The following is a 72089-nucleotide window of genomic DNA, read 5'->3' as shown; positions in this document are numbered from 1 at the left end:
GTAACATTCACAGGTTCCAGGGATTAGGTTCTGTAAATTTTGAGGAGTGCAGCATTATTCAGCCACCACATTCCCCTACTAATCATATGTCAGTTCAAACCATAGATATAAGGCCCTATGCCAAACAATAGAGACTTTTACCACCATCAATTAAATCTACCATAGCAGAATGAGAAGCAGAAAGTTTTGCCTGATGGCTAAATCTGGAAATATAATACACTTACTGTGAGTTTTTCTCACAAATCTGTTTAGTTATAACCTCTAGTTCTCTATACTCTCTATACAATATAAAATACAGCCTTTATCACACAAGATTATTTGATATACCTTATGATTTTCTTCTGTAATTAAACAATTTTCTCATCTTTTGAGGAAAAAAAAAATGTAAACAGCAGAACCCTCTGTTGCACCCAATGTTAACATATATACCTAGAAGGCTCTTACACTTCTTAGCATTTCCAAAACAGTTGTCAAGAATCTAAGAAAATCTAATTCCTTTTATGCATTTAATAAAACAGAATTTGGAAAAAACAACCCAACAATTTGACATATGCACTTTGATCTCATGATCATATCTGTAACTCAGAGGCACTCTTTGGGAAATGGAAAACTAAACAGAGGGTGAGACACAAAGGAATTTAGAGTAAATAAATGCAAGATATATAAAGGATTACAGAGTTGTGAAGTACTTAGGAGTCAGAATATCACTACGGACCTTGCAGAATTTTTATTAAATTATAAGGCAATAATGTTAGTAATTGCATGCCACAAATTTGGTAACTTAGATTAAATGCAGAAATTACCAGAAAGACACAAACTACCATAATTGACTCCAGAATGAAGAAAAATATGAAGACATCTATCATAAAGAAATTGAATCATAAAAATTTTAAACTTCCCACAGAGAAACACCCAAGACCAAATGCCTTCATTGATGAATTTTACTAAATATTTAAAGAATTAATACCAACTCTTTAAATTGTTTTAAAAAATAGACGAGAAGGGGGTGCCTCCTGGCCCATCTTTCAGGCTATTTTTACACTGATACCAAAAGCAGACAAACATATTATGAGAAGAAAACTACAGACATATATCCCTATGGACAAAGACAAAACAAATCTTCAACAAAATACTAGGAGACTGAACCTTCAGTTCAGTTCAGTTCATTTCGGTCGCTCAGTCTTGTCCAACTCTTTGTGACCACATGGACTGCAGCACGTCAGGCCTCCTGTCAATCACCAACTCCCAGAGTTTACTCAAACTTATGTCCATTGGGTCAGTGATGCCATTCTACCATCTCATCCTCTGTTGCCTCCTTCTCCTCCTGCCTTCAATCTTTCCCAACATCATGGTCTTTTCAAATGACTCAGTTCTTCACATCAGGTGGCCAAAGTATTGGAGATTCAGCTTCAACATCAGTTCTTCCAATGAATATTCAAGACTGATTTCCTTTAGGATGGACTGATTGGATCTCCTTGCAGTCCAAGGGACCCTCAAGAGTCTTCTCCAGCAGCACAGTTCAAAAGCATCAGTTCTTCGGCACTCAGCTTTATTTATAGTCCAACTCTCACATCCATACACGACTACTGGAAAAACCACTGCTTTGACGAGATGGACCTTTGTTGGCAAAGTAATGTCTCTGTTTTTGAATATGCTGTCTAGGTGGGTCATAACTTTCCTTCCAAGGAGTAAGCATCTTTTAATTGATGGCTGCTGTCACCATATGCAGTGCTTTTGGAGACCCAAAAATGAAGTCTGCCATTATTTCTCCATCTATTTGCCATGAAGTGATGGGACCGGATGCCATGATCTTAGTTTTCTGAATGTTGAGCTTTAAGCCAACTTTTCCACTCTCCTCTTTCACTTTCATCAAGAGTATCTTTAGTTCTTCTTCACTTTCTGCCATAAGGGTGGTGTCATCTGCATATCTGAGGTTATTGATATTTCTCCTGGCAATCTTGATTCCAGCTTGTGTTTCTTCCAGTCCAGCGTTTCTCATGATGTACTCTGCATATAAGTTAAATAAGCAGGGTGACAATATACAGCCTTGACGAACTCCTTTTCCTATTTGGAAACAGTCTTTTGTTCCATGTCCACTTAACTGTTGCTTCCTGACCTGCATACAGATGTCTCAGGAGGCAGGTCAGGTGGTCTGGTTCCCATCTCTTGAAGAATTTTCCACAGTTTATTGTGATTTGCACAGTCAAAGGCTTTGGCATAGTCAATAAAGCAGAAATAGATGTTTTTCTGGAACTCTCTTGCTTGTTCCATGATCCAGTGGATGTTGGCAATTTGATCTCTGGTTCCTCTGCCTTTTCTAAAACCAGCTTGAACATCTAGAAGTTTATGGTTCGCATATTGTTAAGCCTGGCTTAGAGAATTTTGAGCATTACTTTACTAGCATGTGAGATGAGTGCAATTGCCTGGTAGTTTGAGCATTCTTTGGCATTGCCTTTCTTTGGAATTGGAATGAAAACTGACCTTTTCCAGTTCCATGGCCACTGCTGAGTTTTCCAAATTTTCTGGCACATTGAGTGCAGCACTTTCACAGCAACATCTTTCAGGATTTGAAATAGCTCAACTGGAATTCCATCACCTCCATTAGCTTTGTTCATAGTGATCTTTTCTAAGGCTCATTTGATTTCACTTTCCATGATGTCTGGCTTTAGGTGAGTGATCACTCAATCATGATTATCTGGTTCATGAAGAACCTAGTAACATATTAAAAATATTATGCATAAGGTAGATTAATGATACAAAAATCCACTACTATAATAGATCAATAGAATAAATGACAAAAAGCATGAATGATCATTTCATTATGTGAAAAAAAAAAAAAACCCTGACAAAAATCCAATACCTCTTTACAATAAAAACATTCAACAAGTAACAGAAGAGACCAGCCTCAGCTTAATGAAAAGCATCTATGAAAATTCCATGGATATAATACTTAATAGTGAGTCAGATTTCCCCCATGGTCAGAGACAAGGGAATGTTCATTTTTGACATTGTTATGCAACACTGCATGGGTGGTTATTTTCAGGACAATTAGTCCAAAAAAAGGAAAGAAAAAGAAAGAAAAGTTATCTTGATTGGAAATTAAGAAGTAAATTATCTCTATTCACAGGAGACATGACCCTGCACACAGAAAATCCTTAGTAATGCATAAGTAACTACTAGAACTAATAACAAGGTCCATATAGTTAAAGCCAAGATACAAAATAATTTGTATTTCCATACTATCAATGAACAATACATAAATTAAATTAAGAAGATAATTCTATTTACAATAGCATCAAGAATAGCAAAATACTTAAGAATGACTTTAACAAGAGAAAACTTATATACTATGAAAATGTTAAAATATCATGTGAGAACATAAAGAATAATTAAACAAATAGAAAGATCTAAAATGGTGATATTCTCCAAACTGATCTATAGATTAAATGTAATTCCTATGAAAATCCCAGTTTGAAGCTGCCTTTTGTTTTTTGCAGAAATTGACAAGCTGATCATAAAATTCACAGGGAAATGCAAGTGACCCTGAAGAGCCAAAATTGTCCTGAATAAAGGTACAAAATTGGAGGACACACACTTCTCAATTTCAAAATGTACTATCAAACTACAGTACCCAAGACAATGTGGGGTAAGCATAAAGAAAAATATATAGACCAATGGAATAGAAGCCAGTCAGGTCGTCCCTGGTGGTCTAATGGTTACGAATCTGCTTAGGCAGGAAATGTGAGTTCAGTGCCTGGTCTGGGAAGATTCCATATTCCATGGAGCAACTAAACCTAAACACCACAGCTACTCAACCCACAAGCCAACTACTGAAGCCCATATGCCCAAGAGCTAGTGCACTGCACCAAGAGAAGCTTCTGCAATGAGAATACTGCACACCACAACTAAAGAGAAAGCCTGCATACAGCAACAAGAGCCCAGAGCAGCCAAAACTATACAAATAAAATTCTGAAATAAAAGAGTTCAGAAATTAACCTTCACATGGCCAATTGTTTTTTAAAAATGTTAAATCTTGTTTTTCAACAAGACAATTCAATAGGGAAAAAAAAATCTTGAAAAAATGGTGCTGTGACAGTTTAGTATCCACAAACAAAAGAATGAATCTGGAACCTACCCTCAAATCATACATAATTCAAAATGGATCAAGGACCTAAATGTAAAAGCTAAAACAATAAAGCTCAGCACTGAAGAATTGATGCTTTTGAACTGTGGTGTTGGAGAAGACTCTTGAGAGTCCCTTGGACTGCAAGGAGATCCAACCAGTCCATTCTAAAGGAGATCAGTCCTGGGTGTTCATTGGAAGGAATGATGCTAAAGCTGAAACTCCAGTACTTTGGCCACGTTATGCGAAGAGTTGACTCATTGGAAAAGACTCTGATGCTGGGAAGGATTGGGGGCAGGAGGAAAAGGGGACGGCAGAGGATGAGATGGCTGGATGGCATCACTGACTCGATGGACATGAGTTTGGGTAAACTCCGGTAGTTGGTGATGGACAGGGAGGCCTGGCGTGCTGCAATTCATGGGGTCACAAAAAGTCAGACACGACTGAGCGACTGAACTGAACTGAAAACAATAAAACTTTTAGAAGAAATATTAAGTGTAAATCTTCAGGACCTTGGGATAGGCATTGGTTTCTTAAATATAAAACATCAAAAGCACAAACTACAGAAGAAAAAAATAGCCACAAAAAAAAAAAAAAAAGATCACTTCATCAAAATTTAAACTTTTGTGCTTCAAAGGATACCATAAAGAAACTAAAAGATAATACGCTGCTGCTGCTGCTAAGTCACTTCAGTCGTGTCCGACTTTGCGACCCCATAGACAGCAGCCCACCAGGCTCCCCTGTCCCTGGGATTCTCCAGGCAATAATACTGGAGTGGGTTGCCATTTCCTTCTCCAATGCATGAAGGTGAAAAGTGAAAGTGAAGTCGCTCAGTCGTGTCCGACTCTGAGCGATCCCATGGACTGCAGCCTACCGGGCTCCTCCGTCCATGGGATTTTCCAGGCAAGAGTACTGGAGTGGGGTGCCATCACCTTCTCCGAAAAGATAATACACAGAATGGGACAAAATATTTGTAAAATGTACATCTGAAAAAAGATGTGTACAGAGTATTTAAGGAACTACGTTCAGAGTGTTCACACTATATACTATAGAATCAGATCAGATCAGATCAGATCAGTCGCTCAGTCGTGTCCGACTCTTTGCGACCCCATGAATCGCCGCACGCCAGGCCTCCCTGTCCATCACCAACTACCGGAGTTTACCCAAACTCATGTCCATCGAGTCAGTGATGCCATCCAGCCATCTCATCCTCTGCCGTCCCCTTTTCCTCCTGCACCCAATCCCTCCCAGCATCAAAGTCTTTTCCAATGAGTCAACTCTTCGCATAACGTGGCCAAAGTACTGGAGTTTCAGCTTTAGTATCATTCCTTCCAAAGAAATCCCAGGGCTGATCTTCAGAATGGACTGGTTGGATCTCCTTGCAGTCCAAGGGACTCTCAAGAGTCTTCTCCAACACCACAGTTCAAAAGCATCAATTCTTCGGCGCTCAGCCTTCTTCACAGTCCAACTCTCACATCCATACATGACCACAGGAAAAACCATAGCCTTGACTAGACAAACTATAGAATACTACCTATAAATAATGACCATTATGGTCAAGCAGATAAACTCAATGTAACATGTACATTTTAGGCATTTACTTAAAAATTGTAGATTATATAATTTTGTAGAAAAATTTTATGGTTAATATGTTAAACCCATTTTCCTTATGCTAAGTTGCTTCAGTCGTGTCTGACTCTTTGCAACCCTGTGGACTGTAGCCCACCAGACTCCTCTGCCATGGGATTCTCCAGGCAAAAGTACTGAAGAGGGTGGCCATGTCCTCCTCCAGCAGATCTTCCCAACCCAGGGAATGAAGCCACATCTCTTGTCCCCTGCATTTGCAAGCAAGTTCTTTACCACAAGCACCACCATGCCTCAATTATTTCCCTTACAAGCAATTTGCATAAATGTTATTCTTAAATGTTTCAGTATCACTTGGAAAAGTAATTAAAAATTTAAAATCCGAATTTTTTTAACTAAAAGATACATGGTCATTGGTGCAAATTGTAAAAACATTTGTTTTTCTCCATCTCTAGCCTTAAAGACATTAAAAATTTGGATAAACATTCATTGATATTTTTTCTCTTAGTCCAGGGAAAATTTCCTGAAAAGTATGATTGAGCTCTCTTTATATAATTTATTTCATAGATGCAAAACATATCCTAAAAAATATTATTATTATTAAACCATTTCAGCAATTTCCCCCAAAAGTTGTAATAGCAACTTGTGGAAATGCAGAGATTTTTTTGAAGTATCTTTTTGGTGAGGAGCATGGGGTTCAAGGTAAGGAGAAATAAGGTTATATTTTATGCCAAAAAATGAATATTAGGACTATATGTGTGCAACTGACACATATGGTATAATTGACATGGGATTCTTCAAAATTCATTTCAGGCAGGATTTGCTTTCTGAAAAGCCCTTTTATAAAATGCTTACGATCCAAAGCACTAGCCCAAAGTCTCTTTGCAAAGATAGTATCCTTGTGAATTCAAAATAAAGTTTGACTTCCATTTGACTTTTCAGAGCAAGCATTATAATAGAGTAATCTCCAGTTAACATGGTTTCTACCATTTATTTGGAAAAGGATTCTGTTTTAAAGTACCCTCAAGAAGATTCTCCTTACAGGGCAGCAGCAAATAGACCTTAGCAAGGCTATTGTAGAACTGCATCAGTGTTTTGTCAGGCTCATTACACAAAAACACTAGGAATAATAGTTGTAAGTAAAATACTACCTAATCCTCAGAGGCTTTAATGAGAGGGGTGGACTCGTGGATCAAGAAGGGAACACTCCTCTTCCCTTTCAACTGGCAGCATCTTTGCCCATCCCGGTATGGTGGATCCCTGATGGGTCAGCTTTAAGACTTCTGATCTATTCAGAAAAGAATATTTTTTAAAAAGAATCACATCAGCTTAATTTGCATAAAAGAGGTTATACTGAGAGCAAAATTCACTGATCTCATAAATAGACACTGATAAGTTCAAAAGAGCTTAGTATCCTTGAATTTGAATCTAGGGAGAATAGCTCACTTTAATGTTAGTAATTTTCAAGGTTTTTTATCTAGTAGCTTATGAGATGAGCTTGCTCCAGGATTCTAGATAATCCTGTTCCCTTGGAAATGCCCTTGGAAATGTATGTGGGTTGACTGCAGAATTACTTCTGGCATGAAGATAGGTGCAGCAGGCTTTGGAAGTTATTGACTTCACTGCTACAGCATTCCTAGACAGAGTGCCTGGCAGAGGCTTTATACCCACAGTGGTGAATGTGGGATTGACTACAACATACTTGAATATTTATGGTTGAGATGTACTATTTCCTTTTTCTAATTTTGAGTATCATTGCAGATATTCAATTTTCCCTAGAGACTGTCACTGGATTATCATTTAAATTGCCCACTGAATCACACACAAGAAAGCAATGACTAATGTTATTTTTAACCATTTAGCATAATTCCTTATATCATTTTCATTTTACTTGAATGCGGGAACATTAAAATTGTAATAAAAATAACTTTAGATAGAAGCAAGTTTATTCAAAAAACTGTAGAGGAAAAACCTCTGACTTTCATCTGACCTTTCATCTGGCCTTGTGTGTGTGTGTGTGTGTGTGTGTTAGTCACTCAGCACTCAGTCATATCTGACTCTTTGCAACTCCATGGATGGCAGACCCAACAGGTTCCTCTGTCTATTGAATTCTTCAGACAAGAATACTAAAGATTCCCTTTCCCAGGGGGTCTTCCTGACCCAGGAATCAAACCTGGGTCTCCTGAAATATTTCCAATAAAAGTTATTTTTTTTTAATTTTCAAGAATCAATTACTATAACAAGTGTCATATCTTATGTATTGTGAAAGTCACACAGTAGCGTAAGATACAAAACCTTTATAATGTAGCTGATGGGAAAACCACCTATACACAAATGGTCATTCAGACCAAAATCGTGTCTGACTCTGCAACACCAGGGACCGCAGCATGCCAGGCTTCCCTGGCCATCACTATCTCCAGATTTTGCTCAAATTCATGTCCACTGAGTTGGTGACACTATCTAACCATCTTAATCTCTGTTGCCTCCCCTTGCCCTTTTGCCTTCAATCTTTCCTAGCATCAATGAGGAGGCTCTTCGCATAAGGTGGCCAAGGTATTGGAGCTTCAGAATCAGTGCTTCCATGAATATTCAGGGTTGATTTCCTTTAGAATTGATTGGCTTGATCTCCTTGGAGTCCAAGGGACTCTCAAGAGTCTTCCAAACCACAATTCAAAGGAATCAATTCTTTGGCCTTCAGCCTTCTTTATGGTCCAACTCTCACATTCATATATGACTACTGAAAAAACCATAGCTGTGACTGTGTAGACCTTTGTCAGCAAAGTAATGCCTCTACTTTTTAATATGCTATATCATATTTCTTGTCATAGTTTTTTCTTCCAAGGAGCAAGCATCTTTTAATTTCATGGCTGCAATCACCATCCACGGTGATTTCAGAGCCAAAGAAAAGAAAATGTGTCCCAGTTTCCACTTTGCCCCTTCTATCTGCCATGAAGTGAAGGGACCGGATTTCATGATGTTAGTTGTTTTTAATGCTGAGATTCAAGCCAGCTTTTTCACTCCTCTTTCACCCTTATCAAGAGATTCTTTAGTTCCTCTTCATTTTCTGGCATTAGAAAGGTAACATCTGCATATCTGAGGTTGTTGTACTACAAGCACTGAATTTCAGGCTCTTGTTGATTACAAGGGCTATTCTACTTCTTCTAAGGGATTCTTGCCCACAGTACGTAGATATAATGGTCATTTGAATTAAATTCACCCATTCCCATCCATTTTAGTTCACTGATTCTTAAGATCTCAATGTTCACTCTAGCTGTCATCTGGTTAACCACATCCAATTTATCTTGATTCATGGACCTGATATTGCAGGTTACTATGTAATATGGTTAGAATGTGGTCCTGACAGAATGTGGTCCACTGGAGAAGGAAATGGCAAACCATTTCAGTATTTCTGCCTTGAGAAGCCCATGAACAGTATGAAAAGGCAAAATGATAGGATACTGAAAGAGGAACTCCCCAGGTCAGTAGGTGCCCAATATGCTACTGGAGATCAGTGGAGAAATAACTCCAGAAAGAATGAAGGGATGGAGCCGAGCAAAAACAATACCCAGTTGTGGATGTGACTGGTGATAGAAGCAAGGTCCCATGCTGTAAAGAGCAATATTGAATAGGAACCTGGAATGTTAGGTCCATGAATCAAGGCAAATTGGAAGTGGTCAAACAGGAGATGGCAAGAGTGAATGTCGACATTCTAGGAATCAGCGAACTAAAATGACTGGAATGGGTGAATTTAACTCAGATGACCATTATATCTACTACTGTGGACAGGAATCCCTTAGAAGAAATGGAGTAGCCATCATGGTCAACAAAAGAGTCCGAAAGGCAGTACTTGGATGCAATCTGAAAAATGACAGAATGATTTCTGTTCGTTTCCAAGGCAAGCCATTCAATATCCCAGTAATCTAAGTCTATGCCCCAACCAGTAACACTGAAGAAGCTGAAGTTGAACAGTTCTATGAAGACCTACAAGACCTTTTAGAACTAACACCCAACAAAGATGTACTTTTCATTATAAGGGACTGGAATGAAAAAATAGGAAGTCAAGAAACAACTGGAGTAACAGGGAAATTTGGCCTTGAAGGATGGAATGACGCAGGGCAAAGGCTAATAGACTTTTGCCAAGAGAACTCACTGGTCATAGCAAATACCCTCTTCCAACAACACAAGAGAAGACTCTACACATGGACATCACTACATGGTCAACATCAAAATCAGACTGATTCTATTCTTTGCAGCCAAAGATGGAGAAGCTCTATACAGTCAGCAAAAACAAGACCGGGAGCTGACTGTGGCTCAGACCATGAACTCCTTATTGCCAAATTCAGACTTAAATTGAAGAAAGTAGGGCAAACCACTAGACCATTCAGGTATGACCTAAATTACATCCCTTATGGTTATACAGTGGAAATGAGAAATAGATTTAAGGGATTAGATCTGATAGATAGAGTGCCTGATGAACTATGAAATGAAGTAAATGACATTGTACAGGAGACAGGGATCAAGACCATTCCCATGGAAAAGAAATGCAAAAAAGCAAAATGGCTGTCTGTGGAGGCCCAACAAATAGCTGTGAAAAGAAGAGAAGCAAAAGGCAAAGGAGAAAAGGAAAGATATAAGCATCTGAATGCAGAGTTCCAAAGAATAGAAAGGAGAGATAAGAAAGCTTTCCCCAGTGATCAATGCAAAGAACGAGAGGAAAACAACAGAATGGGAAAGACTAGAGATCTCTTCAAGAAAATTAGAGATACCAAGGGAACATTTCATGCAAAGATGGGCTTGGTAAAAGACAGAAATGGTATGGACCTAACAAAAGCAGAAGATATTAAGAAGAGGTGGCAAGAATACACAGAAGAACTGTACAAAAAAGATCTTCACAGCCAAGATAATCATGATGGTGTGATCACTCACCTAGAGCCAGACATCCTGGAATGTGAAGTCAAGTGGGCCTTAGAAAGCGTCACTACGAAAAAAGCTAGTGGAGGTGATGGAATTCCAGTGGAGCTATTTCAAATCCTGAAAAATGATGCTGTGAAAGTTCTGCACTCAATATGCCAGCAAATTTGGACAATTCAGCAGTGGCCACAGGACTGGAAAAGGTCAGTTTTCATTCCAATCCCAAAGAAAGGCAATGTCAAAGAATGCTCAAACTATCGCACAATGGCACTCATCTCACACGCTAGTAAATGCTCAAAATTCTCCAAGCCAGGTTTCAGCAATACGTGAACCGCGAACTTCCAGATGTTCAAGCTGGTTTTAGAAAAGGCAGAGGAACCAGAGATCGAATTGTCAACATCCACTGGATCATGGAAAAAGCAAGAGAGTTCCAGAAAAACATCTATTTCTGTTTTATTTACTATGCCAAAGCCTTTGACTGTGTAGATCACAATGAACTGTGGAAAATTCTTCAAGAGATGGGATTACCAGACCACCTGACCTGCCTCTTGAGAAACATGTATGCAGGTCAGGAAGCAACAAGTAGAAGTGGACATGGAACAACAGATTGGTCCCAAATAGGAAAAGGAGTATGTCAAGGCTGTATATTGTCACCCTGCTTATTTAACTTATATGCAGAGTACATCATGAGAAACGCTGGGCTGGAAGAAGCACACGCTGGAATCAAGATTACTGGGAGAAATACCAATAACCTCAGATATGCAGATGACACCACCCTTATGGCAGAAGGTGAAGAGGAACTAAAAAGCCTCTTGATGAAAGTGAAAGAGGAGAGGGGAAAGTTGGCTTAAAGCTCAACATTCAGAAAACGAAGATCATGGCTTCTTGTCCCATCACTTCATGGGAAATAGATGGGGAAACAGTGGAAACAGTGTCAGACTTTACTTTTTGGGGTCCAATATCACTGCAGATGGTTATTGCAGCCCTGAAATTAAAAGACGCTTACTCCTTGGAAGGAAAGTTATGACCAACCTAGATAGCATATTCAAAAGCAGAGACATTACTTTGCCAACAAAGGTCCATCTAGTCAAGGCTATGGTTTTTCCAGTGGTCATGTATGGATGTGAGATTTGGACTGTGAAGAAAGCTGAGCACCAAAAAATTGATGCTTTTGAACTGTGGTGTTGGAGAAAACTCTGAGAGTCCCTTGGACTGCAACATCCAACCAGTCCATTCTAAAGGAGATCAGTCCTGGATGTACTTTGGAAGGAATGATGCTAAAGCTGAAACTCCAGTACTTTGGCCACCTCATGCGAAGAGTTGACTCATTGGAAAAGACTCTGATGCTGGGAGGGATTGGAGGCAGGAGGAGAAGGGGACGACAGAGGATGAGGTGGCTGGATGGCATCACTGACTCGATGGATGTGAGTCTCAGTGAACTCCAGGAGTTGGTGATGGACAGGAACGCCTGGCGTGCCTTGATTGATGGGGTCACAGAGTCGGACACGACTAGCAACTGAACTGAACTGAACTTATGTAATATTTTTCTTTACAGTATTAGATTTTATTTTCACCCCCAGATACATCAACAACTGAGTGACATTTCCGCTTTTCCAATCCACTTCATTCTTTCTGGAGCTTTTAGTAATTGCCCTCCACTCTTTCTCTGTAGTGTATTGGACACCTTCCCACCTTCTCTTTTTAGTTTCGTATCTTTTTGCCTTTTCATAATATTCATAGTGTCCTTCTGGCTTGAATACTGAAGTAGTTTTCCATTTCCTCCTCCAGTGAACCACATTTTGTCAGAACTCTTCACTATGACTCTTCTGTTTTGTGTGGCCCTGCACAGCATAGCTCATAGCTTCATTGAATTACAGAAGCTCCTTTGCCACAAAAAGGCTGTGATTCATGAGATTCTAGACCTGTGATAATCCAAATAGAGCTTTAATCTAGCTGAGCCAGGATGTACTCAGACTTCTGATCAACACGTATATAAGGTGATAGACCTATGCTATTTTAAGCTGCCTAACTTGTGGCAATTTATTACAACAGCAACAGAAAATGAGTATAATCAATTTAATATTGAGCAAATTTTAAAATAAAACTTTAAACAGAGATGAATAAATATAAAATTTTGAAAAATGTGTAAAATAATATTTGAAAAAAAGTTTCAAATCTGAAGCATTTTTAAGGATGAATGACCTTGTCCATCTTTATAAGTGAGACTTGTGTTCTTCCTTGTATATTCTCTTAAAATTTCTCTCTTATACACTGCCTCAATGATAGGATTTCCATAAATTCACTCAAAAGATAAAGGAAAAGTTCCTAATGGCTCTTATCTTAGACATCACTTGTTCCATAGCATAGGATTTGCTGTTTATTCATTTCATTTACTTTCAATGTTTTATATGATACCTATCATTAGCATAAATCTTTAAATTTGTTTTCATGTGCATCACTAAACTAATAACCTTTAGCACTTACAAAAAATACATAGTAATTCTTAAAATTTCAGCGTCCTTGCCCCTTGCTTCTACTTCAATGCTTTTCAGCTGAGCCATGCTAAGTTTACTGCTGCTAAGATATTTCCTTGTTATTTAGTCACTAAGTCATGTCTGATTCTTTGTGACCCCATAGACTGCAGCCCACCGTGATCCTCTGTCCATGGAATTTCTCAGGCAACAATGCTAGAGTGGGTAGCCACTTCCTTCTCTAGGGGTCTTCCTGACTCAGGGGTCAAACCCATGTCTCCTGCATAAACAGATGGGTTCTCTACTGCTGAACCACCAGGCAAGCCCGAGATTTTTTCTTACTAACACACAATTGATATATTCATCAATATCATCTGATTAGCACATTATTAATAATGAAAATCATAATCTATTAGGAGTGTAAGTGAAAGGTCTTTAATTCAATCTAACTCCAACCTAGCTACATTTGGACTGGGTAAATATGTGACTTGTGACGTTCTGGGTTCCCTAGCATAGTTACCATGATGAGCAGAATAATGCTTCCCAGAGATTTCCATGCATAATCCCTGGAAAATAAATATTGTATGCAATATACAAGATAGAATTAAGTTTTCAGATGGAATTAAGGTTGACCATAATATAAGGAAATTATCCTGGATTATTTGGAAGGCAGACTTAAAGATCCTAGGGTTCTTTAAATATAGAAGATGGAGGCAAAAGAGTAAGGTACAAAGAGAGATCTGAGGATGCTATGATGCTAGCTTTAAAACAGAGAAATATATAATAGATCAAGGACTGCAGGTGGCCTCTAGAAACTGGAAAAGGCAATAATACGTATTTTCTTTAGGTTCTTCAGAAGAATGTAGTCTTTCTGATCCTCTAATATTAACCCAGTGAGACCCATGTCATACTTCTGAACTTTAGGACTGTAAGATAATAAATGTATGTTTTCCTACTCACCATTGAGCTTGTGGTGATTTATTGCAGCAATAATAAGAAACTAATTCAGTCAATATTGACGTAAAGAACACTGAAGAAAATCCACACATCCTAGAAGTACCAGGGAATCATTGTCTATTCTAGAAAGATCCATCTTTATATGAGTTTATTAAATCCAGATTTTCCTCCACATTTTCAAAAAGAAACAATGTGCATGGTTGGCATTACCAGAACTACAGCAGATGACCAACATTACAAATGATTATTTGCAAGAAACAGAAATCATTATCACATCTTCTCCAAACAGGGTTCTCTGATCTAACTGCCAGCTGATGGATTCCAGTGGTCTTTATTCTTAATTGGCGTCTGCATACAAGAAGGTAAGCTAACAGCAAACTCAGCCCCACTCCATCAATCCTCTTCAATGTCAGCCTATAATTTTTAGTGCTCCTCTTTCTCTTGAAATCCTATAAGAGCTCAAAAATAATTGGAAGCACTCCATAAATTCTTCCTTTGAACATACTGATTGATCTCAGTTCAACTTCTTCAAACATCCCTAGGTATTCTATTATCAGAAATTTTCAAAAGACCTCTTTTTCTGATTAAAATGATACTTTTTAAATGAAACTGAAGTTTCTAGAAATATAAAGGACCTGAGCTGGTTTTTTTCAATAGGATAGCCTACTCCTCAAATACACAACAATCATTAGATAAGCCTTCAAATTATGTGCTTATTACCCTTAACATTTTTGCAGTTGGCACTTAGTCAAGAGATTCTCCTTAGAATCAAGGAATGTAAGCTCTGACAGAGACTAGCAAAGCCTTGGGCAGCTGGGAAGTTCATTTATCTTTCTCTTCCATTTTCCCTCAAATTGAGTTCATAATTTCTGCCAGGAGTGGTGTGAGACTTAATTGAGTGTTAAAATAAAGAACTACTGGAGTAACCTTTGGAACACTGTGATATGTACCTACTAACTTTCAATTCAGCTCTTCATTTTTTAACCATCTTCCCTGAGTAAAACTTCATTTATCAATTTACATAACTATGTTAATATCTATACTCATATATTAATATCTTGAACTAAATTGAGATGCAGTTCTATGCATTATTTTCCTACAGAAAAAATTTTTTTAAAAATTCTCTTTATAATTTGATGCATTCAAAATGCTTTTTGTATGTATATCAGTGCTTAAAAGAACATAAAATAAACCAATCAACTAAATAAATACAACCTCACCAGCTACTTTTCTGCCAAAAAAAACCTTAGACTATGAAAATAATAACATTAATTTAAAAATTAGTAATTATAATAAATCTAAGATGTGTTTTATTCTCCTCCAGGGTATTATTTTCTTTAATCATCTTTTTCAAAAAGTTATTAAGGTATAAATTGTATATAATAAAATGCATCTATTTAAATGTTTAATAAGCTATAAAATATATATATACCTATGTAACCAAAACCAAAATCAAGTCATAGAATATTTCTATAACTTGAAAAGTCCCCTCATGCCCTTTTGCAATAAATTACTCCCATCAGATAATCCACTAGGCTCTTCCTTCTTACGTTTGCTTGTATCTTTCAAGAAGTTATATAAATAAATCATTCAGTATGTAATTTTAGTGTTTGGATTCCTCACTCAGTATCTTTTAGAGACTCATTCATGTTGAATGCATAAGTTGTGTGTAACTTTTTGTTTATCAGTAGTATCATATTGTATAGATATATTTTCTTTATTCTTTCATCTGTTGTTGGACATTTGAGGTGTCTTCAGTTTCTGGCTAATAGGAATAAAGTTACTAAGAAAATTCCTGTATAAATGCTTTTGTGGACCTAAGATTTTATTTCTCTTGATAAATACTTAGAAGTGTCATTGCTAGGTTGTAGTTTAAGTGTACATTTAACTTGGTAAGGTACTACTAGTGTTTTACAAAGGATATCATTTTACATTCTCAATAGCTGTGCACGAACATTCCAGTGGCTTTATATTCTGGCCAATACTTGATATTGTCAATCTTTTAAATTAGAGCTGTTCAAATGAATGTGTGTGGCATTTCATTGTGATTTTATTTTGAATGTCTCAGTGATTTTTCGTGTGCTTTTCTGCCATTCATATGTGTTTTTCTATTAAGTGACTAAATATTTTGCCTATGTTTTTAGTAGGATTTTTGCCATCTTATTATTGTTTTGATAGATATTTATACAGTCTAGATGCATTTTTTTCATACATCTATTATATTTTTTCTAATGTGTGCCTTGAAAGTGAAAAAGTGAAAGTCGCTCTTTGCGATCCCATGGATTATACAGTCTATGGAATTGTCCAGGCCATAATACTGGAGTGGGTAGCCCTTCCCTTCTCCAGGGTATCTTCCCAACTCAGGTTTGAACCCAGGTCTCCCACACTGCAGTCTGATTCTTTACCAACTGAGCCACAAAGGAAGCCCAAGAGTACTGGAGTTGGTAGCCTATCCCTTCCCCAGCGGATCTTCCCAACCCAGGAATCAAATCGGGGTCTCCTGCACTGCAGGCAGATTCTTTACCAACTGAGCTATCAGGGAAGCCCTGAACTGTGGCTTACCTTTTCAATTTTTTATGGAGTTTAAATATAATTCATCATTTGCTTCTTTTTCTGTTTGTTCTTTTCGTGTTCTAAGAAACCTTTGCTCAGCCCAAGGTTTCAGCATTATCTCTCTTTTATTGTATTAGCTTTTAGATTTAGATCCGTGATATATTTTAAGTTAGTATTTACATATGATATGAGGCAAAGGCAAAGGTTCATTCTTTTGTATGAAAATACAGTTATGTTAACACTATTTATTTTTTCCCACACTGAGTACCTTGAAGCCTTTGTCAAAATTAATTGACCACATACTTCCACATTTTCAGGTCTGCTCTATTGATTTATATGTCTATATTTATGCCAGCACCACACTAACCTTATCACAGTCTTTATTACTCTAACCTTATAAGGAGTAATAAAATCAGTAGTATAAGTGCTATAACTTTGCTATTTTTCAAAACTGCTTTCCCTATTCTAGGTCCTTTACATCTCCTGTACATGTTAGAATCGGTTTGAACCTATGTGATCACAATGGGTTCACTCTCTTTAAAAGACAATCTCTTATATTTGAAATGATTTAATAACATACTCTTTATTAAATTGTAATAATTTATTTTGGTGAATCATGTAAGTTTATATATTTTACTTTAACATGGTAAAATTATGAGATGAAATACTTCCAATTTAAATACTTTGCCGTAAAAATAGGAGGAAGGGATAAAAGGATTAAGAAAACAAAGGAATTAAAAGCAAAATAAGCATTTTTTCATATAACACTAAAGAGTTTCTATAAAAACAAAAATAATTAATAGATATGAATTTCTGTTTTTATTTTTAACTCTGCTCGAGATGAGACATATAAATGGTAGTATATTCTCTAAAGGAACATAAAAAACAAAAAGATGGAGCTAATCAAGGTTCCCCAAAATGGTTCCAACATTCACTTACTATATGATAGTTGAATAATAAGACAAAAATAAAATTTTATTTAAGACTTTATGCTATATGAGAATGATGTAGATGTCAATAATACTCTACATATCTAATTTTAGGTTTCCAGATTCAACTCTGTAATAAATAAGCTGTTAAGCTTAGGAAGCCATTTTACTAAATTAAGTCTCAGTTCTACAGCAATAAAATAGGGCATGATAGTGGAGTACAATATAATTCTTAAAATTCTGAATAGCTTTGAAAATATAAAGAAAAATTCCTATAAAATTCACACTAGCTCAATTGTCCTAGGTTCTTCAATCATAGTGTTATATTTTACTACTCCATGAAATCCTAAAGTCTAAACAACTATTTATTAACTGAGTAATCTATGTGGCTGACACTGTCAGAGCCATGAAACAAACAAAAACAAAGTGAATAGCATTTTCTGCTCTCAATATTCCGATATAACTCTTAGAAAAAGAAAAAAAGAAAAATCTGCCCTTGATAGAGGGCAGAGTAAATAATCAAGTTTCAACATTAGTATCAGACAAATGTTGGAAAAGTTTGGAAAGGACAAACATTGGGAGTTGAGATCATTTTCAAACAATTTCCAAACCATCAATTGCTATGCGTTGCTCCTGCCTTTTCACCTGCTCCTTAACCATGGGTAGCTGGCCTTTCAGTCTTTCTGACTTTACTCTCAATGCCATTTAACTTAGCCTATCTAGTTTCATCTTATAAAATCTTTTGAGAAGTCAACATACTTGCAAATTATACTGTCACCCTGCTAACTTGTATAAGTAGCTCAACATAAAGCAAATTATGTCCTTCTTTCTGGAATCTATCAAATACATGAGTATATATCTATGTTCCAACCTACAAGTGGAGTTGAAGGAATGAGTCTCTTTTGGGAGATATTTAGAAAAATGTGAATGCACAAAGTGTGAATTTATAATGTATTCATTTTTCTTTGTCTGGCTCACATAGTTATTTGACTTTGAAAAACATATTAGTAAAGATAATGAATTAACAGGAAGACTTGTCAAATAAGTATTTCTTCCAAACTAATTGAAAACTCTGAGATTCTCCCAACAAGGATATTAATTTGTTCTAGTCTGACTTTGCCATCATTGTTAATGATGTTACCATGTTCTAAGATCTGCTGCAAAGTGAGATAGATTTTTAAAATAACTGTGTTCTCAAAGTGGAATACATTCTCATATTTATGAACTAATTTATGTTCATATAGGTGGTGCAGGAAGAAAGAGTAATAATTACATAGTATCCCTCACTTTTTAAATCTACTTTAAAAAATTGTGTTAAATAAAAATGAAGTGATAAATCATATGACTATTATAGAAGTGAGATGAGTATAATAAGTGACATTATCCTAAAGAACTCAAAGCTGAAACTATCATCTGAACAAAATTCTACAGAGACAGTATGATTAAACATGTTTGGAATGAGTAAAGAAAATGTAGAGCAAATAAGGAGATGATCAGTATTTGTGGGATGGAAAGAAAATGTGAATCCCTAATCCAGGTATCAAGATATCCCAAGTTTTATCTCAAGTAAGCAGGGTTGAACTGTATTTTTAATATTTTGAAACCTTACCCACTACATTGCATTCTACCTAAAGAAAACTTGTGTAAACAACAAGAAAGCACAGAGCCTGAAAGTTAGAAAAAAGAGCCCAACAAATACAAGGTAGTGTGGTGTATCTGGCATCCTTCAGATTGAGACACTAAATTTGAGCAACCCACATAGAGTCATTGGAAATAACACCTCTGTTTACAAAAAAGGAATACATAATCAAGTGTCACTGTAGTCCAAATGAAAAGTCTGTCATGATATTTCACCTTACTTTACTTTCATTTTCATTTCTAAGCAACATTCCATTTATAATTTGATGATAATGAAAGTTGTGACCTACCTAGGCAGTTTGAACATTGCAGTTAATGAAAATAATATTCTTCACTGTCAGTTAATATATTGACCTTGCTTATTCTCTAGGATATTTTGACCACAGGACTAGAAGAGGTCGATTTTCATTCCAATCCAAAAGAAGGGCAATGCCAAAGAATGTTCAAACTACTGCACGATTGCGCTTATCTCATACGCTAGCTAAGTAATGCTCAAAATTATCCAGCCAGGCTTCAACAGTATGTGAACCAAGAAATTCCAGATGTTCAAACTGTATTTAGAAAAGGCAGAGGAACCAGATATCAAATCACCAACATTCATTGGATCATAAAAAGCAAGAGAATTCCAGAAAAATATCTACTTCTGCTTTATTGATTATGCCAAACCCTTTGACTGTATAGATCACAACAAACAGTGGAAAATTCTTCAAGAGATGTGAATATCAGACCACCTGACCTGCCTCCTGAGAAATCTGTGTGCTGGTCAAGAAGCAACAGTTAGAAACAGACATGGAGCAACAGACTGGTTCCAAATTGGGAAAGGTGTACATCAAGGTTGTATATTGCCACCCTACTTATTTAACTTACATGCAGAGTACATCATGTGAGATGCTGGGCTGGATGAAGCACAAGCTGGAATCAACTGTGCCAGGAGAAATATCAATAACCTCAGATATGACTTCCTTGATGGTTCAGATGGTAAAGCATCTGCCTACAATGTGGGAAACCCAGGTTTGATCCCTGGGTCAGGAAGATCCCCTGGAGAAGGAAATGGCAACCCATTCCAGTACCCTTGCCTGGAAAATCCCATGGGCAGAGGAGCCTGGTAGGCTACAGTCCATGGGGCTGTGAAGAGTCAGGCACAACTGAGCGACTTCAATTTTCACTTTCAGATATGCAGATGGCACCACCCTTATGGAAGAAAGTGAAGAGAAACTAAAGAGCTTCTTGATGAAAGTGAAAGAAGGGAGTGAAAAAGCTGGCTTAAAACTCATCATTCAAAGAACTAAGATCATGGCATCCTGTTCCATCACTCCATGGCAAATAGATGGGGAAACAATGGAAACAGTGACAGACTTTACTTTCCTCAGTTTCAAAATCACTGCAGACGGTGCCTGCAGCCATGAAATTAAAAGATGCTTGCTCTTTGGAAGAAAAGCTATGACCAACATAGACAGCATATTAAAAAGCAGAGACATTACTGATCAGTCAAAGCTTGGTTTTTCCAGTAGTCATGTATGGATGTGAGAGTTGGACTATAAAGAAAGCAGAGTGCTGAAGAATTGATGCTTTTGAACTGTGGTGTTGGAGAAGATTCTTGAGAGTCCTTTGGACTGCAAGGAGATCCAGCCATTCCATCCTAAAGGAAATCAGTCCTGAATATTCATTGGAAGGACTGATGCTGAAGCTGAAATGCCAATACTTTGGCCACCTGATGGGAAGAACTGACTCATTTGAAAAGACCCTGATGCTGGGAAAGATTGAAGGCAGGAGGAGAAGGGGATGACAGAGGATGAGATGGTAGGATGGCATCACCGACTTGATGGACATGAGTTTTAGTAAGCTCTTGGAGTTGGTGATGGATGCAGAAGACTGGCATGCTGTTATTCTTGGGGGCACAAAGAGTCAGACATAACTGAGTGACTGAACTGAACTGAACTGAATGTGAGTTGTCATCCCTTGTTCCACTTAACATAAGTACCCTAACAAAGGCCAAATGCTGAACAACAGGTAAATTATCCCAAACATTTACATGCAATCAGATCCCTTAGTGAACATTCAACTATCTTCTCTTGATAAAGCAAACTTTGTTCCAGTTCCAGTTCAGTCTCTCAGTTGTGTCCGACTATTTGCAACCCCATGAACCACAGCACTCCAGGCCTCCCTGTCCATCACCAACTCCCAGAGTCTACCCAAACCCATGTCCATGTTCCCAGGTTACAATCCATGGGGTTGCAAATTGTTGGACATGACTCAGCGACTGAGCGCACTGAGGGCATCTATACAGTGCTATATATATTACATGTAATATGTATAATTCACCGCAGATCGTGACTGCAGCCATGAAATTAAAAGACGCTTACTCCTTGGAAGAAAAGTTATGACCAACCTAGATAGCATATTCAAAAGCAGAGACATTACTTTGCCAACAAAGGTCCATCTAGTCAAGGCTATGGTTTTTCCTGTGGTCATGTATGGATGTGAGAGTTGGGCTGTGAAGAAAGCTGAGCACCAAAGAATTGATGCTTTTGAACTGTGGTGTTGGAGAAGACTCTTGAGAGTCCCTTGGACTGCAAGGAGATCCAACCAGCCCATTCTGAAGGAGATCAGCCCTGGGATTTCTTTGGAAGGAATGATGCTGAAGCTGAAACTCCAGTACTTTGGCCACTTCATGCAAAGAGTTGACTCATTGGAAAAGACTCTGATGCTGGGAGGGATTGGGACAAGGAGGAGAAGGGGACGACAGAGGATGAGATGGCTGGATGGCATCACTGACTCGATGGACGTGAGTCTGAGTGAACTCCGGGAGTTGGTGATGGACAGGGAGGCCTGGCATGCTGCGATTCATGGGGTCACAAAGAGTTGGACACGACTGAGCAACTGATCTAATCTGATGGTTACCTTTGGGAATTCATCCTGAAATGGAATGTGGAGTGGTGGTGGTGGGGAGGGGTGTTTTGAAGTGGTCGCAGTGTTCTTGTTCTGGCTTCCAGTTACACAGGTGCATTCGGTGTGTGACATTTTCTCAAACTATGTAAACAAACCAGGGATTTTGGAAAACAAAGTACTTCTGGACTGTCTGACCATGGGTTTCAAATGTGGTAGAGAACTCTAGTTCTGGTGTTCTGCAATGTACTATTTCTTCATTATAGTTTTTCTCACACTACATTATACTTGCTTCTTTGGTAGGTGTTTTTCCACTCATCTGTATCCCTATGAGGGCAGAAGCTGTAATTCTATTGCTAATTAGTGCATTCTGCAGCACACAACACAGTATTCAGCATATCAAAAGTGATCAGTCAACTATTTTGCTGAATGTTGACACGAACCAGCAAATAAACTATATAGGAGGAAAGGGAAAAGATAGCAATAATAAAGGCAATAAGAATCCCAAGACCCTCTTGATGCCTGGGACAAGGCAGTGTTCAAAATCTACCTATCAGAAGTGTCATAGACAATCAAGTTTCCAGATCTCTCAGCCAATCAGTATCCAGTCAGCTATGTGTCCTGAACAAATTAGGCTAAACCTAGATCTTTCACACAGGGTCACATAAAAACCTGAAGACAGGTAAAAGTAGCCCCATGGTCAGATTTTTTTTGTTATTAAATGTTTTCTCTCCCTACTTGATTCTGCCCCTCCTCTTCAGCTTAGGAGGAGGTCGTGACCTGTGACCTTGTAGGTTGTCTGGCATTTACGCTCTTGTAGTTCTTGTGGCTTTTGACATGATGATAACCCTGACCAACGTGTTATGATTCTAGCCTGCCTAACTTCCCTGTTTGGCTTTAAAGTCTAGATAGAGGTTAAATTAAGCATATTTCTATTTCCTGTACCTCACTAGCATGGCTGTCTGATTTCCTGATGAAGCAGAATTTTAGAAGTAAAGCTACTTTAGAAATCACCAAATTTAATGCTCTAATTTTATATATACAAACATGGAAAACCAGAGAGTTTAAATGGCTCCAAGACAAGCCACATATATATGTAAAAAAGAAATAGATTTTAGAAGTTGTGCCATCTAACAGGTTGTATAAAATACAGTTTAAGAAAGCAAACCTCCAGTTTGGGCAAGTTGGGATTTAAACCACAATTTTGTCAGTGTTACTTCAAGCTTATCTTCTGTAAATCATGTTAATATTATTCTGTACCTCTAGATATATTGTGTATATTAAATGAGATGCTCTTTGTAGACCTCTAAGCTAAACTTGGCACATTGCTATCATTAAATAAATGGTAATGTTAACCCTCTGATTTTCAGGTTCATTCTCTTTCCAGGAAGCCATAAAGTCTCTTGATAAAATTGATTTTTTTCTAGACAATTTTTAGTTGATAAATGAAATAGTTAACTATATTTCTCTTATTGGACGTCATCATTTTTTTTTGTACTTAGCCAGTTTCATAAAGTGAATGACTTATTGTTTCAACCACTGCATCTCATAATGGATTTGCCATACAAAATATGACAGGTAATTAAATTTGAATGGAAATTCACTTTAAGTGGGTGTCTTGGATTTTAATTTGCTAAATCTGGAAATTCTACCTCACAGTCTATCAAAGTAGATTTTGCAAAATTCAATATCATTTTATGAGCAAAGACAACTTCAGACAAATACCAATTAAAGACTTATTTCAGTAAAATTTTTCAATATTACCTCAGGTTTATTTACTCAATACTTCATTATTTTAATAAACGTAAATACACCAAGCTTAAACTTCAGTGAGTAAGCATATCCTTTAGCTACAAATCTCTCTTATCAATAATTTTCTTTTTGTGAAAATTAACATTAGTGATCCCACAGGAAATTCTAGTCCATACAGCCTTATTTTTTTTATATTTCCCCATAATAACTGTGAGATAAAATAGAAATTTTAAATAAGAAGTTTAAAATACTCCCTATTAAAAATAAAGAAGATATTCCCTCCCTTTTTTCTTATAGTATTTACTTAAAATATTTTTAATTGAAAGTTTTCATTTTTTTTTAAATGTAGGTAAACCACTAGACCATCCAGGTATGACCTAAATCAATTTCCTTACAATTATACAGTGGAAGTGACAAACAAGTTTAAGGGATTAGATCTGGATAGACAGAGTGCCTAAAGAATTATGTATGGATGGAGGTCCGTGACATTGTATAGGAGGCAGTGATCAATATCATCCCCAAGAAAAAGAAATACAAAAAGGCAAAATGGTTGTCTGAGGAGACCTTACCAGTACCTGAGAAAAGAAGAGAAGCTGAAGGCAAAGGAGAAAAAGAAAGATATACCCATTTGAAAGCAGAGTTTCAAAGAATAGCAAGGAAAAAACAACAGAGAATAGCAATAAGAAAGCCTTCCTAAGCGATCAGTGCAAAGAAATAGAGGAAAACAATAGAATGGGAAAGACTAGAGATCTCTTCAGGAAAATTAGAGATACCAAGGGAACATTTTATGCAAGGATGAGCACAATAAACCACAGAAATGGTATGGACCCACATAAGCAGAAGATATTTAAAAGAGGTTGCAAGAATACACGGAAGAGCTAAACAAAAAAAGGTCTTCATGACCCAGATAACCACGGTGGTGTGATCACTCATCTAGAGCCAGACATACTGGAAAGCAAAGTCAAGCGGGCCTTAGAAAGCATCACTATGAACAAATCTAATGGAGGGGATGGAATTCCAGTTGAGCTATTTCAAATCCTGAAAGATGATGCTGTAAAAGTGCTGCACTCAATGTGCCAACAAATTTGGAAAACTCAGCAATAGTCACAGGACTGGAAAAGATCAGTTTTTATTCCAATCACAAAGAAAAGCAATGCCAAAGAAATGATCAAACTACTACACAATTGCAATCATCTCACACACTAGCAAAGTAATACTCAAAATTCTCCAAGCCAGGCTTCAACAGTACATGAACCATGAACTTCCAGATGTTTAAGCTAGATTTAGAAAAGGCAGAGAAACCAGAGATTAAATTGCTAACATCCATTGGATCACTGAAAAAGCAAGAGACTCCCAAAAAAACATCTACTTCTGCTTTATTGACTATGCCAAAACCTGCCGAGGTCCAGCCCCGGCTGATCCAGGGTATTCAAAGGAGAGACGGCGTTGGCGACCTATTTATTTAGATATTCATCAAAGATATAAAGAGTAATAGAATGAGGATAGCTCAGTAGGAAAATTCAGTGAAGAAAAGAGGCTGAATAAAATTCCAAAGCAGGGAATTTACATCACCTACAAAGCCCGTGGGGGTCCTCCCATTCTCCCGAAGGAGAGGAGACACTAAGGCCTCCCCAGTCAGATCTTAGAAGCCCAGGCAAAATTAGTAGGCTTGACGAGCTTCCCCGCCTCAGAGGAAAAATTCAGCCAGAAGGTGAAAGAAAGAACGACATGGGGAGACCAAGTTTCGGTGAACAAGGCCTGCACTTTATTTTCCAAAGTAGTTCTTATACCTTAAGTTATGCATAGAGGATAATGGGGGAAGGGGTAGAGTCATGCAGTAAGCCAGGCTTTCTTCCTGCAAACTTATCATATGCAAAAGTTTAGGTGATTTGCATCATCTTCTAGCCCGGAGGCCTGTTAACATTTTAAGACCCTTTCTTCAGAAAACTTATTTTTCTCTAAAGGTGATTAGTCAGGCGCTACCCTCCAAAAGCATTAAAGTTGCATTCCTATAGTGCAAAGGTGTGGTGGGCTGTAACAAGAAAAAGAATTAACTCAAGGGTCCAAGGTTACAAACATTAAAGCTACTACTTACACCAATTATATTAATCAATACACTGCCAGGGACACAGCAGGTAAGGGATATGGAGACTTAGCAGCAAACATTGGCCCAACAAGTGAAAAACCCTTCACCAATACAATTTCTAATCAATCTTTTAACTGCTCAAAGGAATCTGTATTTAGACAGTTTAGAACATCTCATGCCTCTCACAGTTGGGAGGCTCTGAGCAATCACATGTGGCCGGAAAAACCTATTCAGGCAGGCTAGAGGACTTCCAAAGGAGTTTGTAGGTTGAAACACTATCACACCCAGGAACTTTATTAACTGGAGCTGTAAGTTAACACTTTTTTTCAGAGAGAGGTAGGGGGGGAACAGCCCCCTGTAAAGTCAGAGGTGTAGGTGAAAGCACAAAGCAGAAAGTAGGCAGACTCTGGTTTTGGGGGCAGATGCTTGAGAATTTCCAGGGGGACTCCTGAGGCTCGATCCCGCCTTTGCATATGCCAAGCCTCCTTCCTCATGACCTTTGCCATGGGCGGAGTTCCTCACGCTGGCTCCCAGCTGTGATAGAATTCCAGTTGAGCTATTCCAGATCCTGAAAGATGATGCTGTGAAAGTGCTGCACTCAATATGCACTATGCCGGGAGATGGCTCCTGGCAAAAACCTTTGACTATGTGGATTACAACAAATGGTGGAAAATTCTTAAAGAGATGGGAATATCAGATCACCTGATCTGCCTCCTGAGACGTCTGTATGCAGGTCAGGAAGCAACAGTTAAAACTGACATGGAACAACAGACTGGTTCCAAATTGGGAAAGGAGTACATCAAGGCTGTATCTTTTCAACCTGCTTGTTTAACTTATATGCAGAGTACATCATGTGAAATGCTGGGCTGGAGGAAGCACACGCTGGAATCAAGATTTCTGGAAGAAATATCAATAACTTCAGATATGCAGATGACACCACCCTTATGACAGAAGGTGAAGAAGAACTAAAGAGCCTCTTGATGAAAGTCAAAGAGGAGAGTGCAAAAGTTGGTTTAAAGCTCAACATTCAGAAAACTAAGATCATGGCTTCTGGTCCCATCACTTCATGGTAAATAGATGGGGAAACAATGAAAACAATGACAGATTTTATTTTGGGGGGCTCCAAAATCACTGCAGATGGTGACTGAAGACATGAAATTAAAAGATGCTTGCTCCTTGGAAGAAAAGCTATGACTAACCCAGACAGCATATTAAAAAGCAGAGACATTACTTTGCCAACAAAGGTCCATATACTCAAAGCTATGGTTTCCAGTAGTCATGTATGGATGTGAGAGCTGGACTATGAAGAACACTGAGCGCCAAAGATTTGATGATTTTAAACTGCGGTGTTGGAGACTCTTGAGAGTCCCTTGTACAACAAGGAGATCCAACCATTCCATCCTAAAGGAAATCAGTCCTGAATATTCATTGGAAGGACTGATGCTGAAGCTGGAACTCCAATACTTTGGCCACCTGATGGGAAGAACTGACTCATTTGAAAAGACCCTGATGCTGGGAAAAATTGAAGGTCAGAGGAGAAGGGGATGACAGAGAATGAGATGGTTGGATAGCATCACTGACTTGATGGACTTGAGTTTTAGTAAGCTCCGGGAGTTGGTGATGGACAGGGAAGACTGGCATGTTGCAATCCATGGGGTCACAAAGAGTCAGATATGACTGAGTGACTGAACTGAACTGAAACCTTTTTTAAACTACATATGCCTCTTGCCAGCCCTATGACCCAGGAATGTGTTTATCAAGGGCCTGGGAACTCGCCTTAATATGCAGTCCTACAGGAAGTCAGTGACTATCTCTGTTATCATGAATGGTGGGAGCCTAACTTCAGTCAGCACCCTATTGAAAACTTTCTCCTCTTATAAAGATATGAGTTTAGTTTTTCTTTGGATAAAGAGAGTTAGCAAACACAGATAGTCACCTCAATTACCAGGTGATTTTAGGATGAAGTATGTGTGAAAATGTTTCTGTTAAGTCCTATTACTTGAGGACTATTTATTTTTATCTTAAGAAGACATGTTTCTGCTTGGTCTATAAAAGAGTGCGATGTCTTTCTGTCTTTGCACTCTTTTAGCAGATTGTAGCAATGCACTCTACATTCTGGTTTCATGTTTGTTTAAAAATAAAATTGTTTTCTTTCTTTCCTACCTCTGTGGAGAGGCTTTTCTGAGTTGAAAGGATATTTCAGATTAAATTCTATTTCCCTAACAGTATTTTAATCTGGGGCTTCCTAAGTGGTGCTAGTGGTAAAGAACCCACCTGCTAATGCAGGAGACTTAAAAGACACGGGCTCCATCCCTGGGAAGATCCCCTGGAGAAGGGAATAGCAACCCATTCCAGAGAATAGTAGACAATCCCATGGACAAAGGAGCCCGGCGGGCTACAATTAATGGGACCGCATAGAGTTGGACAAGACTGAGTGACCTGAACACACAAACAACGTTATTTAAATCTAGGCTCTGGTGAATCTGGGCTGGTTCCTCTGGTCTATTATACAAATTTTTGGTATAAAAGTCAAAGGGAAGATTGCATGTGAAATTAATTTTTTAAATGAATACATCAAAAAGAGTTTTTCACAAATTAACGATAATTTTCTGGGCTGCCTAGTCCTACACTATAGCAATAATATTCTGCCTTCTTAATTCCTATTTTTTTTGAGTATAATTTTTAACCTTGGAAAATAATTCTGAAGATAAGATATAAAGTAGCTTTGCTCAGCAGGAAGTGTTTGTTTCAGGAAAGACCCAAGCAACATCATAAATGATTTTGAGATTCATAAGTAAATATCTAATGGCAACTAAAAGTTAGACAGAAAACTCTTCTTAAACTAGAGTCAATAATTGAAGTAATTATATGCAATGAACAAAAATCTTAAAATAAGACAATTTTCTGGACAAAATCATTTTCTTCACGGAAATTCTCTCTTCACATTGTTTGTTATATAGTCTACCTCACATGTAGAACAAGCCCAAAGTTTTTGGAAGAATTTGTACAAATAAAAATTACTGATATTCATAAAAGAATGTTTTAATATTGGTATACTTTAGTTAGAAAAGAAACACAAGGTAATTTCAACAAGTTACATCCTGAGTTTCCAGGCTAATATTTGTGTCTGTCATCTGCTAACGGCAAATTAGTAAACTGTGTGGGGCTTTCCTGGTGTCTCGGAAGGTGAAGAATTGGCCTGCGATGCAGGAGATCCGAGTTTGGTCCCTGGGTTGGGAACACCCCTTGGAGAAGGAAACAGCAACCCACTCCAGTATTCTTATTTAGAGAATTCCTTGGACAGAGGAGCCTGACGGGCTACAGTTCAGCGTTTCACGAAGAATCGGACACGATTGAGCAACTAACACTCACATGGTGCTTTCTGCCTGAAATCAGTAGATTTCTTAAAATTTTGGCATTAACAAAAGGATTGTAATACTGACATACTTTAATTTGCCCATATTTCTATCTTTATCCTCAATAGCAAAGGAAAAATCTGCCTGTTTCATCACTTTGTCAGCCAGGTTATATCAATTGACATAGAAAACTTCTTGTTAGCCTACACTTAAGTAAGACGTCCTCCATAGTAAATAAAATTCACCTACAATGCAAACCAAGGCAATCATAAATTGGCAGGACTGTGAAGCTAAAGAAATGATGCTCCTCGTTCCCTATCATAACATTGCTACAACTCATAAATTTGGTGTAAAAATATTGGCTTTTTTTTTTTTTCAAGAGAAGGGTATCAAATGATATATATACATAAATATATATATATATATATTTTTTAGAAATAAGCACTGTCTGATTTTTGTTCTTTAACCTTTTATTTTATAGAAGAGTGAAATCAATAATCTACTTATTCAGCCAAGTGAAAGGTAATTTCAAACAATTTCATAAGAGATTGAACTTTTATAGTTTTTTCTCTCCCACAAATTCCAACAAAAAATAATAATAACTTTTCAAAGCCTGGACAAATATAAATTGTCAAATCTTGGCAGTCTTTCAAATACATGAAATAACATCTGTTCACAAGTGAATAATCTTACTAATAATCTTACTAAAAGTACTGCTTTCTGCAAGACATGAAGTAGTTTTTAGAACAGATTACTGGCATACTCTAAAGCTGAATATGATTGGGCTTCTGTATTTTACATGGTCTACTAGGCTGACTTGAGAATTATGACATTTGCTTTTTTGGTTAGGGCTCTCTTTCTGGCTTATAGATGGTGCTTTCCAGCTAAATCCTCACAATGAAGTGTAATGAAGCTGCAGTCACGTCTGTAGAAGCTCAATCATGTCTGACTCTTTGCAACCCCATGGTCTGCAGCCCACCAGGCTCCTCCATCCATGGAATTCCCCAGTAAAGAATACTGAAGTGGGTAGCCATTCCTTTCTCCAAGGGATCTTCCCAACCCAGAGACTGAACCTGGGTTCAATCAGGGAGATTCTTTACCATCTGAACCACCAGGGAAACCCAATCCTCACATCACCTTTCTGCAAGGCCTGAACTCTCAAATAGTGAGCACACTGGTGTCTTTTCTTATTAGGATACTAATCCTATAGGATCACATCCCTCCCTTTATGACCTCATTTAAAATCATTTTCATTGTTTTTTTATTTCCTTAGGTTTTTATTGCAATAAAATTGGTATAAAAATTTATCTTTTAGGTATACAACAATACATTCTTACAACTGTATTTATTAAAATAGTGATCACCAGCAAAAGTCTAGTTACAACCTGTCACCAAACAAGTCACCTCCTTCACTTATTTCACCCACCCCCAAACACCTCCCTCTTTTAGAAACTTTTAAAGAGAATAATATATTCAACTAGAAATTTAGACAATTGAACAGTTAAGAGTTAAATGTTTTGTACTGAGAAGCACCAGCGTCACCTCTCAAGGAATGCTTTTAAGTATTTCTGTTTCTATTATACAATCTTTTTCCTCTTTTCCTTCATTTTTAAATCATTTTCATTCCTCTTCTGATTAACGTACCAAAAGGAAATAATATGATAGCAAGCTTCCCTGATGGCTAAGTGGTAAGGAATCCCCTTTGCCAATGTAGGAGACATGAGTTTGATTCCTGGTCAAGGAGGATCCCACATGCTGTCAATCAGCTGGGCCCATGTGCCACAACTGCTGAGGCCATGATCTAGAGCCTGCCAGGCACAGCTAATGAAGCCTGCACGCCCCAGAGCCCACACGCCCTGGTTCAGTTCAGTCCAGTCATTCAGTTGTGTCGGACTCTGCGACCCCAAGAATCGCGGCACACCAGGCCTCTCTGTCCATCACCAACACCTGGAGTTCACTCAAACTCATGTCCATCGAGTCAGTGATGCCATCCAGCCATCTCATCCTCTGTCATCCCCTTCTCCTCCTTCCCCCAATCCCTCCTGGCATCAGGGTCTTTTCCAATGAGTCAACTCTTCGCATAAGGTAGCCAGAGTATTGGAGTTTCAGCTTTAGCATCAATCCTTCCAAAGAGCACCCAGGACTGATCTCTTTCAGAATGGACTGGTTGAATCTCCTTGCAGTCCAAGGGACTCTCAAGAGTCTCCTCCAACACCACAGTTGAAAAACATCAATTCTTCAGAGCTCAGCTTTCTTCACAGTCCAAATCTTACATCCATACATGACCACTGGAAAAACCATAGCCTTGACTAGACAAATCTTTGTTGGCAAAGCAATGTCTCTGCTTTTGAATATGCTATCTAGGTTGGTCATAAATTTCCTTCCAAGGAGTAAGCATCTTTTAGTTTCATGGCTGCAGTCACCATCTGCAGTGATTTTGGAGCCCCAAAAAATAAAGTCTGACACTGTTTCCACGGTTTCCCCATCTATTTGACATCAAGTGATGGGACCAGATGCCATGATCTTAGTTTTCTGAATGTTGAGCTTCAAGCCAACTTTTCCACTCTCCTCTTTCACTTACATCAAGAGGCTTTTTAGTTCCTCTTCAGTTTCTGCCATAAGGGTGGTGTCATCTGCATATCTGAGGTTATTGATATTTCTCCTGGCAATCTTGATTCCAGCTTGTGCTTCTTCCAGCCCAGCGTTTCTCATGATGTTCTCTGCTTACAAGTTAAATAAGCAGGGTGACAATATACAGCCTTGACGTACTCCTTTTCCTATTTGGAACCAATCTGTTGTTCCAGGTCCAGTTCTAACTGTTGCTTCCTGACCTGCATACAGGTTTCTCAAGAGGCAGGTGAGGTGGTCTGGTAATCCCATCTCTTTCAGAATTTTCCACAGTTTATTGTGATCCACACAGTCAAAGGATTTGGCATAGTCAATAAAGCAGAAGTAGATGTTTTTCTGGAACTCTCTTCCTTTTTCAATAATCCAACAGATGTTGGCAATTTGATCTCTGGTTCCTCTACCTTTTCTAAAACCAGATTGAACATCTGAAAGTTCACAGTTCACGTGCTGCTGAAGCCTGGCTTGGAGAATTTGGAGCATTACTTTACTAGCATGTGAGATGAGTGCCATTGTGAAGTAGTTTGAGCATTCTTTGGCATTGCCTTTCTTTGGGATTGGAATGAAAACTGACCTTTTCCAGTCCTGTGGCCACTGCTGAGTTTTCCAAATTTCCTGGCATATTCAGTGCAGCACTTTAACAGCATCATCTTTCAGGATTTGAAATAGCTCAACTAGAATTCCATCACCTCCACTAGCTTTGTTCGTAGTGATGCTTTCTAAGGCCCATTTGACTTCACATTCCAGGATGTCTGGCTCTAGGTGAGTGATCGTTGTAAAAAGAACAGCCCCCTCAATGAGAAGCCTGCACACCACAACTATGGAGTGGCCTCTCTCACCACAGTTAGAGTAAAGTCCATGCAGCAAGGAAGACCTAGCACAAAAATAAAATAATTTAAAAAAATTATATGATCACAACTTTATTTTGTTACTTTAAACAATAATTTCTGTCTCTTCATTATGTAAGATGGTATTTTATTCCTTCCTTTGGTGTCTACTAGCCATTTCACAGCCAGTTTCTTTCAATTTTATATATATATATTTTTTTACAGTGTTAAGATTGATCACATATTTCTTTGCCAACAAAAGTATGTTACAGATTTTGGCAAAAATTGATTTTAAATTATAAAATCAGTAAATGCAATTTTACATTAAAGTATATACAAATACTGATCACTTATGGACCAAGTGATATACTAATATTTTATAATCTTTTGTAAGATTCTAAGGTTAGATCTTACATTGATGCTATTTTAAGATAACTGTTTGTAGGCACAAAGTTAAGTAGACCTTATTTTCTACAACTTATCAGTTGATCATGTCATGTTCTACTTCACTTCTTAGTTGGAGCATAGCTTAACCAGACATTTCCCCTCCCCTTCACAAATCTCCAATGGTCTTTCATTTTTTCTTGCTGATAAAAACATAATACAATGTTATCAAGTTCCTGAATCTCATCCCTTAATATATTTATTGCCCCAAATCCATTTTTTTCCAATCAATTTGATCAACCATGAAATGACCCAGTCTGTTGCCAGTTTTATATTATAATCTAGCTTAGTCGTGTCTGATTCTTTGCTATCCTGTGGACTGTAGCCTACCAGGCTCCTCTATCCATGTGATACTCCAGGCAAGAATACTGGAGTGGGTTGCCATTTCCTTCTCCAGGATTATAATGTGATAATTTCCATTTATTCAACTGATGAATCAGTACCTTATTTCCTAGAATCTATGACTCCCCTTAGTATTCTATCTTGCATTTCTGGAGTTCATTCTCAGTTATTTCTCAGGAAACATGTACATGAGTTACATTTTATGAATCCTTAAGATTCTTTATTATATCTTCCTGTTTGATTGACTTTTTCATAAATAAAAGTAAATTATTTTCCCAGAGGATTTGGGATTTCTACAACTTAATTGTGCTATCCTATTTTATGGCTTATCTTTTGACTGTGGATGCTTTTTTCCCAAAACTTTTCAGAATGAATGTTCTTTACCTTGGAATTTGAAATATTTATCATACAGAGTAAAGAACTTGGAACTTTTAAAATCTCTTTTAGATACAAAAGTTTATGCCCTTCTTGAAATTTTAGAAATGCCCTGTTACTTATTGGAGTAACTTCTTTTTTTCATTTTCTTTGTTCTCTCTTTTAGGATCTCCTCAGACTTAAATTGAAGAAAGTGGGCAAAACCACTAGACATTCAGGTATGACCTAAATCAAATCCCTAATGATTATACAGAGGAAGTGAGAAATAGATTTAAAGGACTACTAGATCTGATAGACAGAGTGCCTGATGAATTATGGATGGAGATTCGTGACATTGTACAGGAGACAGGAATCAACACCATCCCCAAGAAAAAGAAATGCAAAAAAGTAAAATGGCTGTCTGAGGAGGCCTTACAAATAACTGTGAAAAGAAAAGAAATGAAAAGCAAAGGAGAACTGGAAAGATATAACCATTTGAATGCAGAGTTCCAAAGAATAGCAAGGAGAGTTAAGAAAGCCTTCCTCAGTGATCAATGCAAAGAAATAGAGGAAACTATAGAATGGGAAAGACTAGAGATCCCTTCAAGAAAATCAGAGACACCAAGGGAACATTTCATGCAAAGTTGGGCACAATAAAGGACAGAATGGTATGGACATAATAGAAGCAGAAGATATTAAGAAGAGGTGGCAAGAATACACAGAAGAACTGTACAAAAAAGATCTTTACGACCCAGATAATTATGATAGTGTGGTCACTCACACTCACCTAGAGCCAGACATCCTGGAATGTGAAGTCAAGTGGGCCTTAGAAAGCATCACTGCGAACAAAGCTAGTGGAGGTGATGGGATTCCAGTTGAGCTATTTCAAATCCTAAAAGATGATGCTGTGAAAGTGCTGCACTCAATATGCCAGCAAATTTGGACAATTCAGCAGTAGCCACAGGACTGTAAAAGTCAATTTTCATTCCAATCCCAAAGAAAGGTAATGCTAAAGAATGCTCAAACTACTGCACTATTGCACTCATCTCACATTCTAGTAAAGTAATGCTCAAAATTCTCCAAGCCAGGTTTCCACAGTATGTGAACTGTGAATTTCCAGATGTTCAAGCTGGTTTTAGAAAAGGCAGAGGAACCAGAGATCAAATTGCCAACATCTGCTGGATCATGGAAAAAGCAAGAGTGTTCCAGAAAAACATCTATTTCTGCTTTATTGACTATGACAAAGTCTTTGACTGTGTGGATCACAATAAACTGTGGAAAATTCTAAAAAAGATAGGAATACCACACCACCTGACCTGCCTCTTGAGAAACCTGTATGTAGGACAGGAAGCAACAGTTAGAACTGGACCTGGAACAACAGACTGGTTCCAAATAGAAAAAGAAATATATCAAGGCTGTATATTGTCACCCTGCTTATTTAACTTGTAAGCAGAGTACATCATGAGAAACGCTGGGCTGGAAGAAGCACAAGCTGGAATCAAGATTGCTAGGAGAAATATCAATAACCTCAGATATGCAGATGGCACCACCCTTATGGCAGAAAGTGAAGAAGAACTAAAGAGCCTCTTTGTGAAAGTGAAAGAGAGTGAAAAAGTTGGCTTAAAGCTCAACATTCAGAAAATGAAGATCATGGCATCTGACCCGTCACTTCATGGCAAATAGATTGGGAAACAGTGGAAACAGTGGCTAACTTTATTTTGGGGGGGCTCCAAAATCACTGCAGATGGTGACTGCAGCCATGAAACTAAAAGACGCTTACTCCTCGAAAAGAAAGTTATGACCAACCAGACAGCATATTAAAAAGCAGAGACCATTACTTTGTCAACAAAGATCTGTCTAGTCAAGGCTATGGTTTTTCCAGTAGTCTTATATGGATGTGAGAAGAAGTGATGTAACTCAGTCATGTCTGACTCTTTGCGACCCCATGGACTATAGCCCACAAGGCTCCTCCATCCATGGGTTTTTCCAGGCAAGAATACTGGAGTCGGTTGCCATTTCCTGTCCGGTGGATCTTCCCAACCCAGGGATCAAACCTGGGTCTCCCTCATTGCAGGCAGATACTTTTAAACTCTGAGCCACCAGGGAAGCCCAAGAGTTGGACTATAAAGAAAGCTAAGCACTGAAGAATTGATGTTTTTGAACTGTGGTGTTGGAAAAGACTCTTGAGAGTCCCTTGGACCATAAGGAGATCCAACCAGTCCATCCTAAAGGACATCAATCCTGGGTGTTCATTGGAAGGACTGATGTTGAAGCTGAAACACCAATATTTTGGCCACTTGATGCAAAGAGCTGATTCATAAGAAACGAATCGCCAGTCCAGGTTCAATGCAGGATACAGGAAGCTTGGGGCTGGTGCACTGGGATGACCCAGAGGGATGGTATGGGGAGGGAATTGGGAGGGGGGTTCAGGATGGGGAACACATGTACACCCATGGTGGATGCATGTTGATGTATGGCAAAACCAATACAATATTGTAAAGTAAAAAATAATAATAATAAAATAAAAATGAAAAGACCCTGATGCTGTGAAAGATTGAAGGCAGGAGGAAAAGGGGACACTAGAGGATGAGATGGTTGGATGGCATCACCGACTCAATGGACATGAGTTTGAGTGCATTCTGGGAGTTGGTGATGAACAGGGAGGCCTGGCGTGCTGTGGTTCATGGGTTCACAAAGAGTCGAAAACGACTGAGCAACTGAACTGAACTGAACTGAACTGATTCACAGATCTCCTTAGAGTAGAAAATGGCAACCCATTTCAATCTTCTTGCCTGGAAAATCCCATGGGGTGAGGAGCCTGGTGGGCTACAGTACATGGGCTGCAAAAAGTCAGACATAACTGACCAACTGAGCATTTATAGATATCCTATTCCAGAATAGACCTCTTGAATTTCTTATCTTTCCCTAGTAATTTCAATTCTTTTTTTTATATTTTAATGTTCTGGAAAGTTTCTTAAACTTTACATTTCAACTCATATAATAATGTTTTATTGGTGTTTATTCACTAGGTCATATCCAACTCTTTGTGACTCTCATGGACTGTAGCTCATTAGGCTCCTCTGTCCCTGGGATTTCCCAGGCAAGGACCCTAGAATGGGTTGCCATTTCCTTCTCCAGGGGATCTTCTTGACCCAGGGACAGAACCTGTGTCTCCTGCTTGGCAGACGAATTCTTAACCATTGAGCCTCCTGGGAGATCCAACAAATGCTTAAATATTGAAAATTATATTTTTAATTTTCAAGAGAACTTTTGTGTTATTTATTTTTTGTAGCATATTATGCTTTTTATGAATAAAATCTCTTGACAAATGACACTGAGGGTCAGAATTAGGTTTTTTTTTTTCTCTAGTATGTCTTGTATTTAAGTTCTTTAAGTTATTTTGTTTATTAACCAGTCTTTTTCATTTGCCTGAAGACCTGTTAAGGTCTTCAGGCAAATGAAAATTTGCTTTTATATTCAAAAATGAAACAAGCAAAAATAGTGTTCTATATATCTATTTGTGTTTCATTAACTGGAAAAGGTATAAAAGGCTTTGTTTCCCGAGTATACCTCTTCTCAGACTGGAAAGTTAAATGACATTTCCAAGTACACATGTCAGGGGTTTTGGACTGGAAGGATTGCTTTAGATACAGGATCAGGAAGTCAGCTGACCAGTCAGTCTCTTCCAGCTTCAGACGTACCTGAGTTTTTTATCTCAGGTACCAACATGCATCCTAGCATCCCTAGCATTTCTATAGTGGTTATTTAAATATCTTTAGAAAGAAATCCTCTGGGGTGTGTGTGTGTGTGTTGTTGTTGTTGTTGTTGTTTTTCTCTCTCTCTCTTTCTTTCTTTTTGTCTGTGTTTGTTTCTGTTATGTAGTTTCTAAATTAATTGTAAAGGCCAGGGTGCATGAAGAAAGAAGGAAAAGGAAGAAAAGAAAAGGAGAAAAAAGAAAGGAGAAGAGAGGATAATATGGCTGAAGAGCACAGCTATTCTTCACACAGAGGTCCAGTTAATCCAATTATTTTGAGTTCCACCTCTTATTTTTGTGCTGAATTTATACCAAATCTACATCCTATAAAGCATCCTCATCCACAGTCTTAGCTATGTTATCTGTTGACTTGTCTTCATACAATTTCTGACTTCAAATACTGTGCTGACTATATATTCTGGTATTGAACTTCCTTCTTTCTCTTTATTATTATACAGGATTTTTGTATTCATTCCACTGGGACATAAAACACATAAACTCAATCTAATATGTTTAGAAAATGAATACCTTCTTAATAGCCAATATTCATATGTCACAGTAGGGTCATCCATTTGAGTACATAAGCCAAAATGGTCCAACTAAGTTTTCATTGACACTGTTATTGAAAATTTTTTGAAATGTGCTTACAGTCAGGGGGCCCCATCAGAGAACTAGCACCAGAAGCTGAATAGTTTCTCATATGTTATTAGTTAATGTATTTATTCAATATTTTGAGCACCTATTTAATAACAGATCCTGCTTAAAATGTTCACAATAGATCAACACCAAAAGGAAAAAAATTATAGTATGTCTTAATGCTTTTATTCAAATAATATCATATTAGTATAACCATGAAGGCCATCCTGAAATGTGAAAACAATTACACAGGCACAGAGAAACAGGTTCTGCCCTAAGATAATTTCTTCCTAACAAAGTCTGTTAGAGGAAAAACATTTTGGAATTTTTGTTGTTTTTCAGTCACTAAGTTGTATCTGACTCTTTGCAACTGCATGCACTGTGGCATATCAGGGTCCTCTGTCCTCCACTATGTTCTGGAGTTTGCTCTAATTCATGTCCATTGAGTCAGTGGTACTGTGAGATGGTTATCTCATCATCCTCTGCTACCTCCTTCTCCTATTGCCTCCAATCTGTCCCAGCATCAGGGTCTTTTCTAATGAGTAGACTCTTCACATCAGGTGGTCACTAAGTATTGGAGTTTCATCTTCATCATCAGTCCTTCCAATGAGTAGCCATGGTTGATTTCCTTTAGGATTGACTGCTTTGATCTCCTTGCAGTCCAAGGGACTCAAAAATCTTCTCTAGCATCGCAATTTGAAAGCATCAATTTTTTGGCCTTCAGCCTTCTTTGTGGTCTAGCGCTCACATCTGTACATGACTACTGGAAAAACCATAGCTTTGACTATCTGGACCTTTGTCAGCAAAATGATGTCTCTGCTTCTAATACACTGTGTAGGTTTGTCATAGCTTTCCTTCCAAGGAGCATTTTTTTAATTTCAAGGCTGCAGTCACTGTCAGCAGTGATTTTGGAGTCCAAGAAACTAAAATCTGTCAACACTTCCACATTTCCCCTTTTTATTTGCCATGAAGAGATGGAACCAGATGCCATGAACTTACTTTGTTTTTAATGTTGAGTTTCACGTGAACCTTTGGTATAAATACACACACACATGCACACACATATACACAAGCAAATAAATAAATACATCTTAGGCTAACCAGACTGATCCTTCACCTTCTAAAAATGCTCTGGCAAGATAATTCAGACTCTCTGGGTTCTTGCCTGTACATAGTGCTACTCCCCATACTCACATAATTCTACATTTTAGAAAAAGAACAACATAACATTTCACTTCTGAGCTCTGTAGTTTGAATTCAGGCTGCCTTGAGCAGGCAGTTTGGTTCTCCCACTTACCTGCTATGTAATATTGGGCAAATATCATATCTCTTTAAGCTTAAATTTCACATAAAAATTAAGTTTTTAATAATATATACTTCACAGCTTGTTTTGAGATTGAAATAAACAGGACATGTAAATGTTGGTAACATAGTAAATGCCTAATGAATTCCATATAATGCATCTTTTTTGTTATTTTCTATTTTGCCTCATTTATCCCAAAGAATATACTATTTTCAATTTGCTTACACTAGATTTAGATAATTGTAGTAAATTTTAAATATTATCATTGTATAAGACTCTATACTTTAAAATGTCTGTAATTTATTGTTTGTCTTAGTCACTCAGTCGTGTCTGATTCTTTGCAACTCCATGGGCTGTAGCCCACCAGGCTCCTCTGTCCATGGGGATTCTCCAGGCAAGAATACTGGAGTGGGTTGCCATGCCCACCTCAAGGGAATCTTCCCAACCCAGGGATGGAACCCAGGTCTCCCACACTGCAAGAAGATTCTTTACCATCTAAACCACCAAGGAAGCCCCTGTATTTTATTATATGGATTTTATTTGGTTTCACTGTGCTGAGTTCTGCTCCCTCAGCCTGAAATTACATTTGGCTGGAACCAAGAAAATTCTCAGTGAATTATATGACCCTTTGGGGCCAACCAGGGCATCCCTGGTGGCTCAGATGATAAAGAATCTGCCTGCAGTGTAGGAGATCTGGGTTCAATCCCTGGGTTGGAAAGATCCCCTGGATAAGAGAAAGGCAAACCACTGCAGTATTCTTGCCTGGAGAATTCCATGAACAGAGGAGCCTAGAGGGTTACAGTCCATGGAGTCACAAAGATTCAGACATGACTCAGTGACTAACACCTGAGACCAACTAGAGCACTGCTCTATATTATCTTCAATCCTAAATCCATTCAGTCAAAGCAGACTTTATGTGAGTGTGTTGCTAGTCAGTGGTACAGAAGTAAAAGGGAAAGGTGAGACCACATGCTGGCTTTCATAATTTCTCCTCGAAAGTGACACATGTTACTTAGATTCTTATTCCAAAGACCTAAGTCTCTTGGCTAAGTTTATTATCAATGGGCAATGAAGTATAATTTTTTCCTCTGGAGTATAGAAGCGAATATGTGTGAATAATCATACAATTTATTACACTGAGTGGGAATATAGGTATATCCCAGCTTCACTATGTACACTATATTTTCTACATGCATTATATATTTACACTTGCAATAATTATGTGAAATAGATAGCTATTGTTATCTCCACTTTCAATGTGAGGAAGCTGATTCAAATGAACAAGGTGAACAAAGGCAGAATTCTTGAAACTCAGAGTTGCCTGAAACCAGTTTAAGTTCACTGGGTCTTACTGAGTTCCCTGTTCCTGAAAATAGTTAAACTGAACGAGAATGACTATTCAGTGGGAGTGATGAATAAGGAAAAGATCTATGAATTCTGCAAATAGCTGGACAATAAGTTTGAAATTGCTTTTATCCTTGAGATTTTGCAAGTTGTCTAAGATCATACAGCTTGAAGAAGCTATTAAAGGAAAAAGTCATTTCCAAAGAATTGACCTCATTTACAGGAAGAAGAAAAGAGACTTCAATGTGATTTAATAATCTAGTGTTCAGGAACTATTGCTGTGAAACGCAGAAGTTGAAGAGGTTTTATTATAGATCACTTCTCAGCCAGTATGCAGAAATAATCCTTTGATTTGGTGACGGAAAATGCTATGGGTTATTATCAGTATTATATTGAATCTTCCAAATACCCTTGAGATTGCTGTCCAGACATGTTTATAAATAAAATATGGCCTACTGGCCATATTTCTACCATTACCCAAAAGTAAACATTTTCTCGGGTTGCATAATAAATAAACAAGTGTTCTAATGGAGAGTGAAAACAAGTACTTCTTAGGTCATTATTTCAAATAAGATTCTTCAAAATAATGAGCTATACTAAGGTCTTGCTTTCTAAAGATATTTTTAGGAATTTCATAAAGAATCGGCTCACATATTGATGACTATCCTTTCTCATCACAGATTCCCAAGGGCTTTATAGATTTAATAGCTCTAGAGTGCTGTGATTGTTCTTTCAATTATTTTAGTTATATAGTAATGGTTACTTCATGCAATGGTTTGAATTTTTACCATTTGTCAAGTGAAAAAATAAATAATGAAAATAAACAGAGAGATTAAATCTAAATATAATTTTTAAAGTCAGGCAAAGTTTTAAAAAGTCTATCATTTTTATTTAATGACTCACAATTTATAAGCTAAGACAGTGCAAATCTGCAGAGTGATATGCATTTCCTTATTTTGCATATCAATATAAACATATACATAAATGAGAGATAGTAAAAATACTAGATGAAAATATAAATGAATATATAATCTGACCAAATGCATAAAATTGTAAAGGAAAACAAAATGTATTTTATTCTAGTAATGTAACACAAGAAACACTGGGCTGGAGGAAGCACAAGCTGGAATCAAGATTGACAGAAGAAATATCAATAACCTCAGATATGCAGATGACACCACCCTTATGGCAGAAAGTGAAGAGGAACTAAAAAGCCTCTTGATGAAAGTGAAAGAGGAGAGGGAAAAAGTTGGCTTAAAGCTCAACATTCAGAAAACGAAGATCACGGCATCTGGTCCCATCACTTCATGGCAAATAGATGGGGAAACAGTGGAAACAGTGTCAGACTTTATTTTTGGGGGCTCCAATATCACTGCAGATGGTGACTGCAGCCATGAAATTAAAAGACGCTTACTCCTTGGAAGGAAAGTTAGGAGCAACCTAGATAGCATATTCAAAGCAGAGACATTACTTTGCCAACAAAGGTCCATCTAGTTAAGGCTACGGTTTTTCCTGTGGTCATGTATGGATGTGAGAGTTGGACTGTGAAGAAAGCTGAGCACCGAAGAATTGATGCTTTTGAAGTGTGGTGTTGGAGAAGACTCTTGAGAGTCCCTTGGACTGCAAGGAGATCCAAGCAGTCCATTCTGAAGGAGACCAGCCCTGGGATTTCTTTGGAAGGAATGATGTTAAAGCTGAAACTCCAGTACTTTGGCCACCTCGTGTGAAGAGTTGACTCATTGGAAAAGACTCTGATGCTGGGAGGGATTGGGGGCAGGAGAAGGGGATGACAGAGGATGAGATGGCTGGATGGCATCACTGATGTGAGTTTGAGTGAACTTCGAGAGTTGATGATGGACAAGGAGGCCTGGCGTGCTGCAATTCATGGGGTCACAAAGAGTCGGACACGACTGAGTGACTGGACTGAATGAACTGAACATAATACAATTTATGTGCCTAATAAAACTTTAGTAGAAATTCTATTGGCTCTGCAAGTCTGTCAAGTTTACTTATAACCAGCCTATATATGTCCTCTGCCTTTAAAGAATCTACAACTTAGCACATATCTTCAAATAAAATAACTTATAAACATCTGTAAAAAAACATAAGATGTATTAAATCAAATATAGTCTGTAGTCCAAGTCAAGTTAGGCCAACTGTGGAACAGAATTATATGAAATTAAACTAAAAATTGTTCAGAATACTATTAATTTCTATTTGTAACACATTTCCCAAAGGCACTAACTAGAATTGTTAAAAATTACATAAGAATTTTAATATTCTTCAGAAAATGAAGATTATTTATAAATCAAATATATATGTAGTTTTCTGATTTTTAACTTACATTCTTTTATATATCTGTTATAAGACCTAGGCATAAAAATGGCCCACTGAATTTTTCTTGCCAAATAACAGGAAACTGGAAAGCTTCTACATAATCCCATTTGCCAGCATTTTTATAGTCCTATCAGACACTCTTCTGTGTCTTTTGGTATTTACTGTGCTGTATCAAATTGTATGCCAAATTCATTTTCTAAAGAGTTAAATCTGAATTATTTTTCAATTAACTTGTCATATTACTGAAATTTGAATTATGCCATCAAGGAATGCTATCCAAGTGAGCAGTTATGCTTCTGAGTCATTAAAGTTCATGCAAGCATGACAGATATAGCTATTGAGGCTTCAAAATTTTGGATACTATTAACTTACAGTTTAATCAACTGGAGAATTTACAGTTCTATCATTGTTACAAAGAACCCCAAGACATATGTTCAAGAAATGATAACAGGGTGCAAGTTTATAGTGATTTGGTTAAACATTCCAAGTTCTTTATAATCATCTAATTCACACCTCTGAAGATAGTTATATTACCTTTACCCTTCTAAGCAGAGTGATTTTATTTTTATTGCTGAATTTGTTAAACTAATTCCTTTCTTAGTTACTTGATTCTTGTATCTTCTGACTGGAAAAATTTACTTGAGATTTTTCTGCATCTTTTTTATTCTTCAGATTCCAGCTCATTTTTATTTTAGAGCAATTTTACAAAAGTTTGCATAGACAGTACAAAAAGGCCCCATATACCCCAGGCCTGTTTTCCCCTAATATTAACATATCACACTGCTGTTGCTTAGTCACTAATCATGTCCCACTCTTTTGCAACACCATGAACTGTAGCCCACCAGGCTTCTCTGTCCATGGGATTTCCCAGGCAAGAATACTGGAGTGGGCTGCCATTCCCTTCTCCAGGTGATCTTCCTGACCCAGGGATCAAACCCTTGTTTACTGCATTGCAGACAAGTTATTTACAGCTGAACCACCAGGGAAGCCCATTTGTTACAATTAAAGAAATAATATTGATACACTATTATTAACTAAAGTCATACTTCATTCAGATTTTTTTTTTAATTTCCCGTTTTATTCTCCAGTAAGTAAGTGAAGTCGCTCAGTTGTGTCTGACTCTTTGCAACCCCATGGACTGTAGCCCACCAGGCTTCTCTGTCCATTGGATTCTCCAGGCAAGAATCCTGGAGTGGGTTGCCATTTCCTTCTCCAGGGGGTCTTCCCAACCCAGGGATCAAACCCAGGTCTCCCGTATTGCAGGCAGACACTTTAACCTCTGAGCCAGCAGGGAAGCCCTTTATTCTCCAGGGTCCTCTCCAAATACCACATTACATTTAGCCATCATATGTCCTCTGTCTCCCTTTGGCTGTGACATTTTCTCGGATTTTTCCTGTTTTTAGTGACTTTGATAGTTTTGAGGAGTACTGGTCAGTTATTTTGCAGAATATTCTTCACATTGTATTTGCCTGTTGGTTTTCTTATAATAGGATGGGTTATGCATTTTTAAGAGGAAGAGCACAGAGGTGAAGTACCAACTTCATCACATCATGTGTTAATAAACCATTAATTTTGATCACCTGGTTGAAGCAGTTTGCCAGGTTTCTCATCTGAAAAGTTACTCTTTTTTATATGGTTTCATGCTGTACACTTTAGAAGATAGTCACAGCAGGCAACCCGCACTTAGGAGGGAAAGCATTACTTCTTCTGCACAGATTTGCCTATTCTTTGTATCCATTCATCTGTTCAATCACACATTTATACCAGCATGGACTATGGATATTTATTTTATACTTTCACTTATAATCTAACATACAATTATGTACTGTGATGTTCAGATTGTTTTAGGGTGCTCTTGCAGTTGGTTCCTGTGTTTGGTATACTCCAACAATGTGGACCTCTTTCTTGTGCACTTCCTTATTGCAAAGTCACCTTGAATATTTCTTGTCCCAGTCTTAGAGTCAGTTATTTCTTCAAGTACCACTAGCTTCCTATTTTGAAGAATTGTATTAAAAATCAAGATATGGGCACTAGGTATGCTACTGAGGTATCATTGCTTCTAAGATTATCAGATAACAGAACAAGAAAATGCATGTAGGTATATTACATGTATTCCCACTTATACACACATATCTACAAATAAGTATTTTTGTAAGCCATCTGCTTTTATGTGTGAGCTAAAGTACATGAGTGTATAGCGGGGTCTCCAATTCTAAATACTTATCAAATGGATCATTCTAACCTCTGCCCATTATTATCTATAAGCTAATATTCCAATAATGAGAAATCTGACATTCACAATTCATTAAATTAATTGTTCAATTACAATGTAAGAATATAATGCTATCAGAAATGTGACGCTGTACTCCTATGGAAAACAATTTTATCAACTACAGTAGAAAGCTTATATAGTTTCCTTTGTCTTTAGTCTTACAGACTGCACTTATTTCCAAAGTTGCTTTGTCAAACCATTTCTCCTCACCTGCTCTAGTGAGACTGTTTCATATATTTTTAATATACTTTGATTGATTGTGTGATCACTTTGCATTCCTTCCTGAGATTCTCCAATCTCTGAGATGATTTGTAAAACATATATACCTTAAGGTTCATACATTGTGTTGTAAATTTCTACAGGTTTTCAAGATACATAGGGACGTTTATCCACTATTACAATAGCATACTATTACAATAGCATACAGATTAGCTTTATTGTCCTAAAAATCCCCTGTGCTTCACCTATTCAACCCTCTTCCTCACCCCCTGGAACTCCTGAGACATGTCATTATAGTTTTGCCATTTCCAAAATGTCATATAATTTTAATTATAAAGTATGCAGCCTCTTCAGACCAACTTCAATATGCATTTACAATTCATCCATGGTACAATTAGTCATGGTATTATTGGTTTATTTTACCCTGGGGATTCTATGTTTGAGAGGAATATGAATTCAGCTGAGCTAAATATGCACCTGTAGTATGTAAGCATCCATGATTACCAATTAGATTCAGGGAAAACTTGCAAAAAAATACTGAACCAGCACAAGTTAGTCTTGTTAAATACTGTAATAGAATATTTCTTAGTTTTTGAAAACTTTTCATATTTTTTGTAATTCATACTATAATTTGAAGGCAATCTCAATAAAATAAATTGTTATAAAAGGAGAGATTCAGAGTTACAAAGTATAATAAAGTTCTTGAATCTCACAACTGTATTAAACATAACACAGCAATTTAAAATAAAATAGCTGGAAAAACCTGACTATATGAGGATTTTTATTTTGAACATATGAATGAAAAAAGTGTTGTAATCTTTACTAATAATCATTTACTATTAAACCAAAAACACCAGACCAAAAAATAGGGTTTTAAATTCCAAGACTACAAAACAACCAATTTTGTACATTATATGTGATTTTTAGATGCACAATCAAATATTATCATCAAAAGTGGAGAAAGAAGAAAGAGATCTGAATGTAAGATTAAAAGTTCAGCATGATCTGAGAGAAATTATCCAGCATTGGAATTTATAATATTTGATCTTCAGAACCAATATTAACTGATTATAGGATTCTGGATGTTAACTTCAATCTCTGACACCGCCTGTCAACTCTACACTAAGCTATCTGTATCAAATGGATGGTATAAGGATAAAATGAGGAAATAAATGTGCATATGCTTTGAAAAGTCAGTATGCTATACAAGGGTAAGTTAGTAGCAGTAAATGTGGTGAGCTTGCCTGTCTGCCCCCACACACTCTCACATATCACATTTCACACCATACTGCTCCTCTGGCTTCAGCCACACATGCCTCCATTCTGTTTCTCAAGGCATACTTTCTCTTGTGAATGGTTTTTGCACATGCAGTACTTTACCTGGAGTATGCTTTCTTTCAGAGTCTTATAGACATCCTCCAATCCCTGCTTTCAATACCCTTTATGTGGTTTAATTTTATTCACCCTTCATATATGAGCTCAAGTTACACTTCACAGGGAAGCCTTCCGTGACAGCTTGAAAGACGAAAACTCAAGTAGAATTTCTGTGTCGCAGTCTAGAGGCAGAAGTATGTCTTCTTCAGAGATCATTGGCCTCTTATAAACTTCAGCTGACTAAAACCTACTCAACATCACAGACAGTAGTCTACTTTGGTCAAAGTCTACTGATTTAAATGCTAATCACATTTTAAAAAATATCTTCACAGCAACATCTAGGCTGGTGTTAAACCAAACAAATGGACAAAATTCCCTAGCCAAACTAACACATAAAATTAACTATCTTAGGTACATATACCCACATGCCTCACTCTTACCGCTCTCAACTCTATTCTTAAATGTAATCTTAGAGAGTACTTTCCAAGCCAGCTTATTTAAAATTGCAACCTAGCTGCCTCCATGTCACCTTCCTTCAAACTATACCTACTCTTATTTCCTATTTCATTTTTTTTTCACAAAACATATTGCTAATGGACATCAGATCAGATCAGATCAGATCAGTCGCTCAGTCGTGTCCAACTCTTTGTGACCCCATGAATCACATAACGCCAGGACTCCCTGTCCATCACAAACTCCCAGAGTTCATTCAGACTTACGTCCATCAAGTCAGTGATGCCATCCAGCCATCTCATCCTCTGTCGTCCCCTTCTCCTCTTGCCCCCAATCCCTCCCAACATCAGAGTCTTTTCCAGTGAGTCAACTCTTCGCATGAGGTGGCCAAAGTACTGGAGTTTCAGCTTTAGCATCATTCCTTCCAAAGAAATCCCAGGGCTGATCTCCTTCAGAATGGACTGGTTGGATCTCCTTGCAGTCCAAGGGACCCTCAAGAGTCTTCTCCAAGAAAAATAAAAGAGTCTTCTCCAACACCACACTTCAAAAGCATCAATTCTTCGGCGCTCAGCCTTCTTCACAGTCCAACTCTCACATCCATACATGACCACAGGAAAAACCATAGCCTTGACTAGACGAAACTTGGTTGGCAAAGTATTGTCTCTGCTTTTGAATATTCTATCTAGGTTGGTCATAACTTTCCTTCCAAGGAGTAAGCGTCTTTTAATTTCATGGCTGCAGTCACCATCTGCAGTGATATTGGAGCCCCCCAAAATAAAGTCTGACACTGTTTCCACTGTTTCCCCATCTATTTCCCATGAAGTGATGGGACCGGATGCCATGATCTTCGTTTTCTGAATGTTGAGCTTTAAGCCAACTTTTTCACTCTCCACTTTCACTTTCATCAAGAGGCTTTTGAGTTCCTCTTCATTTTCTGCTATAAGGGTGGTGTCATCTGCATATCTGAGGTTATTGATATTTCTCCCGGCAATCTTGATTCCAGCTTGTGTTTCCTCCAGTCCAGCGTTTCTCATGATGTACTCTGCATATAAGTTAAATAAACAGAGTGACAATATACAGCCTTGACCAACTCCTTTTCCTATTTGGAACCAGTCTGTTGTTCCATGTCCACTTCTAACTGTTGATTCCTGACCTGCATACAGATTTCTCAAGAGGCAGGTCAGGTGGTCTGGTATTCCCATCTCTTGAAGAATTTTCCACAGTTTATTATGATCCACACAGTCAAAGGCTTTGGCATAGTCAATAAAGCAGAAGTAGATGCTTTTCTGGAACTCTCTTGCTTTTTGAATGGTCCAGTGGATGTTGTCAATTTGATCTCTGGTTCCTCTGCCTTTTCTAAAACCAGCTTGAACATCAGGAAGTTCATTGTTCACATATTGCTGAAGCCTGGCTTGGAGAATTTTGAGCATTACTTTACTAGCATGTGAGATGAGTGCAATTGTGCAGTAGTTTGAGCATTCTTTGGCATTGCCTTTCTTTGGGATTGGAATGAAAACTGACCTTTTCCAGTCCTATGGCCACTGCTGAGTTTTCCAAATTTGCTGGCATATTGAATGCAGCACTTTCACAGCATCATCTTTCAGGATTTGAAATAGCTCAATTGGAATTCCATCACCTCCACTAGCTTTGTTCATAGTGATGCTTTCTAAGGCCTACTTTACTTCATATTCCAGGATATCTGGCTCTAGGTGAGTGATCACATCATCGTGATTACCTTGGTCGTGAAGATCTTTTTTTGTACAGTTCTGTGTATTCTTGCCATCTCTTCTTAATATCTTCTGCTTTTGTTAGGTGCATACCATTTCTGTCCTTTATCGAGCCCATCTTTGCATGAAATGTTCCTTTGGTATCTCTGATTTCTTGAAGAGATCTCTAGTCTTTCCCATTCTGTTGTTTTCCTCTATTTCTTTGCATTGATCGCTGAAGGCTTTCTTATCTCTTCTTGCTATTCTTTGGAACTCTGCATTCAGATGTTTATATCTTTCCTTTTCTCCTTTGCTTTTTGCTTCTCTTCTTTTCACAGCTATTTGTAAGGCCTCCCCAGACAGCCATTTTGCTTTTTTGCATTTCTTTTCCATGCGGATGGTCTTGATCCCTATCTCCTGTACAATGTCATGAACCTCATTCCATAGTTCATCAGGCACTCTATCTATCAGATCTAGGCCCTTAAATCTATTTCTCACTTCCACTGTATAATCATAAGGGACTTGATTTAGGTCATACCTGAATGGTCTAGTGGTTTTCCCTACTTTCTTCCATTTTGGTCTGAATTTGCAATAAGTTCATGGTCTGAGCCGCAGTCAGCTCCAGCTCCTGCTGACTGTATAGAGCTTCTCCATCTTTGGCTGCAAAGAATACAATTAATCTAATTTCAGTGTTGACCACTTGGTGATGTCCATGTATAGAGTCTTCTCTTGTGTTGTTGGAAGAGGGTGTTTGTTATGACCAGTGGATTTTCTTGGCAAAACTATTAGTCTTTGCCCTGCTTCATTCCATATTCCAAGGCCAAATTTGCCTATTACTCCAGGTGTTTCTTGACTTTCTACTTTTGCTAATGGATATACAGTATAATTAATCTACACACATATATAGCTGCAATAGAATATAAGTTTTTTAAGGACAAGTATTTTTTGGTCAGTTTTATTAACATGATCTTTGTGAGGTATATAATAAATACTTACTGAATTAATGAATAAAAGTCATAAATAAGATTTGATTACTAAATATCTCATTTACAAGTTACACACCTTGATAAATTAGTGTTTCCAGGTCTAGGCTTATTAATCTATAAAAGAGTTATTATAATACTATTCAATTATATACTTACTATAATGACTGGCACAATAGCACTAATGCTAGAATTACCTATACTTGACAAGATACATAAATATTTAGAGAACTGTGAAATTGCTTTGATTTCTTTTTCACTGACCATCCTTACATTGGCTTTGCCAGGCAGGGAAGTGTAGGCAGGGAAGAGAAATAAACTTTGATACTATTGATAGCAGATTGATCAATAATCAAGTGTTTATTAAAAAGAAGTATGGTTTTGGCCTTTTTTATTAGTACTGTCTAGATAATGTTATCCTTTTCAAAGTATAATAAATTCTGGCTGAAAATGCTATGGTACACTCCCTAGATCTTGAGATTGCAATTTTGCCTTCAAGAGGATGAAAGAAGGTAAGAGCCAATATTACACAGTGACTGTGAATACAGACCTTGAACTTAGGTTTTATAGACTCAAGAAGCTTCATCGCTAACCAGCTGTGCAATTCAAGTGTATCAAGTAAGCTCTGGAAACGTGTTTCCTCAAATGTAAAATTAAAGTAATAACAAATATATCTATCCTATAGGATTGCTCTAAATACTCAAATATATAATATTTGCAAAGTACCTAGCACAAAATTTCATGCACAATAGGGACAAAAATTTGTTTTTGTTGTTTCTGAGGGCATTATTCTGTCATGTGATCATCTTCAAAACTGAGGAAAATATAAAGGCATTGATCTTACTCCAAGGTTTTCACTAGAGTAATATTCTGACCTTGAGGGACACCTTATGTTACCTTCACTATATGAAACACCATGAAGCCACTTGGGTTTCCCTAGTGGCTTAGCAAAACCAATACAATATTGTAAAGTAATTAGCCTCCAATTAAAATACATATATATATAAATTTGCCTGCAATGTGGGAGACTTAGGTTCAATCCCTGGGTTGGGGAGATCCCCTGGAGAAGTGAACAGCTACCCACTCTAGTATTTTGGCCTGGAGAATTCCATTGACTGCATAGTCCATGGGATCACAAAGAGTCAGACATGACTGAGCAACTTTCACTTCACGTGAAACATTACTTTCTAAAATTAAACAACCTATATATTAATATTGTACTATGTGCCAAATCCTAAGCAAAGTGCATTTAGTGTGTGCATTGAGGTAAGTGCCTGATACAAAATATTTCAAACATAACCTCTTGATGCAAGGGGTTCAAAATTTATACTGTAAGACAATACAAAAACAATAATTTGAAAAGATAAATGCACTTCTATGTTCATTGCAACATTGTTTATAATAGCAAAGGCATGGAAAAAACCTAAACATCCATTGACCAATGAATGTATACAGAAAACGTGGCAAATATATACAACAGAATATCATTCACCCATAAAAAAGGAATGAATCTTGACATTTGCACAATGTGGAAAACCTTGAGGGCATGATGTTAAATGAGATAAGTTAGAAAGGAAAAGATAAATACCTTATGATCTTATATGTGGAATCAAAACCAAAACTAAATAAAACAAAATCCAAATTCATGAGTAAAGAAAACAAAAAAGATTGGTGATTGGCAATGGATGGTTGGGGGAGGGTAAATGGGTGAAAGAGATCAAAAGGCACAAATTTCCAGTGATAAAATGAGTAAGTCATAGATATATGATGTATGACATGGTGACTATAGTTAATAACACTGTATTCCATATTTAAAAGCAGCTAGAGAGTGAATCTGTAGTTTTTATCACAAGCAAAAAAAACTTTTAGCTATGTGTGGTGACAGATGTTAACTGGACATACTGTTGTGGTACTTTTGCAAACATACCTTCCTCAACATAAGATGGGGTTACACACTGATAAACTCTTTGTAAGTTGAAAATAACCTAAGTTAAAAATGTTTTTAATACACTTAACCTGCTGAGCATTATAGCTTAACCTGCTGCTGCTGCTGCTAAGTCGCTTCAGTCGTGTCCAACTCTGTGTGACCCCATAGACAGCAGCCCACCAGGCTCCGCCGTCCCTGGGATTCTCCAGGCAAGAACACTGGAGTGGGTTGCCCCTTCCCTTCTCCAATGCAGGAAAGTGAGAAGTGAAGTCACTCAGTCGTGTCCGACTCTTTGCGACCCCATGGATTGCAGCCTACCAGGCTCCTCTGCCCATGGGATTTTCCAGGCAAGAGTACCGGAGTGGGTTGCCATTGCCTTCTCCATAGCTTAACCTAGCCTATCTTAAATATGCCAAGATTATTTACATTAGCTAACAATTGGACAAAATAATCTAACACAAAGCCAATTTTATAATAAAGTGCACATATTATAATAATTTATTGAATATACAGCTCCACCCATCAACAGAAAATTGGATTAAAGATTTACTGAGCATGGTCCTGCCCATCAGAACAAAACCCAGTTTCCATCTCAGTCAGTCTCTCCCATCAGGAAGCTTCCATAAGTCTCTTATCCTTATCCATCAGAGGGCAGACAGACTGAAAACCACAATCACAGAAAACTACCAATCTGATCACATGGGCCACAGGCTTGTCTAACTCAATGAAACTATGAGCCATGCCATGTAGGGCCACCCAAGACAGATGTGTCATGGTAGAGAGTTTGGACAAAACATGGTCCACTGGAAAAAGGAATAGCAAACCACTTCAGAATTTTGCCTTAAGAACCCCATGAATAGTATGAAAAGGCAAAAAGATGAACTTCCCAGATCGGTAGGTACCCAATATGCTACTGGAGATCACTGGAGAAATAACCCTAGAAAGAAAGAAAGAAGAAATGGAGCCTAAGCAATAACAACACCGAGTTGTGGATGTGACGGGTGATGGAAGTAAGGTCCAGTGCTGTAAAGAGCAATAGTTCATAGGAACCTGAAATGTTAGGTCCATGAATTAAGGCAAATTGCAAGTGGTCAAACAGGAAATGGCGGAGTGAATGTCAACATTTTAGGAATCGGTGAAGTACAATGGACTGAAATGGGTGAATTATCTCAGATAACCATTATATCTACTACTATGGGCAAGAATCCCTTGGAAGAAATGAAGTAACCATCATAGTCAACAAAAGAGTCCAAAATGCAGTATTTGGATGCAATCTCAAAAACGACAGAATGCTCTCTGTTCATTTCCAATGCAAACCATTCAGTATCACACTAATCCAAGTCTATGCCCCAACTAGTAATGCTTAAGAAGCTGAAGTTGAATGGTCCTATGAAGACCTGTGAGACCTTCTAAAACTAACACCCCAAAAAACTGTCTTTTTCATTATACTGGACAGGAATGCAAAAGTAGCAAGTCAAGAAATACCTGGAGTAACAGGCAAATTTTGCTTTGAAGTACAGAATGAAGCAAGGCAAAGGCAAATATATTTTTGCCAAGGGAACAAACTGGTCATAGCAAACATCCTCTTCCAAAAACACAAGAGAAGACTCTAAACATGGACATGACCAGATGGTCAACACTGAAATCAGATTGATTATATTCTTTGCAGCCAAAGATGGAGAAGCTCTATACAGTCAGCCAAAACAAGATCAAGACCTGACTGTGGCTCAGATCATGAGCTCCTTATTGCCAAATTCAGCCTTAAATGGAAGAAAGTAGGGAAAACCACTAGACCATTCAGGTAAGACCTAAATCAAATCCCTTTAGATTATACAGTGGAAGAGACAAATAGATTCAAGGGATTATATCTGACAGACAAAGAACAATGGACAGAGGTTTGTGACATTGTTCAGGAGGCAGGGGTCAGGAATATTCGCAAGAAAAAGAAATGCTAAAAAGCAAAATGGCTGTCTGAGGAGGCCTTACAAATAGCTGTGAAAAGAAGAGAAGCGAAAGGCAAATGAGAAAAGGAAAGACATACCAATTTGAATGCAGTTCCAAAGAAAAGCAAGGAGAGATAAGAAAGCCTTCCTCAAAGATCAATGCAAAGAAATAAAAAAAAAAATAGAATGGGAAAGACTAGCGATCTCTTCAAGAAAATTAGAGATACCAAGGGAACATTTCATGCAAAGATGGGCACAATAAAGGACAGAAATGATATGGACATAAAGAAGCTGAAGAAGATATTAAGAAGAGATGGCAAGAATACACAGAAGAACTGTACAGAAAAGATCTTCATGACTCAGATGATCATGATAGTATGATCACTCACCTAGAGCCAGACATCCTGAAATACAAAGTGAAATGGGTCTTAGGATGCATCACTACAAACAAAGCTAGTGGAGGTGATGGAATTCCAGTTGAGTTATTTCAAATCCTAAAAGATGATGCTGTGAAAGTGCTGCACTCATATGCCAGCAAATCTGGAAAACTCAGTAGTGGCCACAGGACTGGAAAAGGTCAGTTTTCATTCCAATCCCAAAGAAAGGCAATGACAAAGAATGCTCAAACTACCATACAATTGCACTCATGTCACACAATAACAAATTAACGCTCAAAATGCTCCAAGTTAGGCTTCAACAGTATGTGGACTGTGAACTTCCAGATGTTCAAGATGGATTAAAAAAGGCATAGGAACCAGAGATCAAATTCCAGACATCTGCTGGATCATTGGAAGAGCAAGAGAGTGCCAGAAAAAACATCTAATTTTGTTTTATTGACTATGCCAAAGCCTATGACTGTGTGGATCACAACAAACTTTGGAAAATTCTTTAAAAAATTGACCTGCCTCATGAGAAATCTGTATGCAGGTCAGGAAGCAACAGTTAGAACCCGACATGGAACAGACTGGTTCCAAACCGGAAAGAAGCACATCAAGGCTGTATTGTCACCCTGCTTATTAACTTATATGCAGAGTACATCATGAGAAACGCTGGCTGGAGAAGCACAAGCTGGAATCCAGATTGCCAGGAGAAATATCAATAACCTCAGATATGCAGATAACACCACCCTTGTAGCAGAAAGTGAAGAAGAACTAAAGAGCCTCTTGATGAAAGTGAAAGAGGAGACTGAAAAAGTTGCCTTAAAACTCAACATTCAGAAAATTAAGATCATGGCATCTGGTCCCATTACTTCATGGCAAATAGATGGGGAAACCATGTAAACAGTGAGAGACTTTATTTTGGGGCTCCAAAAGCACTGAAGATGGTGTCTGCAGCCATGAAATTAAAAGGCGCTTGTTCCATGGAAGAAAAGTTACTTCCAACCTAGACAGCATATTAAAAAGCAGAGACATTATTTTGACAGCAAATGTCCATCTAGTCAAAGCTATGGTTTTTCCAGTAGTCATGTATGGATGTGAGAGTTGGACTATAAAGAAAGCTGAGCACATAATTCTAAAAGAAATGAGTCCTGAATATTCATTGGAAGGACTGATGTAGCTGAAACTCCAATACATTGGCCACCTGATGCAAAGAACTGACTCATTTGAAAAGACCCTGATGCTGGGAAAGATTAAAGGTTGGAGGAGAAGGGGATGACAGAGGATAAGATGGTTGGATGGCATCACAGACTCAATGGATATGAGTTTGAGTAAACTCTGGGTGTTCGATGGACAGGGAAGCCTGGCTTGCTGCAGTTCATGGGGTCGCAGAGTCAGACACAACTGAGTAACTGAACTGAACTGACTGAATGCTCTACTGAAGATGAAAAACAGAATGGTTGTATGAGTACAAAATGGCTGTGGATGTATCAGTTGTTCACTTTTGAGGTCCTGTGTCTGATTGGGAGTGCAGCTTATTGCCACTGCTGCTACCCAGAGTTGCAAAAGAGTACTGTAATGCCTATGGATATCCAGATAAAAGATAAAAATTCAAAACATTGCTTCTATTGAATGTGTATAACTCTCATACCCTTGTAATTTAAAAAATGATAAGATGAACAATCACAAGTTGGGATTGCCAGTACTGTATAAACAAATATGAAAACACTATATTGTGCACCTTGAACTAATGTAAGGTTATATCAATTGTACCTTAATAACAGAAAATGTTCGCATTTGAATCAGTTCTAATAAGGTGGATGAAACTGGAGCCTATTATACAGAGTGAAGTAAGCCAGAAAGAAAAACATCAATACAATATATTAATGCATGTATGTGGAATTTAGAAATATGGTAACAATGACCTTATATGCAAGACAGCAAAAGAGACACAGATGTAGAGAACAGACTTTTGGACTCTGTGGGAGAAGGAGAGGGTGGGATGATCTGGAGAATAGCATTGAAACATGTATATTATCATATATGAAATAGTTAGTCAGTCCAGTTTTGATGCATGAGACAGAATGCTCAGGGCTGGTGTACTGGGATGACCCTGAGGGATGGAATGGGGAGGGAGGTGGGAGGAGTTTCAGGATGGGGAACACATATACACCCATGGCTGACTCATGTCAATGTATGGCAAAACCCACTACAATATTGTAAAGTAATTAGCCCCCAATTAAAATAAATAAATTTTTTTTTTTTTTAAAGAAAATGTTCCTACAGATGCTGTAGTTCAGATAAAGGAGCCATTTCCCATCCTAATTTCTATTTTAGAATTGGAAATTAAATTAATTCCAGGTTTAATTCCTTAACAAAATGAGAAGAAAGGCTGTTGTTACATCAGCACCTTTGTTAATTTCTGAATGTTGCTGCAGGTATTTTTCTAGTCCGGAGCAACTCTACTATTTCATCTTTTCTGTTTTCATGATTGAATTATGGTCCAGTTGATTTTCATTGGAAATGCTTTGGGTCTTGCTTTTAAGAAACTTTGCCTATTTGGGGGGATTTTTTTTTTTTTTGGACCCTTGGGTATATTATGCAAAGAGAACCCTCAGGTTTATTTTGGCTTCCTTCTGAGTTTGTTGAATCAGCTTTTGCCATTCAGATTTAGCATTTGAGTTTTTAACCAACAAGTGTATAAGTCAATTTACGTTAGATAACCATATGCCGCGCAAAGAATTCTAAACTCTTCTATACATATATGCTGGTACTTAATGGATTTAGTGAGTGCATTCTCAGTCACTAAGTTGTGTCCAACTCTTTGCAGCTCCATGGTTTGTAGCCCAATAGGCTCCTCTGTCTATAGATTTAGACAAATATTTAAAGATAACTCTTAATTCAGCCCAGCTCCAAGGTGTAAACTCCTAGTTGCCTGTACACCTGGCTCATGGGAGGGATGGATCTTTATTGGTAACTGGCAATTGTAGTTTTTGGAGATCACTAATTAAAGCCAGGAATTCTGGACAAGGGGAAGAGAAGGGAGAAGTTGACTGAGGTGTAAGAGGCAGATCAGAAGGAAAGGGGAAAAAGAGAATGCTGAATACAGAGAGGCAACTGAAGGATAAGGAAGGGGAAAGTTTGCTAAGAAGAGTCTAGCTTGCTAGTTGCTTAATAGCCAACATCCCTTGGATCATTGAAAAAGCAAGAGAGTTCCAGAAAAACATCTATTTCTGCTTTATTGACTAAGCCAAAGCCTTTGACCATGTGGATCACAACAAACTGTGGAAAATTCTTAAAGAGATGGGAATGCCGGACCACCTGACCTGCCTCTTGAGAAATCTGTGTGCAGATCAGGAAGCAACAGTTAGAACTGGACATGGAACAACAGACTTGTTCTAAATCAGGAAAAGAGGATGTCAAGGCTGTATATTGTCACCCTGATTATTTAACTTACATGCAGAATACATCATGAGAAATGCTGGGCTGAATGAAGCACAAGTTGGGATCAAGATTGACAGAAGAAATATCAATAACCTCAGATATGTAAATTACACCACCCTTTTGGCAGAAAGTGAAGAACTAAAGAGCCTCTTGATGAAAGTGAAAGAGGAGAGTGAAAAAGTTGGCTTAAAACTCAACATTCAGAAAATTAAGATCATGGCATCTGGTTCCATCACTTCATGGCAAATAGATGGGGAACAATGGAAACAATGGCAGACTTTATTTTGGGGGGCTCCAAACACACTGCAGATGGTGACTGTAGCTGTTAAATTAAAAAATGCTTGCTCCTTGGAAGAAAAGCTATGAGCAACCTAGACAGCATATAAAAAACAGGACATTATTTTGCCAACAAAGGGCCATCTAGTCAAAGCTATGGTTTTTCCAGTAGTCATGTATGGATGTGAGCATTGGACTATAAAGAAAGCCGAGAACTGAAGAATTCATGCTTTTGAACTGTGGTGTTTGAGGAGACTCTTGAGAGTCCCTTAGACTGCAAGGAGATCCAACCAGTCCATCCTAAAGGAAATCAGTCCTGAATATTGATTGGAAGAACTGATGTTGAAGCTGAAACTCCAGTACTTTGGCCACCTGATGCGAAGAATTGACTCATTTGAAAAGACTCTGATGCTGGGAAAGATTGAAGGTGGGAGGAGAAGGGGATGACAGGATGAGATTGTTGGATGGCATCAGCAACTCAATGGACATGAGTTTGAGTAAACTCTGGGAGTTGGTGGTGGACAGGGAGGCCTGGCGTGCTGCAGTCCATGGGGTCACAAATAGTCAGACACGACTGAGCAACCAAAATGAACTGACTTAGGCAAAAAATCTTAGTGAAGACATTTTTGATTCAGAATTTCATTTGGAGGACTTTGTGAAACTACACCTTGTATTGTATACACTCAGAACCACAAAATACAAACAAAATAGAAAGAAAATGATTCACCAAGACCCTCCCAAGCTTGCTTTGCAGAGTACCAGAAAAACAACACGTAAGAAAACAGCTTGTTGATGGCCCCTTCTGCTGTACATCTGGGAGGCATTTTGTAGATAAAGAAGAACTGATAATGAATTTTAGATATCAAAGGTCGAAAATCTACCACATAAAATACACTGGGATATCATGTAAACACTGAACTTCACCGCTGAAAATTAGCACATGAAGCACATGAAAAACAGTCCTGGTTGTGCAGAGAACGCTTGAAATTTCCTATCACTTTCCACCACCCATTGCCTAGCCTTCTCCACCTCCTACACCCTACTTAATGCAATAAGTATCTCACTAAACGAGCCAGCTGAAGAGACAGATCTGATCGTTGCTCCCTCTCTTCTTTGCTTGACCAGCCACCCCACAGTGAAGCTTTTTTTTTTTTTTTTCTCACCGCAAAGGCTGTTGCCTCAGTATTTGGTCTAGACATTAAATGGCAGGCAAGGAGCCCACATGCTCCATCACATCTTCATGCCGACAAAACCGTTGCCCAGCTGGTCCTGAGGAATCTTAGTCTTTACTTTTCTGAAGTGAAAGAAAGTGAAAGTCACTCAGTCGTGTTGGACTCTTTGCGACTCCATGGACTATATAGTCCATGGAATTCTCCAGGCCAGAATACTGGAGTAGGTAGCCTTTCCCTTCTCCAGGGGATCTTCCCAACCTAGGGATTGAACCCAGGTCTCCCGCATTGCAGGTGGATTCTTTACCAGCTGAGCCACAAAGGAAGCCCAAAGCACTTCCTAAATGAACAGTTTTGTTCAAAATAAATGTTCTCCAGAAGAGAGAAGACCCAAATCATCTTTAAGGGAAGTTATGCTATTTAGAAAAAGAAATCCAAGAGTTAGTATGTATGTTTATATATATATATATATATATATATGTATTAGTTTTCCCTGGAAGGGAGAATATTTAGTCTTCAATGATCCCATAAGAACTGGCTACCATTGGAAGGATTATAATGCTTGTGCACCTTGAGTCTCAGGTCCCCAATCTTACAGTTGGTCATCTCTGAACACATATGACAATCTGCATGCCCCAGCAGAGGAGAAAACCAAAGAGAACACTCTCTCTGGATCAAAGCCAAGATCTCAAGACCAAAACACCAGGTGAAAGGAAAACCTTTTCTGGTTGTATTGACTCAGCAAAACTTCTCCAAACAGAATCAGGAAGAACAGCAAACTTATTAGTCTGGGTCTGTGAGACCAGCTTGAACAGGTTTGTGCCCTATATCTACATCCTACCTTATGATTCTTCTTCTTATGGTAAATATTTTAAAATAGCACAACACAAGCTAGTACCAAAGAAAGCAAGAAGGAATGAAAAGGAATGCCTCATTCTAGCAAAGATGCCAAACACGTGGAAACCAAAAGTAAAAGCCAGGTACCAAACTACAAATCAATAGCCGTTTACTGATAAAGGAACTCATCACCAAAGAAAGAGGAGGAGTACAAAGCCCATATTGACTCACCGTATCAGCATAGACTTATCAAGCCACTCACAGGAAGGAACAAGCAGCCTCTGTGGGTAACATACCTGGAGACAGGCTGGGGTTCACAGCAAAAGCAATGCAGATGTTGTGTTGGTGGAACCTCTAGGAAGTCAATAAAAATTAAGATCACCCAAATGAGGTTATGTACTCAGAGATCACTATAACGAGGAATCAGCTATCATTATATATGTTTGGCAGAGACTCAAAGGCAAGCAGGAGACTGGGAAATCTTTATAGTGGAAAAAAAAAAAAAAAAGGACAGGTTCAGGTATGCTCTGATTTGAGGTTGCTGGCATGGGAATCTGGAGGAAAGTAAAGTGGAAATGGGGCATCCTATGTGATTGGTCTGTGAAGCATTTATCTTTCTCTGGGTGGTCCTGAGTTGGAAGTGGGAGCAAAAGTCACAGATGTTGGGAGTTACTAAGTCAAAAAGCCTCTTGATGAAAGTGAAAGTAGATAGTGAAAAAGTTGGCTTAAAGCTCAACATTCAGAAAACGAAGATCATGGCATCTGGTCCCATCACTCCATGGAAAATAGATGGGGAAACAGTGGAAACAGTGTCAGACTTTATTTTGGGGGGCTCCAAAATCACTGCAGATGGTGACTGCAGCCATGAAATTAAAAGACGCTAACTCCTTGGAAGGAAAGTTATGACCAACCTAGATAGCATATTAAAACGCAGAGACATTACTTTGCCAACAAAGGTCCATCTAGTCAAGGCTATGGTTTTTCCAGTGGTCATGTATGGATGTAAGAGTTGGACTTTGAAGAAAGCTGAGTGCTGAAAAATTGATGCTTTTGAAGTGTGGTGTTGGAGAAGACTCTTGAGAGTCCCTTGGACTGCAAGGAGATCCAACCATTCCATTCTGAAGGAGATCAGCCCTGGGATTTCTTTGGAAGGAATAATGCTAAAGCTGAAACTCCAGTATTTTGGCCACTTCATGCAAAGAGTTGACTCATTGGAAAAGACCCTGATGCTGGGAGGGATTGGGAGCAGGAGGAGAAGGGGACAACAGAGGATGAGATGGCTGGATGGCATCACCAACTCAATCAGACTCAATGAGTCTGAGTGAACTCTGGAAGTTGGTGATGGACAGGGAGGCCTGGCATGCTCGATTCATGGGGTCACAAAGAGTTGGACACAACTGAGTGACTGAACTGAACTGAACTAAATCCAAGTCTCCTGTATTGCAGGTGGATTCTTTACCATCTGAGCCACCAGGGAAGCACAAGTCCTAACCACTTTTGGCCAACTGCTGTAGAAGTTGTGGTTTGACTTCCCCAGTTGGTTGCTTTAGAGGTTGTGCATTAGAGTTTTATTTTTATTTGTGGTCTAGTGACTGTCCATTTGTATCTTGAGTCTCTCAACTATAAAATTTCTGGAGGAAAACATAGAGGAAAATGTTTTTACCTTGGGTCTGGCAAACATTTCTTAAAGTTGACACTAAATGCACAATACATAAAAGAAAGAAGTTGACATATTGAACTTTAAGAACTTCTCCTTTATGAAAGACAATGCTAAGAGAATGTAAATATAAACTCCTGATCAGAAGAAAATATTTGCAAATGATATATCTGATAAAAAACTTTATTCTAGATTATATAAAGAACTCTTAAAAGGTAATCAAAAGAAAACAAACAGCCCAATAAAAAATGAATAAAAGATTTGAACAGACACATAAAACAATAAAATGATGTTCAACATCCTTAGTCATTAGGGAAAAGCCAATTAAAACTACAATGATCCTACACTACAAACCTATTAGAATGGCTAAAATGACTACCCATACCAAGTGTTGGTAAGATGGGGAGGAAAGGAAACACTAATATACTCTGGTAGGAATACAAAGTACAGCCATTTGTAAAAGATGTCTGGCAGTCTTATACATTTATCATATAACCCAGCCATTCTACTCTTAAGTATTGAAAAAGACAACATGTGATTCACTGCAGATGGTGACTGCAACTATGAAAGTAAAATATGTTTGCTCCTTGGAAGGAAAACTATGACAAACATAGACAGCATATTAAAAAGTAGAGACATCAGTTTGCCAACAAAGGTCCATATAATCAAAGCTATAATTTTTCCAGTAGTCATGTGTGGATGTGAGAGTTAGATCATAAAGAAGGCTGAGTGCAAAAGAATTGATGCCTTCTAATTGTAGTGCTGTAGAAGACTCTTGAGAATCCCTTGGACTGTCAAGGGAGATCAAAGCAGTCAATCCTAAAGGAAACAAACTCTGAAAATTCATTGGAAGGATTGATGCTGAAGTTGAAGCTCCAATACTTAGTGATCACCTGATGTGAAGAGCTGGCTCACTGGAAAAGACTCTGATGCTGGGAAAGATTGAAGGCAAAAGGAGAAGAGGGCAGCAGAGGATGAGATGGTTAGATGGTACCACCAACTCAATAGATATCAATCTTAACAAGCTCTGGGAGATAGTGAAGGACAGGGGAGCCTGGCTGCTACAGCCCTTTGGGTTGCAAAGAGTCAGACATGACTTAGTGACTGAACAAAAACAACAACAAATGATGTATGACATGAAGAGTGTAGAAGGTCTCTGTCAGCGAGAATACATCAGGTGTGTGCTCAGTCAGGTCTGACTCTCTCCAATCCCATGGACTGCAGCATGCCAGATTTCTCTGTCCAGGGAATTTTCCAGGCAAGAATACTGGAATGGGTTGCCATTTTCTTCTCCAGGGGATCTTCTCAACCCAGGGGTCAAACCTGTGTCTCTTGCAGCTCCTGCATTCTTTACCATTGGTGCCAGCTGGGAAGTCCTACATCTGGCATAGAAATCCTTATTAACAGGTAAAGTGGGCTGGTTTTAAAGAAAACTTTTCAGCCCACAATGACAGAAACATGGTTAAAGTATCCTGCATTGACACTGAAATTACTTGACACTAAAAATTTTGGAGGGAAGTATTTGTAAAATCCCAAAGAACCAATTATTCTGCCTCATTTCTTGAGAGTGATCCAGTCTATGTATATTCCACAGCCATTCATACAGACCGTGGCTCCTCTAATGATTCTACAACACACCTACAATGACCCTTCATTGGCCAATGAACTTAGAGATAATAACCACCATGGTAAGAGTCATTTTTCGTTCCCTGTCTCAGAAATAGTGTACTTAATCTCAACTTTTCTGGTTAGCCATGCACAAACTTGGCATATTTCTTGTACTGTCTATATGCTTTGCTTTTATTTTTATCATATAATTTATTTTTTTGCTTAAATAAAAGGAAAAACAGCCTCCCTGGTTTGGAAGCTTGGTAAATTATTAACATTCATATCACAACTCGAAGAAAAAGATTTTAAATTTTACTGATACTTATTAAATCTTATTAAATAGCTAAATCCTTCAGCCAAGAATAAATTGTTGTCTTCTTAAAAAAAATTAGACTAGTGTTACCTATTAATACTTGAAAATCGCATCATCTTTAAAACTCATCTTATTCATAAGACAGTCTTATTATTTAAAAATAATGATAAGGATATGCATAAGAATATTATTTTTTGTCACCATATTTGAAGGAGGAAAAAAAGAAAATAGAAAAATAATAAATTAAACCCATCATGAAGTAAATGAGTAAGTTGATTGATAAATTACATATACCTATCAAGAAATATTGCACAGCCATTTGGAAGAGGGAAGGACTGTCCTTCTCAGTAATTTAATGAATTAGGTTGGTATTGAAACTCTCTCTAAAAATTCTTAGAGAGGTAGATGTTGAATTTAAAAATAGCCATGTGTTTTTCTTGTTTTTTAAAGTTTATAGCTGAAAGTTCAAGAAACAAAAATATTCAAGTACCAGATGCAAAATATAATGAAAACTAGAGCAATAAGCATGTGAGCTGATATTTCTGCAGCCATGAAACAGCTAGAGATTCAGAAATGATGAGAGGATTAGATTTTAACATCCACTTCTTCAAGGAATAAGACACCAGGCTTCAATCCATAGTTTACCTGGATTTACAACTTAAGTCCTTATGAAAAAATCAAGGCACTTTAAGGAATATATTTCTAATTAAACAAGGAATAAAAACATGATACATTGGCCCAGAAAATGTACAATATCTAATGCATTTTCTTGATACTGGGTAGGAAAAAAAAAAAACAAAAAAACTATCCTATGCATAATGAAACCATATCTCACAAAGTTGGAGTTAAAATCAGCCAATTTATTATAAAGCAACCCAAAGTTAAAATTGTTATTTTAAGAATTTGTCTCAAACAAACTTGTCTCAAACAAGTGATGATATCAGAAAAATATAAGTTCAATTGTTCTGGAACTACACTTCAGAAACAGAGGCCATATAAGACTCTATGAACAAATAAAAACCAATATGCACTTTAAAATCATCTTTACCCAGTAAAATCATAAAACATGAAGAAAAAATACAAAATGAGTAGGAGTCAGAAGATGCCATTAATTAAATGATTAGGATACTAAAAAGAGAGAAAGTGTGTGAGCTATCAAAACAACCTACATTAGACAATTAAACAAGTATATATGAAAGTTTTAGTATATACCTTTTAAATATATATAAACTATATGTATACAGAATGCTCAAACTAGTGCACAGTTGCATTCATCTCACACGCTAGCAAAGTAATACTCAAAATTCTCCAAGCAAGGCTTCAACAGTACGTGAACCGTGAACTTCCAGATATTCAAGGGATCTTGATTTAGAAAAGGCAGAGGAACCAGAGATCAATTGCCAACATCCATTGGATCATCAAAAAAGCAAGAGACTCCCAGAAAAACATCTACTGCTGCTTTACTGACTATGCCAAAGCCTTGAACTGTGTGGATCACAACAGACTGTGGAAAATTCTTAAAGAGATGGAAATACCAGACCACCTGACCTGCCTCCTGAAAAATCTGTATGCAGGTCAAGAAGCAACAGTTAGAACTGGACATGGAACAACAGACTTGTTCTAAATCAGGAAAGGAGTAGGTCAAGGTTGTATATTGTCACCCTGATTATTTAACTTATATGCAGAGTACATCATGCGAAATGCTGGGCTAGATGAGGCACAAGCTGGAATCAAGATAACCGAGAGAAATACCATTCACCTCAAATACGCAGATGAAACCACCCTTATGGCAGAAAGTGAAGAAATACTAAAAGGCCTCTGGATGAAAGGGAAAGGGGGAAGTGAAAGAGTTGGCTTAAAACTCAACATTCAGAAAACTGAGATCACGGCATCTGGTCCCATCACTTCATGGAAAATAGATGGGGAAACAATGGAAACAGTGAGAGACTATTTTTTTTTTGGCTCCAAAATCACTGCAGATGGTGACTGCAGCCATTAAATTAAAAGACGCTCGCTCCTTGGAAGAAAAGTTATGACCAACCTAGACAGCATATTAAAAAGCAGAGACATGATTTTGCCAACAAAGGTCCGTCTTGCCAAAGCTATTGTTTTTCCATGAGTCATGTATGGATGTGAAAGTTAGACTGTAAAAATAGCTGAGCACCGAAGAATTGATGCTTTTGAACTGTGGTGTTGGAGGAGACTCTTGAGAGTCCCTTGGACTGCAAGGAGATCCAACCAGTCCATTCTAAAGGAAATCAGGCTTGAATATTCATTGGAAGGACTGATGCTGAGGCTGAAACTCCAATATTTTGGCCACCTGATGCAAAGAACTGCCTCATTGGAAAAGACCCTGATGCTGGGAAAAATTGAGGGCAGGAAGAGAATTGGGTGACAGTGAACGAGATTGTTGGATGGCATCACCGACTTGATAAACATGAACTTTAGTAAGCTCTGGGAGTTGGTGACGGACAGGGAACCCTGGCATGCTGCAGTCCATGGGGTTTGCAAGAGGCAGATATGACTGAGCAGTTGAACTGAACTGAGGATTAGATAACTGGAAGGCTTTAACACCTTCAACATCAAATTGTGTGTGTGTGTGTGTGTGTGAATGGAAGAAGCATAAAAATAGATTTCAAATTGTTAACCGAGGCAAGGAAGACAGAAAATATATCAAAAGTAAATATAATATTAATTAAGATTAAAAGTAAATATTATTCAAAGAGATACATTTGAAAATGATAGCCATATTTTCAATGGAAGTCATCTTCAGGTGACTTCAAATGATATGCACTCTACTCTTTAAAATTGTATAGAAGGTCAGAAGGCTTTAAATTGAGCATGAACTACTTATGTAATTAAAAATAGGCTATTTGTGAAAAAAATTTTTTCCTCATTATTATTCCATCTCTGCCATCCACCAAGTCCCTAAAATTTTAACAATGAAAGAAGGGAAATTTTGTGGGTTTTTTTTTTTTTTCCTCATGTTGACTTCTACCTTGCAGAAATCTAATAGCCTTTGCTCAGATATCTCAGTGTCTTTTCACTTCTCTTTCACTTATGACTTGACTCTGCACATCACCCTATATCTTTCACTGGACTGAAAAACTTTCAATTTCAGCTACTGAAATATCCATTTCCATAAATAATTTATAAAAATAACTTTACCAAAACATATTTGCTTCAATGACTAAAATATTTTCCATGAAAAAGGACCATAAAAAATCATCTTCACAGATGATCAACATTAGTTACCAATTGCATGAGGATTTTTTTCTATCACATCTCTACAAGGCTTAAAATTTATTTTTGGCATTTTCATGCAATAAAAACTGTATATAATTGTGTATATATATATATATAGTATAATTGTATAAATTATATATATACATTTGTATAAATATATATTTATATATGTATGTCTATATACAATTGTATAAATGTGTGTGTGTGTGTATATATATATATATACATTTTTATAAAGTAAATTATACAAAAATACTTGAATAAGAGGTACATAAGACTTTAGGATCCTCCATGCGGCTGCTAAGTCGCTTCAGTCGTGTACGACTCTGTGAGACCCTATAGACGGCAGCCCACCAGGCTCCGCCGTCCCTGGGATTCTCCAGAGAAGAACACTGGAGTGGGTTGCCATTTCCTTCTCCAATGTATGAAAGTGAAAAGTGAAAGTGAAGTCGCTCAGTTGTGTCGGACTCTTCGTGACCGCATGGACTGCAGCCTACCAGGCTCCTCTGTCCATGGGATTTTCCAGGCAAGAGTACTGGAGAGGGTTGCCATTGCCTTTTCTGAGGTTCCTCCATAAAACTCCTTTAAAAAAAAAAAAATGCACCCTTACACACACACGCACACACAAAACCCATTAACGCCAGACTTTACTATACTCACTGAATACAAAAACCAATGATTTCTGAAAGCAGCAGTGTAAGTCATACTGTTATTATAGTTTGTTTTTCCCTTCTATTTTACTTTTATTTAGTTCAGATTTCCTCCTTAGTCCCTGAAACCATCAAGGAAGAGCAGAAGACATATGACTCATTTTATTACACATACAATTATCAATTTTGCTTCCTCGTTGTGAGGTTGATTACTTTGATTTTCAGGTAGTTGAGGGTTTCTTTATTTGGATTTTAATGATGACATTAGACCTTTAATATCCCTGTTAATGAATCTGCATTCTGTCTTTCATCTTGTAGAAGATGACATTCTGCCACAGACAATGGTAGAAACTATTTGTATTAGAATATCAGCAAAAATTGTGTGAGGTCCTCTGGAATCTCTTCCTACTGTTAATCTGTCTAAAGATTTTGCAGAATGAAGAAATTGATTTGATCAAAGGAACACTTGTGATGACAGTTTCTCCAAACTTATTCTTACTATAAACAATATCCTTTTATGAAAAGTGTGCCAAAGTACAACTATAGATGTTGTAGACTCTAAGGGAAACAATTGCACAGTAGACACTTAGAAATGTAGAACTTCTGCAGCTTTGAATCATTATTTCCTTAGATCCAAGTAAATATAATGATATCATATTTATATACACAGCAAGTCTAGATGTTTCCCTTGTTTCAAATCTTTCAGGTAACACCTACTCTCAAGGATAGCACAGATCACCACCTTCATTTTCAATTATGTCTTTTCCAAAATAATCAATACACTGTTAAATATAGTGAAATAGAGGTTACCATGACATCTGGGGAATGTATCAATACATATTTCTACCAGGAATACCAAAAAAATAGGTTATGTAGGTTATATAATTCAACTGAATAAGGACACTGACAGATAATAGCATTTCAAAAACCATAGAATTGACTTGAAAGATATAGCATTTGGCATCTGGAAAGAGAAGATATGGCCTAGAAGTGGAACGTTGTTAATTATAAGCATTTTCCTGGGAATAAGTAAAAGATCTTTGTTAAGGGTAGCTTCAACTACACTTGGGAGAAAATTCTGTATTTCCCTTTTAAGAGATGGGCTATTCAGCAGAAGCTTTCCTTCATTTCCTTTCTTTCCCCATTGTTCTTAAGGGTTAGGAATTTCAAAAGCCTTGACATCTTGAATTTCCTTATCTAAGAAATCCACTAACCATCTTTCCATTTGTCTTAGAATATTTAGCCCTGTTCCTTCTCACTGATAGGTGAAGTCTATGGAATGTACACGAGTCAGAAAAAGCTCTGCCACTGGATGGGTGTTTAGGAAAAAATGGTCTTGCACAAAGCCACTGCAACCTCTGAAGGAATATGGCTTTGCAAATAGTTAACTATGTGCAATGTAAATACTCAATGGTACTTGGCTTCCTTGGTAAGATTTGTGCAAATTCTCTATCTATTCATTTTATTTCCTTCTGACATGGTGCATCAAGTTGCGTGCTATTAGTTTATTACTCTGGAACAATTACCACAAAATTAGCAACTCAAAAAATACACATATGTTGTCTCACAGTTTCACAGAAGAGAAGTCTGGGCACTACAAAACTGAATCCTCTACTCAGGGTCTTATAGGCTGTGATCAAAGTAACAGCCAGGGCTATATTTTTATCTGAGGTTCAGTGTTCTGTCTAAGCTCACATGGTGTGGGCAGAATTCAGTTCCTTGAGGTTGTAGAACTGAGGCCCTCAGGATTTAAAAGACAAACAGAAAAATTATTAAAAATACTCAAATGAAAATTCTAGAAATGAAAAATAATTAATTAAAAAGAGAAATTGGGCATTATTTCTGACAATTTTTTTAAATTATTGAAAGATATCAACCACAAAATTAAAAGATAATTTTAAAGGATATTCATTAAATATTCAAGAAACAATATATCACAAACAACATAAATATAAATATCATTAAAACCAGAAATATCATAGAAAATTGCTGAATATTAATTTCAGAAAAAAGATATAATCAGTTAATTGATTGTTTAAATTATCCAGTTTATGGTCATTAAACTACCTTGGATATTTTACTGTGAGCAGCTCTTTAAGGAAAGAGCCCTCAACAGGAGGCCCCTTTTCTTGTCACTTTAGTAATGTAACTAACTTTTAAACCAGCAGCTCTATTGATCACCATCTAACCTATTTTAGAGTTCATAATTTCAATTTGAAGGCTTGCAATATGAAATGCTGGCTTTCATGGAACACAACTTTAAGAAGTTACTCTTGAAAAGATCTCAGATTCATAAATATACAGCAAGTCTTCACTGTGAGCAGAAGTTCCAAAGTGGACATATGTAACATCATCACTCCTATTACAACACCAGATTAAAACTCCTAATAATTCAATGTATTTAGCTCTAGATTAAGACAACTACTAGATTCAATTTTATTAGTGAAAATCAGTCATTGGTTTTAAACTGATTTACTTAATAGGACCAATTACAAAACTTGTACTGTATTCTAATTTTTTTCTTATCTGTGATGATCACCAGGATAGTGATAATACAGGATGGAGAGTTTATTTCACTCATGCACACAACATTTGAACCATACATTATCCATAACAGCATGCTATATATGCAGTTGTGATGTTTGTAACTTCATACAATTGAGCATTAAATGTAAGTGCCTATGATACCAACTCATTCATTTCTAACTCTGTGAATTACAGCTTCCTGTCAGAGCCCAGAAAAATGTACTTATTCTTTCTGATATTCTGCAGAAATGATCTACTCTGTGGGAAGGACAAACATTTTAACTTTCATGAGCTGTATAAAAGGCAAAGTTTCTTTTTTTATATAATAAAAAATCATTCCCTATAGCAATTTCTATATATCACAAAGTTAGGGATGAGCCTCCTCTTGATTTACATTTACAAAACATGCAGAGCAGTACACTATATAATATAACTGGGTTCCAGATATTTTTGTATAGAACATATTCATTCTGCCTGGATATATTTCTTCTCAGTGGTACTAATTGTAGTCAGAAAAGCAAATTCTGATGTTCTGCTGCCTAAAGAGAAAATCATATCTTCTACCAAACAGTATCAGATGACCAGGATTTACAGTCTTCCCTGCTACAGCATTGCTTTTTGACAGGTTTGCATAAAGTCAAGGCTCTTTTTCTCTCATAGGATGCATTGGCAAATCTCAAATCTTTGATTAGATGAAAAAGGGGTATACTGGGAGCACTGGTGGGCTTCCCAGTTGTTGCTAGTGGAAAAGAACACACCTGCCAATGGAGGAGACATAAGAGATGTGGGTTCGATAGCAGGGTTGGGAAGATTCCCTGAAGGAGGGCAGGGCAACCCATTCCGGGATTCTTCCCTGGATAATCTGATGGGCAGAGGAGCCTGGGGGGCAACAGCCCATAGTGTCACAAACAGTTGGACACAACTGAAGCGACTTAGCATGCATACCTGGGTGCACTGGTAAATTCTAACACGGGTAAATTCTAACATCCTATTACTTTACAATAAAATAACGGATACTTTCATCAGGCAGGTATTGCTGCGGTAAGATTTTCTATAGTATCTGAAAGTACCATTAGAAATAATGTTGTTAAATACTTTTTGGTTAGAAATTACAGGTATCCATCTTGAACCAGCTTAAATAATTAATTTAAAGATGCTGGTTCAGTTAAGTTCAGTCGCTCAGTCATATCTGACTCTGCGACCCCATGGACTGCAGCACGCCAGGCCTCCCTGCCCATCACCAACTCCCAGAGTTTACTCAAACTCATGTCCATTGAGTCGGTGATGCCATGCAACCATTTCATCCTCTGTCGTCCCCTTGTCCTCCTGCCTTCGATCCTTCCCAGGATCAGGGTCTTTTCAAATGAATCAGCTCTTCATATCAGGTGGCCAAAGTATTGGAGATTCAGCTTCATCATCAGTCCTTACAATGAACATTCAGGACTGATTCCCTTTAGGATGGACTGGTTGGATCTCCTTGCAGTCCAAGGGACTCTCAAGAGTCTCCTCCAACACCACAGTTCAAAAGCATCAATTCGTCAGTGCTCAGCTTTCTTTATAGTCCAACTCTCACATCCATACATGACTACTGGAAAAACCATAGCTTTGACTAGACATACCTTTGTTGGCAAAGTAATGTCTCTGCTTTTTAATATGCTGTCTAGGTTGGTCATAACTTTTCTTCCAAGGAGCAAGAGTCTTTTAAGTTAATGGCTACAGTCACCATCTGCAGTGTGTTTGGAGCCCCCCAAAATAAAATCTGTCACTGTTTCCATTGTTTCTCCACCTATTTGCCATGAAGTCATGGGACCAGATGCCATGATCTTAGTTTTCTGAATGTTGAGTTTTAAGCCAACTTTTCCACTCTCGTCTTTCTCTTTCATCAAGAGTCTCTTTA

Source organism: Bos indicus x Bos taurus, chromosome 26 (assembly GCF_003369695.1).
Source record: "Bos indicus x Bos taurus breed Angus x Brahman F1 hybrid chromosome 26, Bos_hybrid_MaternalHap_v2.0, whole genome shotgun sequence".
NCBI classification, from domain to species: domain Eukaryota; kingdom Metazoa; phylum Chordata; class Mammalia; order Artiodactyla; family Bovidae; genus Bos; species Bos indicus x Bos taurus.
Note: the sequence above shows the minus strand (reverse complement) of the source record.